Source organism: Python bivittatus, unplaced genomic scaffold (genome assembly GCF_059951505.1).
Source record: "Python bivittatus isolate LINGU-HERP-01145 unplaced genomic scaffold, Pbiv_v1 ctg000080_np1212, whole genome shotgun sequence".
NCBI lineage: Eukaryota > Metazoa > Chordata > Lepidosauria > Squamata > Pythonidae > Python > Python bivittatus.
This window is the reverse complement of record NW_028277035.1, coordinates 37,900,392-37,970,668: the sequence shown is the minus strand read 5'-3', so window position 1 is coordinate 37,970,668 and position 70,277 is coordinate 37,900,392. Positions and strand designations below refer to the sequence as shown.

At 38.3% G+C, this 70,277-nt stretch overlaps 1 protein-coding gene across 5 annotated transcripts; it reads right to left on the bottom strand.

The window, feature by feature from the left end:
- Positions 1 to 10,438: 10,438 nt before the first annotated feature.
- G3BP1 (G3BP stress granule assembly factor 1) lies at positions 10,439 to 43,218 on the bottom strand. Of its 5 annotated transcripts, none has more exons than XM_088133869.1 (12): positions 43,068 to 43,218; positions 30,310 to 30,423; positions 28,190 to 28,271; positions 26,981 to 27,154; positions 18,284 to 18,374; positions 16,446 to 16,539; positions 15,763 to 15,970; positions 14,657 to 14,758; positions 13,592 to 13,703; positions 13,040 to 13,165; positions 12,807 to 12,937; positions 10,439 to 11,948 (listed from the first exon to the last, which is right to left on the bottom strand). In XM_088133869.1, the coding sequence occupies exons 2-12, from the start codon at positions 30,402 to 30,404 to the stop codon at positions 11,742 to 11,744; spliced, it is 1,422 nt and encodes a 473-aa protein (XP_087989995.1). In that variant the 5' UTR covers positions 30,405 to 30,423; positions 43,068 to 43,218; the 3' UTR covers positions 10,439 to 11,741. The 5 variants fall into 5 exon arrangements, with proteins under 5 accessions (XP_087989995.1, XP_087989997.1, XP_087989996.1 ...); XM_088133871.1 differs by having other exon boundaries at positions 12,807 to 12,916; XM_088133870.1 differs by having other exon boundaries at positions 15,763 to 15,967.
- Positions 43,219 to 70,277: the final 27,059 nt, after the last annotated feature.

Here is a 70,277-nt window from a genome sequence, read left to right as displayed (position 1 = left end):
AGAGTAAACATTTCTACATCATGATAAACCTGTAACATATATGAAGTACAGCTTGCATGAACACAGGAAAAAATACTTTCAGATGTCAACTGCAAATTATTTTTTTGGCTTGTAAAAATAAATTTTAAGAGGGAAAAATATCTATTTCAGCAGTCTGAAGATGGGATGTAAATTTCTGTTAAGTGTATATAGAAGTATATTTATTCAACCATACATTCATGCCAATTCCAATTAAAAACAAAAATAAACATTTTCTGACATTTTGTTTTGGTAGTGTGTTACTATAGGAAGGTATCTAACGTTAGTGGTGACCATAGCTGTGACAGTTCAGCTCTTTCTTTCTTACGTTGTTGTTGTGAAGTTCATAAATATGTTTCCAAGTAGTCATTTCTGCATCAATTGCCTAAGCAGATGATTAATATCCAATGTTCCCATCAGAGACGACTGTCATAAGTATTGCGCTGTTTTCTTACAAAAGGGGGCTAATTAAAAGGAACCACAAACAACTGCAGAAAACTTCAGTTATTTATATGCTTCTTTCCAGTTCAGCTCATCAGAGTATGTTACATTAAAAAAAAAAAATTAACCATCCATTATACAGAATATTTAAAATGCAGCAATTTGTATAGTAAAGACAAAGGCAATACAAAGTCAGTGGATAGAAGATTTTAAAAGGAGTCTTCTCCAGATGGAAAGAGAAGGAGCCTGATGGGTTCCTACAGGGATGGTCAGGTGAGTTTCATATCTGCAGCGTCACCATCAAACAAGATGTGTACTTGCCACTTACCCATCCTAATTTCTTTAGAAAATAATCTCTTTCTCTCTCAGTTCAATCTTAGATGAGCTGGCTTTTTCCAATTTAAAAATCTCAAAAGTTGTCCTTTAAATAGGCAACCAATATGATAGCAGTTCAGTACTTTGATTTCTCTAGCGCCAGAGAACAACTTAGCAGCAAGCTATCAGGCTGATTTAAAGGCAGGCATCAAACAGGCGATGGGGTTAAAAATACAGTTCTACCACTATAACATTCAAAAAGGTCAGTGAAAGTCTAAAGGAAACCAAGTTATTATATGTATCTGATAGAAGACTGTGATTTGAGATTCCTACATCCATGTCACATTGCCAGTGAAAAGATCTAGGTAAGATCTGAAACAGACACAGACTTTGGTCACACAACAGGCAGAGCTCCTATGGCCCATGCATAGCACAGAGTGAATCACTATATTGCTCCATTGGAAACTGATCCTCTCTTATTGAAAGATTAGCTTCACGAAGTCTCTAAATGCAGATCTTTCCAAGTAATCTAATCCAGACCTTCACAAGGGTTGCAATGCTTTGGGATGCACTTACATGTATTGTTAATGCATCATCACATGTAAACCCTGAGGGTCTTCAGTTGCTTCCTTTCACCAATTCTAGTTACATCCCATTACTTAAATGTAACATATTTGTTTTTCTGCAGTAACATGGTTAATGTCTTGCACCACAATAATTTTCTTCCTTTAATACAAGAATCCATTTTCAGCTCTACAAAGCCCTCAATATATTTTCAGTAGCTTCTAGAATAGCATAGTTGGATTATATGCTGTATATTGGACAGTTTATTAGATATAGAAACTTCACATGCTTAAGCTAGAAGTGATTAAGCAATTCATAAAAATGTATTCAATTAAACTTGCTGAGGGTAATATGAAGTATAGAGTCTCTTGAATGACACAATGACACCAATCAAATCTGTGACCTACGATTTGATGTAGAATAGCAAGCACTCCTCAATAAATTCCTCAAGAGCAACCTATGATTTAATTAGCTCTTCCTAAATAAGATTTCAGATCCAGCCTAAATGGAATTATTTTAGACCACTCAAGATTTTTTAAAATAATAAATCACTTTAACTGGATTCTAATTACAGTCAAAATCATATTACATTGCATTAATATTACATTACAAAGTCATCTTCAAAAGTATGAATATCAAAATACTAAGAATTATTTACATTGCTACCTTTATTTAAAACAATGTTAATACCCTTCTTTGTTAAGATTCCCAAGTAATGCACAGAACTATAAATAACAATTATTTCCCTAGAATTCATCTAGATTGACCACAACAGATTCACTTTAGAAAACAAATCCTACAGCAAATGAAAACTCAGCTGGAGAGGCATTCTTCCTCTCCAGAACCTAACTAACTTTTTATGATAAGCTTTAGCATATGAATAAGCTCATATGGTAGGCCCAACACAAATACAGAATTAATCTGTGCTGAAGTTCAAGAACAAAATCAATCTGCTTCTTCCTCCCTTTCATAAGGCAACATGTTAAGACTAAACAGGGCACTCTGCTTCATACATTTAATAACTTGTTTCTAATGTTTATATAACCTTTCCCTTATAAGCTTTTAAAAATAAAACATGGTGGAATTTCAGCAAGACATGGGGACAAAGCCATCCTGATCAGATGATGATGATCCCTGAAGGAATAGGCCATAGGTGTCTGTTACAAGCTATCATTATGTTAAAATGATCACATCTGCATCACAATATCACTGGGTAGAAGTAGAACTCCATGCATGTTTTTTACACCTTTATCCCATCTTTCCTCTTCAGAGCTTGAAATGGCATACTTAGAGGTTTCTCCTCATTTTATCCCCCCAAACAACCTTTTGCACGTAGGTGGGAGAGAGGATGACTATTCCAAAATGAGCTCTATTAATAGTGACCCCGGTTGGCTCTAGTCAAAGGTCAACACCTGAACTACTACACTAGTACTTTTTTAAGATTTAAATTCTATACAAACCCCTCCAAATTCCTTGCTTCTGCAATCTAAAGAAATGTTCCTATACCTGAATTCACATTTTAGTATTAGCATGTAATGTACATAATTGGTACTGAAAACACCTAAAAGCTAGTTATATAAATTATTTTTGCTTTGTGTCAAGTAGATCAGCCTTTCTCCTCCTCCATTTTTTAAAGACTTCTATTCCTGAAATTCTCAACCAACGTGTGGATATCTAGAGCCATTAGCTAAAGCCTATCATTGCTTAAAGAGAATCTCTTGATGGTGTTCCCCATGCCACACCAAGTAACATACTGTTACTTTTCAGATAATTCAGCTAGATTGTGTTGGCAGCAGAGACATACACTAACTACAACATTCATACTGAGGACCAAATTAGAGCTTTGAAATGACTTGATTCACTCTAGACTGAACCATGTATTTTCTCATTTCCTGCAGTGCCCTGAATCCAAAATATATTGGGTTTTTTTGAGTTTCATTAATAAGCAATAATGAATGCTTGAGTCAGCAGAAAAATATACTAACATAATTTCTAGTGCCCAAACGGCCAAGCTCTATTCTGTCTTGCTGATGAGGCTACAACTGTTCCTGTTCTTATTGTTTTAATGTTAAGGGCAGCGATTGGCAGATTCTCCTGGCTGTTTCTCCTCCCAGCCAACATCACCAGCTTTGGAAAAAGCAACCACTGTCCTTAATACATGGTGGGCAGGCTGGGAAAATTATGGACATGGAATGGAGGCATTAGCCACCTTTCAGCCAAACACAGGTTTAGCAATTTTCTGAAAGGCTACTAAACCTATGTTATACCTAAGAGATCCTGAATCCAGAGCAGCAGGAAGAGAAGATGAATGTCTTAATTAGGAATACACTTTGTATACGATATAATACAAGAATGGGGAAAAGTTGCTTTGCTTCATGTACCTTTGGGGTAATTTAACTGTATTGTACACCAAATTAAGAATAATAGCTATTATTATCCTCAAGCAAAGAAAGAGGGATTATATTGAGGGAATTGCAATCAACTCGGCATTTTTTTTTTGTACTTACAGAACTTGTGACTGACAAATACTGAGAAAATCAGTCATGTCAGGTAACAGCTGATATATGTTGACATTTATAAAAGAGGCCCCCTGCCACCTCCCTGAATTGGACCTGTTGAGGGAAGGAACATTATCTAGCTGTTTATATCCCTTTGTTTAAAGAAATGGTTTGATAAAATGTAACAGCCAAGATGGAGGAATTGAGTTCTGAAAGACAGGCTTGTATGTACACATATTCCTGGAAGGGAAAGCAACATTTCCAGCTCCCAGATGACCACAACAACTTGACAAGCACTGAATGCTGAGCTTTCCTAAAGATACGAGAGGGTGGCTTCACTTCTCACTTGTGAATGCGGATCTGGCTGGCAGTCAAATGGGAAATGAAAGTATAGCCTACTGTTTTCTTGTTCGGCTTCTATGCACCATGGAACAGTTACATGTTGGAACTGGCGTTCCACTGATCTTGGCAGAGAGGCAATCAGAAGTGCAGCCAGAAATGTGGGGAGGGAGATTGGGCCTGCAGGAGTCATGGAGAAGTAGCATGCTGGGGATATGTGGATGCCCAGGCATCCAGTAGGGGAAGAATGAGGCACCTTCCATTCTTGACAAAGCACCTTTAGCCTGCAGTCCTACTTACGTTTTCTTGGAAGTGAATCCCATGGGATCTCACAGGGCCCTTCTAAGGAGACCTGCATAGATAAGAATCATTTTTAGAATGGATTGTTGTGCAATTTAGGTAAGCTTGCTTCAGCATAAATGAAATCCAAAATGTTAACTGGGGTGACATCTGGCTATGTTATCTGGGACACCTTTTGGCCTATGACACTCTCATGGAGTGGATAGTGTTCTATAGGATGACCTTTGCCTCTTGTAGACCGGACCCATAGCCTTCTTAGCTCCTGTATGGGGTCTTGAGGAGGAATGGTGATTGGATTCAGGTTATCAGTGCCTTACTTTGGGAGGGGATGATGCCAACCATCTTGAAAGATATCTTACAAGGACTTCCCCAGATCTAGCTACTTTTGACAACTAGGGAGTGCCTTCAAAAAAGTGGATTATCCAGAGCTCATTCAGTGCTAGGCAAAGGACAGAAACAGCATTACTTGTCAATGACCTTTATCAAGACCTGGATGGAGTATGCCCCGCAGCCCCTCTTGGCATCCCGTGATACCATCAGTCACAATATCCTTATGGACCATCTGTGAGGTTAGGGATTGGAAACACCATTTTACAGTTATTCCCCAGTGGACAGTTCCAGTTAATGGTTGTCAGGGAGTTGAACTTTGTGGCCAGTCCCATGTAGGGGGGCCAGGGTTTGAGCCTGTCCCCTACTTTTTAACTTTTAGATGAAGCTGCAGAGAGAGATCACCTATCAGTTCATAGTGCAGTAGCATCAATATGCTAATGACATCTTGCTTTATGCTGCTATCCCAGGTGCCCAGGTTAGAAGCCTTCTTGGACTCTTGGCTACTGTTGGATGGGCAGCTCATGGCCAGGAGAGCCTTTGCCCAGCACCATTGGGTGCACCAGTTACAGCCTATCTGGAGCAGCACTGACAACTGTAACTCATGTCCTCACCAGGACATGATTGAACTATGACAATATACTCAACACGGCTGCATTCTTTTGCGTTTTATTCATAGAACAAAATATAAAATATTTAGCCATACTGAAGACTTCGTGCTTAGCATAATTATCTATGAACCATTGTTTTGTTTTCAAATTATTCATTACTTCCCTACATGTGAATCCTTTTTAAAAATGTATTAATACAATTAAAATTATAATGTAATATATTTAAAAATGGCTGCCTTTAAAGATCACCCAAAGGAGCAGTTGGTCTAAAATCCAACAGCCCAAGTATTGGCTAACCTGATTCATTTTTCCTGGGAGGTGAAACCAGTAATTCCCCAATTCCAAAAGTGGAACAAAGTTGAGGCCTGAAGGCTCTGATTTTTGGAGGTGGCACTGGTTCTCTGGAACAGCTTCTCAAATGAGATTAGACATGCACCACTGCCAACATCTTCAGAAAATGCAGAAAGCCAAGCTTTTCCAAAGAGCGTCCGTTGAGTGAGTTGACACCATCTTGGGTTTCTGCTGCCTTTATTTCCATTTTTTTAAATCTGATTTTTAAATCCTTTTTGATTGTATTACTACTCTTACCACAGATGTCTTAATTGATACGATTTTAACTTTTGTGTTACTATCGTAAACCACCAGAAAGCCTGAAAATATTTGATGGTATATTGTATCTTCTCCCCCCATCCAAGAGACTCACTTTTCACCTATTTCCACAGTTCAAACTGTGACAGCGAAAAAAGAAAAAAAATACAAACTTTGACATACACTTGTACTAGGAAAGTTGCTAAAGGTCTACAGCAGAAGTAAGTAATCTTTTCCTGGTCAGAAGCCACAATTCAGCTTTCCAGACTAGTCAGTAAAACTCAGGATACCTTCACGGTGATGTGAAGTCAGAGAGAGGAAGGGCTGAACTTGTTTTATGACTGCATGTTTGCAGAGGTATAAGGACAACCTGCACATCCACATCCATCATTTGGAGGGTTTGTGCCATAAGCTGTACTGACCCAAATCAGACATTTTGCCATCAGTCTCAACAGCAGATGATAAATAGCCTGCAAGTATCTTGAACTAAGTTAGAAAACTAGCCCTGCCTACATGCACATACATAAGCCTTCAAAGCACTGGCACCAGCCTTCCCAAGGATGTGACTGCCTTTCTTCTTTAAGAGGGGCATCCCTTGTGCTGATAACACTTTGCAAAATCAAATGTTTCCATAGCCTTAGTGACAAGCTGAGGCCAAGACAGCTGACAGAGGCTAATACAGTAGTACCTCGGTTCACGAACACGTCTGTTCACGAACAGCACCGTTCGCAAAATTTTGCTTCCGTTCGCGAACTCCGCATCGGATGACGAACATGACCCGCGGCCATTTTCCCTGCTGACACACGTGGTCGTGGCTTCCTGTAGGGAGGGGGACTCTCCCTCCAAACAATAACTGCCTCCCCACCTGCCTTCCTGTCCTCCACGCCAGAAGTCGCCTCAAGCAAGGTTAGTGTACTCTCTCTTCATACTGTACTGTACTTTGTTTCATATTTTTGTGGTTTTTTAAAAAAATACATATGGTTCAGAACGGATTAACCGTATTTACATTGAACCTTATGGGAAAATTTGATTCGGTTGGCGACCAATTCAGTTCGCGACCAGAGTTGTGGAACGACTTAAGTTCGTGAACCGAGGTACCACTGTAGATGGTAGCTGTATTCACATACCAGGGCTGACCACCTCTGTTATTAAGTGAAACAAGGGTCTAAGAGAAACACACCATGCCTCAGAGTGCCACCAGCTAGCATGGCTGAAATTGCATGGCACAACGCTGATTTGGGGCAAGGCATATTTCCAGTTTTCTCTGAAATACCATTTTCAAAAAACTAAAAAGTAAACCACAAAACCCATTTTGCACCTTAAGCTCCTTAAAAGCAGCCCCACCAAATGGTCCAGTGCTTTCAAACATCTCCCCACCCAAGATATTATCACAGCACCATGTCCTATGCATTCTTGAAGCCAAAATAAATCATATCTACACTTCAGCAACCTAAGTTGTCCATTCCTGATTTAAAATTTCATTTGGAGAAAGTGATCATTTAGAAGGTAGATATTCCTTTGAATGATTAACAAGTAACTCTCACATCAATATGCCTTAAGAGAATTTGTGGATATGACAGGAGTGTGGAACAAGCATAAGGAAATAAATCATGTAGGTTTTGAAAATCGGGGGGGAGGGGGGGAGCCCCTCTTTGGTATGTTTCAATGTGCCAGCTAAGAAAACAAATCTGAAGTACTTCCCATGTGAGACTTTAACAAATGGATGTAGGAAGGGCTAGCATGTCAAGCATGGCAGAGAAGCCAAGTTTATGCAAATACAAGATTGAACTAAAATAGTACACTGCTGATGGCTCAGATGAAAAATCAGAAGAGTTTTTAAGATGATTTTGGGAGGAAAGCAGTTTTTGGGGAGCATGCAACTCAGGAGAAATCCTTAAAGAACAGTGAATAGATTTTGATAGCTCCAGTTAAGTCTTGTTGGAAACAGTTCACAGGCATAATGCAAGCCAGAAAAGGCTGCAGCACTCTAGAAGATGACCACTTATGAGCTAATGCTGGAAGTCTGGCCATAACAAACTATAGAAAGGAGATAACTAGTGGATATGGTAATCCTAAGTGAAACTCTTAACCTTAGAAAGCCAAAAAATGGATTGCAGAAAGGAATTTGCTCTGTACATAGTATAAAACAACCAGAAACCTCTAAAAATATGGGCAAGTCTGAAAAAATACTGCAAGGGATATCACTAATCTCAAAATAATTTAGTACTGGGGTATGGTTTCTTTCTCCTGATTCAAATGCTCAGGATGATCTAAAATGAAATCAGGGAGATAACCAAGAGAGAAAGCATTGCAAAAAAAGTAACTTCAATTAACATCACAAGCACTGGATAAACATCAATGTACAATGGAGTTTCTAAAAACCAACAGAACAAATATGACTTCAGAGCTATTACTAGATGCAAGTGTTATTGAACTGCTGGAAAGAAAACAAAAATCACATTTCATTTATTTGTCCACAAAAAATTACTACAGCAATTCCACTAACCCACTTTTTATTTCAAAAGAGGAAACCTCTGAAAAATGAGGGGTCAGTAAAAAGGAAATTTAAAGGGAAAGAAGTCAAGAGTCAAATATCTCTAGAAACTTTAGATGTTGCTCCAAATATATTAAAACTACACTTAGCATGTAAGTCACAGGCCTGGAAATGCACTACAAAGTCCAAGAGGTTATTGGCACAGGTATTAAAGGCTTTCTTCAAAAACTGGAAGGCTTGCTGAAACCAGAAAAAGAAATTAAACTGAACAAATAAATGGAAACTCAGAATGGATGCAAAAAGTGCTGAGAACTTAATCAGATCTTTAAACACATCAGAAGCAAGCAATTCTGGTAATTAGAATATTGGATAAATATTGGAGGACTTAATAAGGAGATTGCAGAGAAACTGCGTATTTTGTCTGCCTTCATTACTTACCACATAAGGCAGATGCCATTGCCAAAACTGATTAGTTTCCAGTAACAATCTCAGGAACTTCTACAAATAACAATATAAAGAACTGAAGTGTAGGGTTGGTGTTGGCTTTTTCGGACAAATGATAAAACAAAGAAATCCAAGAGGCAACGAAACAAATTTTTGGTATTTGATATTTTACAAAATGTCTCTGTCATTGGTTGCAAGACAGGAAAGTAACCAATGTAACTCAAAAAGTTTGAGCACGGACGCCTTTGTACTCTGTTCATTGTAAGTTACCTGAAATTAGGACTGAGCAACGAGTGATCGAGTTAGCAGTCAACTACAAATTTAATACATTGGAATATTTTAATTGTGAGCTGCCCAGAATCACCCCACATTTAATAAATAAAATAAATAACTGGCAGCAAAAAACCTCTGGAAGTTATCTCCAAACTTTAGGAACACACTCTAATATTGTCCAAATGTAAACAAAAAGTAATTATTCATATTCAATACAGCATTAGCTGAAAGATATTGGTAGTAAATATATCTTGTGGTGGACAGCACAATAAAAAGTAAACTGATTTGTGGCTACTGGAGAAAGACTAGATAGAACCACAGTGAACACATCTAGTTCACTCAGGTTACAGTATTATCGTAGAACCGGAAGAGATGCAAAAAAAGGGCAAGCAGAATGATCAAGAAAAACAAACACAAGGAAATGTTAGAATATGGAACTACTTGGGTGGGGGAGGCAGGGAAAGGGGGGACACCAGGCCTGTTTAAAATGATTAACAGTGTAGTCTCTACATGTAATTCTAGAATTTGACACAAGTATTCACACAGCACACAATCATAGAATAAATCAGTGAAGAATAAAAGCTATCAGCAGCTATTAATCTAAAGGCTTTCTTCCCTTTGATTATCTTAAACAGTATGCTTCTAAATACTACTTGCTAGGGAATACTCAAGCCTTGCTTATGGACTTTCCAAATGTTTACTGCTCATTGCAACTGAAGGCAGGATAGTTTTGTTTTCATTTATACTGCCATGTCTTTAAATAAAATAAATATACCAAATACAATTTATTTAACTGAAATGGGCATTCAAGGAGCAAATTTTAGCCCAGGGCAAAATGTTGTAGCATGATTCATGATAGCTAATAAATCAACCTCTTAAGCGCATTTAAATCATAAGTTCCCAAAAGCCCCAAATTACAAATCTAAGTTTAAAACTATTTTTATAAAAAGGTAATTTGTCCCCATTATCAGCTACAGAATACCAATACAACTAAGTTCAACTGCAGCATGTCACAGCTGTGTCACCATCTCAATAAAAATTGTTCAGTTTTTAAATTCTTTTAGTATGATGGCCCATCAACAATGCATTCATTCAGCTGTATTCTAACTTAATATGGTCACACCAGAGCCATACTGCTTCTAAATAGGTACTCAATTGTTTTTCTAGAGGCCCTGAACACAGTGTGATGATCTTAATATATAGTGGAGAAGACTATCAGGCACTCCCACAGCTGCAATGTTGTTTTATTTTCTTTTATATACATTCAGCAAAGACAGATGTCTCATAGCTTATCCAATGCCATGAATATAATCACAGTGAAAAATGGGTATTATCAGAAATTGGGCTTTATACTTTCCCCCTTATTAGAATGGCATTTTTAAAGCCAATGGTAAGTATTAACACATAGCAATATACTTTATAAATTGAACATGTGCATATTATAAAGATCTATGATTTCATTTCCCACAGTCATGTAATTGTGGAAGGCACTCACTTCAGAGCTAATGACAGTGTCAATACATAGCTGGGCCTCTGAAACTCCTCAAAAGCATTACACAAATATATAAGGCTATTAAAAACAAAACTGTGCAACTATAAAAACATATGACAATGAGAAGGGGTCAAAAAACAAATCTTGTGAAAGATTTCAACATACTCCAAAACTGAATAAAGCAAATCTATACTTTTTTTTATTTTTTAACAATTTGCCAAGACTGGAATGAGAGATAAATAGAAGGCACAACAATTTTGTTTCTGTTTTAATACAAATACAAACTAAACATGAAAAAAGTCCCTATTTCAATAAAAAAATTTTTACAAGTTCAGGAAGAGTGTTTTAAAGAGTCAAGTTCTAGACATTTAAAACCTATCCCACAATCCTTGTAAGTGGTAAAACAGTAGTGAGAATTCCTTTTCGTGATCATGTACCAAAAGAAAATATTCTATGAATACCCTTTATTCCACTTTTACAATGCCACAGGAAAAAAAAAAAAAAGGGTAACGTCGATTTTCAAACAGCAACATCTCCAGACTGGGACTGAACAGGTCCTATGACCCCACCTCCCAAGGGGTATACGTATTTCCCTGCCCTTGAAATGTTTGTCAGGTGCTAGATTTTCCTATAGGCTCCAGAACACATGCAGGTGAAAAGGATAATTCCACTGACTAAAGCGCACCTCATGTCAGTAAGAAAAAAAGAAGAAAAGCGCCACACTTCCATTAGGAAAAATCACTGGTACCAAAAAAATATATATATATATCCAGTCCATATGTCTGCAGCAAGCGAGCAAGGATTTGGTAATTCTTTCTAAAATCCATCTTTTCCTGAAATATTGTTCCACAAAGCTGGAATCTGGGACAAGGACTAGGAAGAAAAATCACAAAACCAAACACAAACAAAATGAGCCAAAATTGTATCAAACGTAGCAGTCTATAACAGGGTAGGGCCACATTCCAAGATACCCAAGGCTGAAATTCACGAATCTGCAGGAAGAAGGGTTTGTCTTGTCTCCTCTCATCATCCGTCAATCACTGGCGTTGCCCGATGCCCCTTCCAGTGCCAAATCCTGGTTTCTGAGACATTCCTCCACGTGGAGGGCCTCGAATCCCACCTCCCAGCCCCCCACGGGTGCCACCAGGCCCACGGGGTCTGTTGTCTCGGCGATCACCCTCCCTGGCTGCTCGTGTTTTTTTCTCTTCTACATTCAAGCGCACTTCTCCTCTGAACATGATTGGCTGCAAGAGAAAAGTCACAAGTGAAATCAAGAGGGGAAAAAAAAACATTCAGAACAGTCAACAATAGAAGTGCAATCCAGGTCTACTCAGAAGTAAGACTCACTATATTCACCACAATCTCTTTCTGGTGAGCACAGGATTGCAGCCTAATTCATTTAACCTTTCAAAAGGTTAAAATACAATGCTGTGGATCCCAGCATCTGTTTGAAATAGGTATACGTGTTTCTGTGAATTCAAACCACTCCATACTCCATGTACTTTTCAACAAGTTGGAATTACTCATTAAGCTCCTATATAGAGCCGTAAGAACATTGGATGCTCCCCTGCCCATCAGACTGTTTTCATTCCAATATATCGTAGAGGTGTTGTTTGGGGGAGAAGGGCTATTGCATTTCCTGTTCTGTCCTACAGGGCTTCCTGAAAATCCAAGAGAACAATTTTATCCATGGGGTCCAAACTGATCCAGCTATTCACAATTATTCATTCAAGTGGCAAACTATCCTCATATTTACTACTATGGTTTTGAAAAGTACCAAAGTAGTCTGGTATATAAGGTAACACAACAGCATTTTTTAAAAAAATCCTTCAGAATAAATAGAGTATGGAATTATATTTATTTAATCATTTTAAATGATTATTACAAATTAATGCAATAACAATCTAACCATGGTAACTATGTACCACTCCTATTAATTCCACTTCAGCAATCACTTGCCAAAATAAAAGCAGAAGCTTTTCAAATTGTGTTAATTTGTTTTTAACACAAATATTTTCCATTTTATTTCAAAAGGATAGATATTTAGCAAACTTCAACATGGCCTATATTGCTTAAATATTATTAATTTGAATTTAATGTACCCTATTGCCGAGGATCTTCTGAACTGGTTCTGGATCATCAAACACCACAAATCCAAAGTTAGGGAGTTTTCCTCCACTGTTGATACGTAGTTCTACAACATTTCCATAACCTGCAAGAGAGTTTCCAAGTTCTTTGATCATACATTAGACTGTTCTGTGAAAATAAGCATGTATTTTTAATCCCCCAGCAATACAAAACTCCAACCAATAGAAAAGCAATGTTCACAGCTTACTTTGAAAGAAGTCCTTTAGTTCCGACTTATCAACGTCATGAGGAAGGTTCCCAACAAAGAGCTGGTGACTATCTGGGTACCTTACAATCCGTCTAGTTTCCATGTCACCCTGTTCTCCTTCCCGTACTTAAATAAACAATAAGATAATTATGGTATAAGGGTATCATGATTTCAAAGAAAATAAAAGAGCATCTTCCTTAATCTTTGTTTACAGTAAAAAATGCTGAAGTCATTAATTAGATAAATGAAATTCCAAATAGGATGCAAGAATTGAGCAAGTTACTCCTATTCAAGAGACTGCGTTATTAACATAAAAGTGGCATCTTACCAAGACCTTCAAAGCAGAAATGAAGTGTCCAGGTAAGAATTAATTTGGTCTTATATTCCTCCCAACTCTTAAGAAACATTCTTGTATTTCTGAATCTAACCACAGCAGTTGGGATGCTTGAATTCTTCTGTTTCAATACTGAACTCCACTTTAGAAACCATATAGTACCACTACCATGCAATATCCTATATACGGAGACCTAGTACAACGCTTAATTTTCTTACTTGTTCTAGGGCCTCTTTGTGGAGGGATGTTTGTCCGTTGCTCCCTCACCCTCTGGTCCCGCTGAGGCCTCTGTGGAGGAGTTTGGGATTCAGGCTTAGATTCAGGACGGGGCTGCAAAATATACCAGCAGAAATGAGAGAGAGTACAGAAGCCAGACAAAATTAAACTTATTCTGACTGTAACCATTAGGAACCATAGGAAAAGAGGGAAAACAAGCTTAAAAGTTGGGAAGAAAATTAACCCCTCTCTCTCACTTGACACACTTGCTGCTGGAATCTGAAGAAATTAAACTGGATTGGAAGTGCTGATAAGAGAACAGCAATATACAGTTGTATTTTAATCTTTCAAGTTTAATGTGGCAGCGCCTCCTCAAAATCATGAGGGTTGAAGCAGAATAGAAAACATGCCCAAATGATATGGCTGAGAGATAATTATACTCATAAAATAGTTAGGAGCAAGACCCTCTAGAGCCTAGAATTTTTAACTCAAAAATGACCATTCCCATTCTCCTTAATCGTATTTTCTCCTCAGTAATTTTAGAAAGAGGCTGAAGTTACTGGGGGTGGGAGATCCATTAAAACAGATTTGAAACCCATTACTGCTGCTGCTTATCTTAATATTGTGTTTCAAATATTGTAGACTGCCTCATAGACCTTTTGAACAGGAAGCTGAATATTACTGGGGAAAAAAAACCACAAATGGATGGATGAATATGATTGAAATGTTCAAATACGGCTAATTTTAAGGAACTAACAACATTAATAGTAGGAAGAGCAATTAGACATTAAACAAAACTCATGTAATCACAATTATGTACAAACTGCTGTCAAAATACTATAGAATAAATTATTCCAATGAACAAACTGCATGGAAGATGCCATTTCTTTTGCAACTTGTAACTGAGGATAAGATTAATCATTACTGGATCCCACACACACACATTGAACACTCCATAAACAATAATTATTTAGTACTAAAAGTTCAAATTAACTGCAAATTCATGGCATCTATAAACTGCATTAAACTTGACAACTACTCGACTGAATTTTTTGGGTGGTTCCTACCTGTGATGTAGGCAATTTGACAACATGAGGTGGTATGCCTGATACTGGAACTGCTCCACTGGGTGGTAGATTCTTACTGGTCACAGATGCCCATGAAGATGTCTAAAAAAACAAAACCAGTTTCACTAACTATACAAGATACCTATGGCTCTTCAAAGCTGCCCTCTCAATTTCTATCACTTTTTCAATTCCTCTGGCACATAGCCACATTTATTTACATGACAAGTATATACTTAGCATTTAATATTTGTCATCATTTAAAATTTTCCTTCAAATTCTCTCAGCAGTTAGGAAGAAAACTTGTGCCCTAAAAATAATTGGTTCTTAGTACTAGCAAATGACAAGCAAAACAAAGATAATTTTGCCTACTGAATGTCTTAATGTATAAAGTTACTTTTCAATGCTTTGTTACTGCATAGCTAAATCATAAAGACTAGAAACAGGAAGATTTATAGACATTTGGTTCTTACACTACATTTTGATGCAAACACCGAAGGTTATATCTGAGTTCCTTCCCAATGTTGGATGCCTTCTATCAGTGGAGTGACTACATTCAACAAAGACATGATACATTACACAGTTCTCTGTGTTGTATAACCATAATTTCTTATCTGCAAATAGGACTTGATAAAGCTCATATCGCACTGTTGGACACCGTACTCGATTGCAGGTAGCTTTACATGGTTCACAAATTTTTTCTGACCACTGCACCACTTTGGTTGGTTACTACAAATATGGCATATTTGTCCCTGGGTTTCTATGAAGATACTGCCATTTCTTCAATAAAGAAATGTATTGTAAATGAAATATAACTATACAGGAAATATATGAGGATATAATGAGGATTTTGGTCATGCTTTAAATTCTCACTCTACCCTAAGGGCATTATTAGATTGCTAATGATGTCACTGTGTCACCCCAATCATTAACAATAGGTTTAACAATAATTAATTTAGTGGTGCAATTTTAGGGAACTAAAAGCCAGAAAAATAATTTGTAGGATCCTGTTGCAAAATAACATTTTAGAGAAGAGAAGAGAAGAGAACAGAAGAGAAGAAGAGAAGAGGAACAAAAGAAGAGAAAAGAAGAAAAAAATCTTGTATTACTCTAGAGTCTTCTTGCACAACAGGTGCTGGATCTGCAGGGACTGGAGAAGGACTCTTCTCAATAGCCTCCTCAGGAGCTGCTTCCTCTACCACTAGGTCAGGTTTTTCTTCTTGAACTTCTGCTTCGGGTTCTTGTTCAGGCTCAGCTTCTTGTTCCGGTTCTGGTTCTACAACTGGTTCTTCTAACTGTTCCTCCAAGTCATTGCTGCTGATGGAAAGATCTTTTCATTATGGGCAACAGTTCAACAAAAGAATGTTAGCTGTTTCCAAGTCCTACACTGTGTCAATACTGGTTATTTATAAAGTCTTCCAATCTATACTAACATGCAAAAAATGTTTTCTTGGATTAAGCCAGTAATACCTCCACCATTTAAAAAATGAGATTAATTCATTCTCTTCCTTGAACTATATATGCAAAATATGACTTCAAAATACATTATTTCTAAAAATGTGAAGAATTGATGGGCTTGTAAATGTGCTAAGAACAGGATTAGTTATTGCTGAATGGTGAAATTTTGACTCTAGAGGCTAACAATGGATTTCTGTTATCTATCTGCAGAGCCATGGGGGCCTGCTTTTAAACAAAAATGAGAGTAGCCTGGATGTTCCGAGAACTGGACTCCTACTTCAGCTAGAGTAAGAAAAGACAGGGTTACTGGAGTGTTGGGCATGTGCCAACTTACCTGACAGACTGTTCATAGTAAGCTGCTGAATCATCAGCAACTGCCTCTGGAGTCTGTTGCCTTTCCTCAGGCTCTTCTGCCTCTTCCTCAGATTCTGGTAGGAGGGGAAAAAACATTATATCCTACTTTGTGCAAATTAAAGGACAGCTCAGAATGTTCATTCAATGTTTCACAACGTATTTGGTATATATACATTTTAGATAGTAATGTGGTCCAATGCACAAATGGGAAATGGAAAAAAATTCAGTTTCAGACTTGAAACAAACCATCACATGCCAGAAGCTCTGTCAAACTGTTTGTGATTGTCTACAATTCAACAAAAACAAAACTGGTAACATTTTGGGTTGTTCTGGTTTCCAGCCAAAACAAAATTTGAGGGAACTTGGAGTGAGTAAGGAAAGACTAGTGCATGTTGTCCCCTCTCCCCACTCCTCCTCCACATGGCATATACACTGGCCAGCCCACCCCATCTGCCCAGGACTTTCCCTCCCCTGCTTCCTCCAGTCATAACCGCTGATGTCTCAGCAATGCATATCCTATCAATCTTCTCATTCATCTTCTTCCTAGCAACTTTCCTTCTGACTTAACTTCCAGAATGGTATATCCCACCAGTCTACCCATCCTGATCTTCCAGAGCTTTCCTTCCCTCCCCTGAGCTGCCAATGTCCTTGGCTTTTTCCTAACTTCCTCCATCCTAAATCATTTCTGCCTGAACAAGCAGTTTCATACCATAGATGGACCAAAATACCCAAAATGTTTGTTTTAACCTGAACACAGAACACCCAAAACTAACATCCCATGCATTCAATGTTTTGCATATCCCCGCCATCAGTGTTTGGCTATTTACTGAATTGCCAGTTTAAGAAACAGAAGCTGAACCCATCAGTAACTGAAGATGCCAAACCCATCAGTAGAAACTAAACTTATCAGTAACTGAAGAAGCCATCCCTCCAAGACTGTTATCCTTTTCCCAATATTATTTCAGATTATATAAAGTTTCCATCAATTTCTCCATCTGGTTTACAGAAATAATCAGACTAGGTCAGCAGTAATGTAAAGGAAAGGTCTGAAACTACACAACAATGTAAAACATTTCTAATGATAACTCAGTTTCCTACAATTAGCTTTCTTACAACTTAACTAAAGAAATAAATACCTGACAGCTAAATAGAAGTAAACCAAATTTGGCTAACTCACTAATTCCAATAATAGACAAACACAGCATGGCATCTGATTGCAATGAAACCTGCAGTTGTAAGTTAAAAGTATATTCTGTTGAAATCAATAAGTTTCTAAACAACTCCTGGTTTTCAGCTTAGCATGCAAGTATAGAACAATGGAATTTCTTTCTGATCAAAGGAAGAAGTATAAAGCTTAGATTTTCAGGGTTTCATTTTTAGGATATCTCTCCAAGATATGGGTAGCATTATCCTTTTTCTGGATGATGTCTTTTCACTGATGTTTACTGTTATTGTGAATTTAGTTCTGCTTCCTCTTTGGAACTCTCAACAGGTGCCAGCACTTGGACCTCACAGCTATGCAGAGTCACACATTGTTAATTAATACTTGCACAGAGACATTAAGGGAATATTCACAAAGGCTGCAGGTTGAAAAGTAAAATCACCACAAGAAGGCAACAACAACCACTTGTGTAATGCTACCGTGTAAACCACATGGACAATGTGGATCATCATCAGAACTCTAACTCAGTTTGAAATAGATCTTATATTTTTATTATTCAAAAGCATCTTCAAATTATGCAGGTAAGTCATGATTTGGCCATTTCTTTATTTAGAGGAGTTAGGAAAGAAGCAGAAAATTAAGGCTATGGAACTTACCCTCTGGAGGTTCAGCATTCAAGTCACCAAAAACTTCATCCTGATAGCGAAAGATGTCATTATGGACATAAAACTTGTTTGCAACTGATCCCTGTAGACAATACAACGTGAAAAACAAAATTCAGCAGTGTACTCACCACATATTATATTTGGTATTAATCTGTCAGCATAAAATCATTTACTGGAGCTTTAGTCCCAAGCAGCTTTGCCCACATGTGCCATTAAGAAAATATAAGGCAACACTTCCATTGCTGACTTAACCATTAATTCCTGAACTCTCTCAATTGCTACACCAAGCAAAATATAATTATAGATCTCAATGATCAAAAGAGAAGAGTGAACATTCTTACTTTTGGGAACTGTCTTGTTATTTAGTATGACAGTTCAATACTATTAACTTGAGAATCAAAAAGATTTCTGACCTTCGCCCATGAGGAATGGCATGGAAGTCCAGTTTTAAGGATCAGATACTCTACTTGGCATAGGGATAAGCAATGCCTGCTTTCTTACAATTTAATTCATATAAAACCTGACATTCTTTCAGTTCAATGTTATGATATATCTATATTTACCTGGCATTTTATACACTTTTCTATCAGACTGTATGCCTGCAAGAAAAACCATATCCATAATTTTTGCATTGCCCAGCTTTCCTGGGCATTCTTGATATAGAAGGTACCATTTTCTTTTATATAACTTCAACTATTCATCATGGTATTATAGATAGTAAATATTTAAAAATTAAATTTTCAAACTCAGCCAGAAAGCAGGATAATCCTCCTCCTTACAACTATAGTAATTATACATAAAGAGCCCAAAAGGAGGCTAGATTGGCAGTTCTCTTGGTTTTAATAAAAGGGACTGCTGTCTGTTTTCTACTCACATTTCCTTTGTAAGAGATTTATGGTCTACTATTGTAAGCTGTTTAGAGACTTCAATCATGGGAAAAAAAGTTTTTATTAATGCACATAAGTCAATTTCTAATGCATAAATGCTGACAAAATACATTTGAAAGAACTGTTGCGACAACCAAGTAAATTCAAAATCATTATCAGTTAAAAATACACTGCTGGAATATAAGCATTAAATTGGGAAAAGAAAGAGGAAACAAGACATGATATGCTATGCAAACAACTTATATAGATACATATATGTGCAACTACTTTTCGAAGAGAATCTCAAAATACCAACAGAACACCAATAAGCATCAACTTTTAGAAAATGTATAACCACAATCACCAATCGTTAATGCTCAGACATTCCAACACTGAAGTTTCAGCTTACATATTTATAATACATAATATACTGTATATTTCAACACTGAATATATACCAGGAACATGCAAGTTTTTCTTAGCTGAGCATTGCACTTGGCCTTTGAGCGGCATACCGGAGTGGCAATAGGAACAGCACTCCAAAGTAGTGGCAGTTACAATGGAAATACTCTGATTATGATCTGTGGACCACCAGTGATTTACAAAGTTCCACCCAGATGGTTCAGCACCACCTTTTCACATTCACCACCATTCAGCCAGCCAGACCAGAGTCTTTTCACTGCTTCTGTCCCTACTTCTCCATGTTCACTGTCAGCAGTTGATTTGCAAACACGGATTAGTATCTGGAAACTAATTCAATGATGCATACAAGTGACACTACAGTAGCAACACTGAATAGTCTAAACTGCAGTTACTGACTCCAAATCTACACATACTGTTCTAAGGAGAACTGTGATCTGTACAAGAACCAAAAAGGAAAAGTCCAACTAAAACATACAACAATGAATATCTTCTTCTTAAGATATTTTAAGATAGGGTTTCATGGGCCCAGAGATCCACTCACCCCTAGCTTTTTAGTATTTAAAAGATTTTTGCTGAAAAACACTCATGACCTGTAAGTGTTGCTAAGAGTTGTTATGGCATAGGATACATAAAATAGTTGAAAAGTAAGTACATACTAAATTTTTAATTAAAATGTTTGATACAAAATTTAGTTTTAAAAGGCCTTCAAAATATGGAAAGAATGGAAAGGCATACATAAACCCAACTATAATCATTGCCTTCTTTGCCAAAAAATGGTCAACTCCCAAATTCTTAATGACCAAAACATATGGAGGGGATGTTCAACTGGGCAGTCCCTATATTTTTCAAACAAATATTTAGTGATCCACAATTGCAAAAAGTTCAATACTGGACTTGAGCTAAGAAAAAAATTAAATTTGATTTATTTTGCATTTAAACACTAAATTATAGTTAATATTACTTTATAATCAGATGTTGTTTTTCCGTCTCCTATTGGAGCTATGAGGGCTATGTTTTATATAACTAGTTGACCTCATTAAAGGACTGCTGAGTTTCTCACTAGCTAGACAGCAAAAACTCTCCTAAACTGTATTATCTGTGGTATTTATTCAAGTAATTCAGAAACTAAAATGTTTGTTATGCATCAAAACTTCAATTCATCTGAGCAACAATAAATCAATTTTGCATGGATTCACATCCCTCCTTACTGAATCTATTTAAGATTATGTTATTAAATGTTAAGAACTGCTATACTTAACATTTGCACTCTGGAATGCATCCTAAAATCAAATGTACTCTTTAATTCAACGTTATTGACTTCATTTATTTTTTTAGAAGTGCCAGGTAAAGCATTCAAGGGGAAGGGTGATCTCCTCTTCCAACCCAGTAACCTGGTGATCAGTTTGTCAAGAGCACCTGGTACATGCCAGATTTGTCTATAATAAAGTTGTGTCCATTCAAAATTTGGTGGTGGATGAACAGGCTGTCTTTAGCACGTTATCACCAAAACCAGGGGAAGGGATATTCCCATTTCAAAAATCTGCCCAGCCAGGTTTTGGATCCTGCATCACCCCAGGGGTTGAGGGAGGTGTACTGATGTATCATAAGATCTTATCAACAACTTCTATTAGTAACTGGGCCACAGGGATAAGCTTGGGATTATCTTGGTGTATCAGCAGCTCTGTGCCCTTTGGGATCCTTTCCTGGGATTCTGGACCTGGTCCCTAGACTGAATCCCTCCTTCTTGCTTCAGGTAATCCCAGACCTGATACACATGCAGGCATCCCATATTGAATTTTGTTTTTGCTTAGAGGCAGGTTTTTTGTGTGATCTGGATATGGAGGGTATTATCACCATTTGTCATGGTCAGATCATTCTTTGTCCAGTTTTAACTGACAGCACAGCATATGCCAGTAAAGTCACTCAGATTCACTCTTTAGGCAGGGTCTAGGCTGGTGACTGGGGCAATGCTTTCCCAGATTATCTTGGATTCTTTCTCATCTGTAACCTCTAAGAAAGTAAACAACGTGCTTTCTAGGATGTCCTGTCACCTGTGGCCTGGACACTTGCCACTCCTGGTTCTTTGAGCAGCCTGAGGGAAGGTAGTTCTCAGGATCCAGGATACTGTCAATTCCTCTTTAGAGAAGTGAATGGTTGTTGGCAACTTTGAAGAAGACTATGGTATGTCCCCACCTTAAGAGGCCCTCCCTAGAGTCAGAGATGTTAGGTAACTATTGGCCAATCTCCAATGTTCCTTTTTAGCTACAGTTGTTGAGATGGCAGCGAGAAATCAAATACAGTGTAACCTGAATAAAGCAGACTATATGGGCCTTCCCAGTCAGGGCTCAGGTCTGGGCATGGGACAGAGACAGTTTTTGTTGCACAAATAGAAGATCTGTGTTAGGATTGGGATGGGGGTAGTGCACCTATCCTGGTACTGTTAGACTCTCAAAAGACTCTCAAAGTCTGGACAAACTTTGGAGGCTGGGGATTAGAGGCCCTGTTTTATAGTGGTTCTGCTCCTTCCTCAATGGACAGTTCCAGTTGGCAGCAGGAGAGGAGAGGTCAGTGGCTGGTCCCTTGTGGGGTCCCCCAGGGTCAGTCCTCTCCCCACTACTTAGCATTTACATGAAGCCATTGACAAAATAATTTATTGTTCTGGGGTTCACTACCATCAGTATGCTGCTAATGCTCAGCGTTACCTCAGGTTGTGCTGGTGATGCTCTTGAGCTCTTGTCCTGCCTGGCATCTAGCATCTGTAAGGGACTGGATTAAAGAGAATAGGCTAAAACTAAATTGAAACAAGACAGAGGTGGCTCCAGCCTCTAGAGGAGAAAGTAGTACCCATGTAGGAACAAGTCTGCAACTTGGGGCTCCTCTTGTATTTGCAGCTCCAGCTGGAACAACAGGTGGAAGCTGGATCCAGAAGGTGTCAGCCTTATCAGGTAGACCAGATAGGAAACATGACCAGATATGCTAATTCTACTTTATTGTAAGGCTACATTAACAGAATCTTGCAAGGCTGAAAGTACAGTTCTCCCGCCATCTCCTTTACAGCCCAAGAAACTAGGGAGGGTCCCTTCTGAGTCTCTTACCCCACCTACTATCCAGCTGCAGACTATACTGTCTCTTACCTGACCACTCCCTAGGCAGTGTCTCTGGGCCCAGTCTCCCAAGGTCATTCCCACATACCATTAGAGAAGAGCCTTTGCCCAGCTTCAGCTTGTGTACTAGTTGCAGCCCTCCAGCTGACATCCATAGGCAGCCTCACCCCACCCATGCCCTCAGCCTACAAAAGGGAAAGCTAACCCAGTGTGTTGGGGGAGGGGGTGCAGGACAAAAGGAGATAAGGAGAAGACAGCAAGGAGATGAGGAAGCATCTAGGCCTTTACAACTATTACAGGCAAGCAAAAGGGCTGTCAGTCAACTTCCAGGAACACAAGCTACAATAAGCATCGCATTGTGGTGTGAACCCTGCCTGGAGCTTGGCTTGGGAGCTCAGCTGGAGTGCTTAAAAGCAACACTACTTAAGAACAGAGCTTGGAGTTCAGCAACTATCAGAAACAGAGCAACCACACTGAGGCAGCATCTAATCCCAACAAATTCAAGAACTTTTGGAGGGACAAAAAGGCTGTATGCCACTTCACAAACTTTAGGACTTTTAGGACTGTTGTAATGTCTGAGCATCAAAGACTTACTTACATGGCTACATCATCTTGTATAACCTAGGAAGGTGGAGTTAACCCAGGGCAACAGCCTATTGCTGGAGAAGGTGTGTGTTACAATAATGCATTGTGTACAGTTATCTTCTATACTGTGGTGTGCCCAGTCCTTGGAAAAGAAAGAACCCCCCAGGGACCTTAGGCTTCTGGAGAAAAACCAGGATATAAATGTAATTAAATACCAATCTAACACTGAAGTCTAGACAAGCATCACAGAAAAAAATTTCAAGCTAAAACACTAGTGCGTATATCACCTGGAAAGGAAACCAAATATGTATTTTCTCTCTTTAATACTTGAATATTTTCAGCTTCATAGCAAGTTTAAAGCTTCATTAATCAGAGAGTTCTGCTAGTTATCTTTATTATGGCAAATGTTTTTGACCTCTTGTGATAATAGTGATATACAGTGGAACCTCGGGTTACGAACGCCTCTGTTAACGAACTTTTCGGATTACGACCGGCTCCGGCCGCAAAATTTTGCTTTGGTTTGCGAACTCCGCCTCGGGGTACGAACAGGATACGCGGCCATTTTTCCGCCCGACACGGTCCGTGGCCATTTTTCCGCCCGACACGTGGTCCGCGGCCATTTTCCGCCCGACACGTGGTCCGCGGCCATTTTTCCACCCCTGACACGTGGTCTGCGGCCATTTTTCCGCCCGACACGTGGTCCGCGGCCATTTTCCGCCCGACACGTGGTCGTAGGGAGGGGGACTCTCCCTCCAAGCAATAGCCGCCTCCCTGTCCACGCCAGAACGGATTAACGGTAATTACATTGACCCTTATGGGGAAATTTCCTTCGGGTTGCGACCAATTCGGGTTGCAACCAGAGCCACGGAACGAATTAAGTTCGTAAACCGAGGTTCCACTGTACCTGCCTTGATAGAGAAGACTGACTGTAGCCACATATTACATTACATTGAATTTATCTCCCCCATCTCCCCCAATGGGGAACTCTGGGCGGCTCACAAAGTATAGCTTTAACAATTACAATTACAATCTATTGTAATTACAATTATAGTGCAGCCCTATTCTATTGTGGCCAGCAGCAATTGCAAGGGAGTCAGCTCATCTGGGCTTTCTTTGGGTGACTACATATACAGTAGTCACCCAAAGTGTTCCAACCATGTCAGCTAGATAGTACCTACCCCCAGAAAAAACTGTACTAACACCTAAGGTCTGGAGCTGGAAAGGAAAAGTAACTTAGTCCTGACCTACAGGACCAGATCCCACATGGTAAAAAATTAATGACAAAATCTCAAGAACTGAAACTGCTGAATATAACAGTACTTCCTGAAAGGGAAGCATCCTGAGTAGGTCAGGACATTTTTGGCTGATGACATGTGAGCAATAATATGTTAGGTTACAATATGGTCCCTAAATAGAGATTCTAACTTGTATAGAATAGCGTGAGTTCTTGTTATACCTGACATGTGGACAAAATGTACCCAAAGTGACTGGTAGCAGAGAAAGCTGTATGTGGCATGGATACAATTAAGGTTAGTAACCTAGTCTATTCTCTCCGTCTCTTACTAAAAAGTGTTGGGAAAGGTTTGATTGACCAACAACATAATGGGAGTGGAGATCAATATTTGTGGATCCATCTGGTGACAACCAAGGCATAAGAAAGATTGCATGTTGAAAAATAAAGAACATGAACTAAAAAATAAAGATAAAAGTGTGCGAAACTAAGAGAAAGAGCAAAGAAAAAGTAGATCTAAATGAAAGTGGTGGGATCTTGTGAAGCAGAGCTGTGAATACATGCATGGACATGAACATATTGACTTAACCATGAATGAAAAGGCTCCAATATACATCAGGAAGTATGAACTGGTGTCAAAGTAATTGTTCTGGGTGCATATAAAAATAGGAATTCCTAAGCTGGTGATAGTTCTATGTTTTTCCTGAGTGAATAGTAATAAGATTTTTTGTTTCAAACAAGTAGTTTAAGCAAAAGTCTATTTGTGCATTCACATTGCAAGTAAAGGAATCCAAATCTAAAAGCATGGTTGGCTTTTATGATAAAACACTGAGATAATTAGTGATAGATAGAAGAACTATGGGAGGTTCTGAATGTGGGGCAGACCATTATTTTGTAGTGTCAGGAGTGGATGTTGGGAAAAACTGAACACAGAAGAAAAGGAAGTGAAAAAAAAAGAAACAAAGTAAAAGAAAGATGACTAGAGGAAGAGAAAGTATGCCTCTTACATGAAAAAGTATTAGATAATAGATTTTTCTCCCAAGAGAACTGAAGTAGACCAAAGGAAAAAGGATGTGTGGAAGCTGTTTGGAACAGGTTAAAAAGAATTATATTACAGAATGCTATAGAAGTATATGGAGTTTCATAACAATAGGAGGAATGAAAAAGGATGCTTTGTGGAATGAAATGAAAAAGACTGTGAATAAATTAAAATGCATTTAAAAATTCCTGCAAAAAATAAAATAGTGTATTAAAAACGGGGGATCTAGTTAGATGGTATAATAAGAAAATTTTTTTAATATGGGTGTCATATGCTCATGAAGTGACTGAGCAATTCATTTCATATATGTGCAAATACTTCACCCGCACCTTACTATGCAAAGAATACTGCCACTAAGATCACCAGGTTCCCAGCACCAGAACAGGAAGAAAGGAACTCTTTCCTGAAGAGGAGATAAAAGCTGAGCATTTCCAAGGTTGGTCCTAGAGGGAGCTATGCACTTCACTTCTCTGAGGATCTACACCTCATATTTGGGGGACTGCGCATGCGAGATGGCTGAGTCAGATGCGTGGAATTGGCATGCAGAGGACAGAAGACCACAGCAGTGAGTGAGTGAACAACTCAATCACAGTATTCAGAGCTTAGTAGTATAGCAATTCTGGCCTAAAATTTGGCAGAAGGAACTGGCTAGACAATTTGTTATTTTGTCTCCAGCTGCAAATTGCAACCAGGCAACCCCCAATTATATGGCTGAAATAAAATAAGGGTATGTGATGTCCCTTGGTTGTTTCATGTATTTCTGAATAAAAAGAGTAACAAAAGTTATATGTACATGTTAAAAGTTAAAATAGATGAATTTACATACCCTGAGAGAATGTTTATTAAAGATGGGAAAACAGATATTTTAAGACTTGCAAACACCAGCCGAAAAGTAGCAATAGTATGTAATCTCTTCCAAGGAATGAATGTTTGAAAAAAGAACTAAATGGGTATCAAGCACAAAACATATATACAAAGAGTATTTGAGAAGAAAGGGAGGATTAAGAATGTCAGAGTTCAACTAATGAATTGATAAAATGCTCAAAAAAGGTATTAGAAATATAAAGAACAAAAGGTAGTGTGTGAATTGGTATACAGACTTGATGAAAGAATGCAAGGATGATTTTCAAGGATAGAAAAGTATGAAGACATACAGTGAACAGTAGAATAAACTAGATTTAGTTAATTTCTTTTCCTTTTTTCCTAAATCATGCCTTTAAATTTCTTTCATTCTCTACTTATCTCTTCTTCTTCACCTTGCAAAAGGTGTCCTAGGATCACTGTATGTTTTTGGTTTGGTCAGCAAAAGCCAGATAGTGACATTTCTTATCAACAACATACTAGGGCCGGATTTTGTGGCAAAAAAAAAAAAAAAGTCTTACAGTAACCCAGCAATGTCTACAATACAAAAATATGGACATGTATTTCCCTGGCTACATACCTCAGGAGCAAGGACAAAAGTCTGCATGAATCTCCGCATTGGCTGAGTATTATTAGACAGCTCACCCATGACCTGGACAACAACGCCATCATTAATCGTGGCATGAGCATCCACATGGCGGATCTTTGTGCGGCAATCTTTAAAGTTCAGTGACAACACCTTCTTGTGGATATCCTAAAGAATAAAATGGAGAGGATGAAAAATACACTGGGATAGTAAAAAAAAAAAAAAAAAAGAGATTCTCAGAAATGAAATGCAAGTATTAGCTTCAAATCCAAAACAAACCATCGAGTTCTGGAAGTTCTGCTGAACCATTTAGATTGGCAGTAGCCCAGTAGAAAAAACGTAGTACATCTTTACTATTCCAGGTTTCATGTGAAACAAAATCAATAGAAATCTCAGAGAGCAGTAAAGCAAAAACTGAAAAACTAAAACATATCACCCCCACTCTCTCATCCTGTACGTTTTCCCAGCATCTTCCTCTCCTTCCCACCCCTCAGGCATCACCACTAGTCCACTGTCCTGTGCACTTGTTCTTTATTGTGACGGCCTCTGCACTAAGAAACAAGCTCCCAGCACCTTCCCTTCATTTCTTCCTTCCCTTTCTTCAGTTACTGCCAAGGTCCCCATAGTCTTCAAGGAAGACTCCTAAGCTCTGGCTTTTTCCTGCTCTTATCCCCCCACCCCCAATCACTTGTGCCACATTTTGTTCCATATATGGACAAAACAAAACATCTGAAATTAAACAGAAGGTTTTGTGCATCTTAGATTCACGTAACATGAACATAGAGTAAAGATTTTTTTTTTAAAAAAAAAGGCGTAATAGATCCAATTTATCCTTTTGTTAACCCAAGCCTCTTCTAAAAAAAATCTAGTTTCATTAAGCTTTCCTATTTAAAGTAAACATTTAAGTATCTGTGCCATCATATGCCAAATTCACTTTCTACAGCAGTGTAAAGTACAACTGACTGTCTAAAAAATACACAGTATCTAATTAGAGTAATAACAAAAAGAGATACTGAGGGACTGTACTGATGCTTAAAGCCTAAGAATGTACAAAATTTATATCATCATTATAGCCATTATTGGCTGGCACAATAATCAAGCAGGAGTTCCTGATCCCCATATCCCATTTCAAAAATCCATTTCCTAGTTTGAAGTGCTATTTTTTTTCTAGACATTTTACATAATGATTTTACAAATGCTTACAGATTGTCCATGAACGGCATCCGCTGGTTTTCCATTTGAATCCAAGCCCCCATGAACATATGAAGAATTCTTTCCATAAAATCTGTGAGACAACAATTTACGGACACTGTATATACATACAATTTCAATCTACCATGTGCATTTTCACGATGTTATATTTACAGGCATTAAACAAGAGATTTAGGCCCTTGTTTAATTTGGATCCATGGATAAACAATAATTTACCAAATCAATTTCTGCTATGGGTATTAGTAAGGATCAATCTTTCACCTTCCACATGTAAGAAATATAGAAAGAATTTTGATATTATTTCAGGCTTGTTACAATAATAGACTACAGACAGACAGACTAAAAATTGGGGAAAATCAGGTTTTATTTAAGTCACTAGTTTAAATCTCACTATATACCTATCTCCTCCACGTACGTTAACTGCTTTCATTTAAGTCATTCAGTGTCTAATTCTCCAGTTTTTTTTTTTAGAAAATCTATTTGAATCCTATTTATATAATTTAAAATGCAGTAGCTTACAAATCCCATCAGCTCTAGCAAAGCTAATAGAAAGGAGTTGTGGGAATTATAGTCTAAAATAATGGGGCTATAGCGTATGTATAAATGCAATCTGTTAGTTTGGGCTGGTTTCCTGATTTTTAGTATGTAAGCATTCTTTGCAAGCTCTTGTAACTTGCTATTATATGTTATAATGTATTCGTGTAATTAAGATACAATAGCAGCCACCATTCTTTTCTTTTTTTTAATTCAACAGCCACTTGCATGTGTAAACAAAAACATCAGCACAGAGCAACATACTTTATTTTTTCTTGCCTTGTGCCAAAGAGACAGTGCAATTCCCAGACTACCCAAAACTCTGTAGCTTAATCTTGCTGAAGTCAGTGGGGGACAGTGCTCATAAGGTGATGAATTTAAAATAAATTCATACATACATACGTACATACTTCATAGGAATGGAAGGGAAACCTTCAGACTGAGAGAGCTACTAATTGAAAGGAATGCTACATTGGGATTTGTACTGTTTGCCCTAATGTATTGGCTGTGTGCCTCAAGGTTTATTTAAAGAAGAGAAAAGAAACCCCAGGGTCCCTGGTAACAGATTCTAATCACAATTAACTGATTTTTCATCATCAGGTGAAAGCAGAATTATGGTTTTTTTAAAATAGGGAATTATTCTAATGTTTTCAAAAATGTTTTTTAAAAACATAATTGGTCAATTCAGCAACATAGTCTGCCATTCCCTTATTTTGTGATTGTAATGAAAAACAAAGAAGGGGGCAGTTTCAAGTCTCCGTTGTTTCATATGGCCAGAAATCTTGGAACATCTTGAGTTTTGTTCCACTAGAACACCTTATTTCAAGTTTTTTTCTGTCAAAACACAGCCAAATTTAAATTATCAAGCTGCAAGTTTACTTCAGCCAGATACCACTTGAATTCCAAATAAGCTATTGAAAATGCCTAAAAAAAATTGATATGGTTTGATCCTAACTTGAAGAAATGCATGTAAATGACATTGACTGTATAATATTTCCTAACATATGCACTTATTTATGAATTTCTCCTAATGTATTTTTCATCAAGTGCATAAAAAATAGTGATGCAAAAAACTGAAGGATAACTTCCTTCTGATCTGCATATTAGTTAAGAAAATGCAAATTAGGCTGGTTAGTATTCAAATATGAAAACAATTTCACCCCATCCCTACTTTGGTATGAAGCTGTGGGGAATTCAAGAATATGGAATTTCTAAAAAGCATCTTACTACTTAGAACAGTAGGTCTAAAATGCAATGTAGTATCTTTCCTGATAGAATTGACAGTAGAAGGGAGTGGGGCAGTCATGTTCCTTTTAAAATCTGCATCGAAGAATTACACAATTGTTCAGAGCATATTTTGAGGTGCCACACTTGAGGGGGAGTAGATAAATCTGCTTGCATAACACCAAATTTCAAGGGGTGGCTGTTGTTCTTTAATGTAGCAGCAAATTGCTAAAAGATAACATAAGGGTAAGGAGATGGTGTGAGGAATAAAGCACAAAGGTGTATGTGCAAATACCAAACAGCAGAACAATTTATTGTTACAAAAACTTTCAAAGGTAAGTTGAAAACTGTACCTGTGCAGGTAGTCTGGTGCTTGATTCAGCAGAGTATAATACTGTCTCACGAACTCCCGCCCAACCAGCAGGGGACTTGGCTTCTCCATCACCATTTCTTTGGTCAACTGAAAACTGAAGGCCAAAATCTTCATGAAAATCTGAACCCCCTCTAATGTCTTGCAAGTGAAGCTGAGCTAAACTAATTAGTTTACTACATACGTTATTAAATTATCATAAAACTCAGGGTTATCCAGGGATATAAAAGTATTTGATTTCCTTCCTCCCAGGCATTCCTTAGGGTCCCTAAGCATGTGAGAAGGCTGAGTTTGTACTGGCTTTGCAGATTCAGCATGAGGTATATGAGTTATGTCTAGCTTCTAGAAAGATCTCATATGAAAGGAAAAAGTTACCATTCTCCAAGTTCTTCCAATACACTCAAGGGAATATGTATGAAAGTGACAAAAGGTCTCATTTTACCTCATCCATACTGAGACAAGCAATAACACAAATCCTTATTTCAATTCTTTAGCAATCTTTCCTCTCCCTTCAAGAAGAACTAGAATTGGCTCATCAGTCCAAACTATGGAGCATACAAAATAGAGCCCTATGAAAAGACCTGGACAGATGCTTCACTTCTATCAATAATTTGATCAAAGTTATCTCGCCAAGGAAGTGAAACAGTGCCTAGTATCTATCAGAGACCTGAGATAACCAAGCCTTGTTGAAGTGATCACTTTGCTGGCCTTCACTATTTTCTACATTTGTATTTGCAGAACTCAAATACAAGACGTTTTAGCTGTTTTCATGAATTTTGGGGGGGGGGGTGTTGTACATCACCCAAGTCCATTGGAGTTGGGTGGCTATAATAAATTTTAATAACAACAACAACAACACTTCAAGCAAAATTCTGCCAAGATTTTATAATGTCGCCAATTTTCCCAAACTTGTAAGATCCTCATTTCTTTAATGCCTAGTCACTAAATCAAAGAGTTAGTAATCAGGCTTACTCTTTGAAATATGGTTTAATTAAACTGGTATCTGATAGAACTTGTCAAAAACTTATCTACTTAAAATATTAATATACTTCTATTAGATATATCACTGTTCATTGTCCATGAGGTTGAACAGACATGTAACTGCTATACGCCACCCAGAGTCACTTTTTGTGAGATGAGCAGCTATATAAATTTGCTAAATAAATAAATCAAAGGTTAGCTAATCTCAAAATCACATGGAAACAATTATCATTGGAAAAAAAATCCTTTGTAAAATATAATTTGCTCAGATGAAAAGATTTAGACATTTATATGTTCATTAATCTGGATAAAATATTAAGAGATGTAACTATGTGAAATAGCTACATCAAACACAATAAAAACTCTTGGGGCAACTCAAACACCAATACATTTCTCATTGCATAAACTTTTGTGAACCACAATTACTTCATCAGATTCAGGAAAGATCATCCTGATCATTTTGCCTATAGAACACACACACACACACACACACACACACAGAGTTGGGAAAGGACTAGCAAAAGTCAAGGGGTATTGAAATACAAGCAGGTGAGTATAAGAAAATTGTCTATTATACCAGTGAGTGAAACAGCTGTAGGGGTTCATCCATGGATAAGTTGATTAACATAAGTAGTGTAAGAAAAAAAAAATAGTATTCTTTTAAAATACCTTGGACCCAGGTTATCTGAGGAACTGCCTCTCCCTGGTTACACCTACCCATCAGGATACCATCCCATCAGGTCCAGCAGAAGGATATGCTATGGGTCCCATTTATTAGGGAGTTTCATCTGATGGGACCCAGGAGGAGAGCCTTTTCTGCTGTGGCACCTGCCTTCTGGATCATCATCCCTCCTGAAGTTACTTTGGTCCCAACCCTGCTGGCCTTCGGAGAACTCTGAAGACATGGTTATCAGGCCTGGTGATTCTGTAGAAGTATGGAGCTGATGAGATGGCTATATTGTTCATAAGTTGTTGGTTGGTATTCTCCTGCATTTTACATGTTATGGTTAATTGTTTTTAATTGTCTTAATTTTTTTTTTGCTGGTTTTTGTTACTGTTTTTTGTTATTTATATTTTTTGTTCTTTTGTTTTTAACTTTCCGAGCCACCCAGACTCACACATGTGAGATGGGTGGGCTATATAAATTGAATAAATAAATAATGGAACATTAATATTCCAAATGAATTCTAGATTAGCTGTTAAGGGCATCGATCCTGAAGTCAATGACGTCATCCTAAAGGGCTGAAGTATTATTCCTTTGTTTTTGGATACTGCTATTTCAAGCTGTTAGCCATTTACTCTTTTGTGCAGAAACCAGACAGTTCTTACAATATAAAATACAGTTAAAGGTAAATACTTCCTCAAGCCTGGCTGAGCTACATATCCATGCAGTTTTTTCAGCAGCAAAACAGAAATGTTATCACCTTAGAAAATGAGAAAATATGTCAATCCCTGATACTGTATTACTAGGCTCTATAACAATATTACAAGAATAGATTTGGATAGGACAAGTTGAAATCAGGATCTGCTGCTGGATCTGGCTTCTATATCTGAATTGCTCTGATGCAGTCTGTTATTGTGTGTAAGCAAAGAAGTCCAAATGTATTATCAAAGGCCCAAACAAGGCAATGTTGACCAGAATAAATAGTTAACGTACACAAGTCTGCCTTTGTTAAGCTATTTAACTTCACTGAATGAGTATTACAGTTTAACAAATGCCTGCTTAAAATCTCTTGGATACATGGCTGCCTGTTGAGTTTGAACAGATACCATTATATTGTAGGGATCAGCTATAAACAATATGGTATTCTGAACTGAAATTGGAAACATTATGCTTAGCAATTGGTTTCTGGCATAAAAAGATATAAAACCCATCTTGTAATTTTACAGTAATGTCAAAAATGAATTATTGTGAAGTGAGGTCTAGCATCAAGTTAATATGAGAAGAAAGTTCTTGAAATATTGAGAGAATGTTGGTATAGTAGAGTTCCATAAAAAGAAATTACAGGTAGTCCCCACTTAACAGTAATTGAGACCGGAATTTCCACCACTAAGCATGACGTCATGTGACTGCATCAATTAGCAACAGAAATTCTGGCACCCCAGGTTGCCATTGTTAAGCAAATCAACACGGGCCATTAAGTGAGGATGTCACATGCGACCTCCTACCAGCTCCCCCATTGACTTTGCTCATAGGAAGCCTGCAAAGGACACAAATGGTGATCATGTGACCACAAGACACTGTGATGTTGTAACTGCGCACCAGGCACCTGGATTGCAATCATATGACTGCAGGAATGCTGCAACCAACATAATTTCAAGGACTGGAAATAACTACCACTTGTTCAACACTGCTATAAGTTTGAACAATCATTGAACAAATGGTCCTTAAACGAAGACCACCTGTACTGTGGTTGAACACTGGCAGAACTTCAAAGCTTAATAAGTGGTGGCCCACCGGTGACACTTTTTTATATATAAATCCACTTTTGGTAATTTAAACACATGAAGAAAGGAAATCCATGATATCCAGTATATAAACTAGCACACTGATAGCATGTTCTCTGAGAATGGAATCCATATAATTTAAAGGCTTATGAACTAAATCAAACTATCACCTTAAAAATTTCTACAGCATAATGCTACGTTCAACGTAGTAAATAGGATTCTAACTTATTTCATTAAACTTAAGATATACACTTAAGTTATGCCATAGGAGTCCATCATCTCTAAAATATCTAAATTGATTTATAAACAATTTAGAAACAAAGGCACTATACTACCATTTAGTACAAAGACTTCTGATCTGGATAGTGGTTCCTTACCACAGAAGAGGATTTGCATCATATTTTACTCCAGCTTTATCAATTACAACTTATAAATTGTAACTCAACAGACCTGCAGACCACCAGGTTGCTCAGCTCCTAACGAAATCCAAGCAAGCATTTCATGGTAAATGTTAATGCTGATTTTGGGGGGAAGGGAGTCTCTTTGGAAAGTGAAGAGCATATTTGGGCACTCTCATAAAATGACTGACAACATGGACCATGTTGGGAATCTAGGAGCTGCATGTCTTTGAAGTAGCGCAGCAAACAGTGTTACTGAGAATTCATCTACTTGCTTTCCACTTGGTGAAATTAGAATGATTCTAGAATGTCTCTTGACCAAATGGCTGAAAAGCCACTATAACGCATGTTCAGTATTGGCAACTGAACTGCCTTTCTTTATGCATTTGAAGCAATATATTTCATCTCACTTTCCAAACCAATTAGGACACTTAAAATTAATCAGGTCAGAATCACTCTACTGTTTCTATTTGTGGAATAGATGGACTAGATGAAAGCTACTTTGCCCAATCTCCATTTTGTGAAAGCTACCTTGTCCAATTCTCCCTCCCAATAATTAGGAACTTTACTAAGAAGGAAAATGGGACATGGTAGCTTTCGCAAATCTTGTCTTCAGCTTCTAGCACTACTTTCCTTACCTACTCTACCAGTTTCTCAGTACTGCATGGGCATAACAACAAAATCTGATTCTGTCTTTCCCTTCAGTAAGAAAATCCTATAGTCTTACCCATGGGTAGTCTAGATGCAAGCTATTATAAAAGAATTTTTTAACACAGAACCTATGAAATTGACAAATCTATCAGAAATTCCAATATATGTAACTGGAAAGTAAGTATAAGCTTATTACCTTAACAGTATAATAAAAAATAAGACCATGCTCAGGCACCAACTATCTAGGAACTAGAAGGAATGGATCATCTCCCTTCTACATCTAGAGTGAAATGTTCCAGAAGATTCCAGGGAATTCAGCTTCATACACATAATCTGCAGGTATTCTCATCACTAGAGGCAAGATGAGGAGTGGCTAAATAGATATTATTCTACAAGCCAGCAGATTAATAGAAAGAATTTATTTCAGTCTGGCATGCAATGTTTTTCTGTTGTCACATTTTTAAAACTGTGAAATAGTTTTCAAAAGCTGCTTAGAGATTTTACTATCCAGCAAGGAGGAATGCTATCTGCCAATAGCAGATAAAGATTGAAGATTGCAATAAACCTGACCCTGTATTTCTTCAATTACATTCAAGGGTTGTTCTCTCTTTCACAATGTCAGAATCTAGTTGCACTTTTCTAGACCAATACATTTTGTAAAAAGGCACAGGTTTTCATGGACTACAGCTTATTTTTTTTCAGATGTATGGAGTGGGTTTTACTGATGTAGAGTTTAAACTGGGATGCAAGGGTAGCAGGCGGGGAGGCAGAAGCAGCAGGCTTGTTATTCAGATGCAGGGTACATGTGAGGCAGATTGTTAACAACCTACTGTGCTTGTTGAGACCTTCAGAGATGGCCCAAAACCTTTTGATGTATGTGAGTCTAGCATCCCGTTCTATTGTGCTGGTAGTTTCTTTATACCAAACAGCTATTTTGAGATCTGCAAAGGAGCGTCCTGGGAGGTTAAAAGAGTCTGATTTTACTTTGTTTTAAGTCCCCACCTCAAACTTTTGCTGATTAATTCTTTTGTGGATAGTCTGGCCTGTTTTCCTGATACAGAATCCAGAAAGGTGTTCTTAGTAAATGATGGCATGTATCACCTTGGAGGAAGAGCATGTGAAGATACCTCTAATCTTGTGTGTAAAGTTGCTGGGGCCTATGATAGCACCGTTGGTGTAAATGTGGGAGCAAGGCAGACATCTGTATTGGTTGCAAGGTCTGGCTCCCATTGTTCTATATTTCTTGTTGCTTGTGATAATTTCCTTCAAGTTGGATGGTTGTCTGTATACAAGTATGGGCCTATTGCCCAGTACCTAAAAAAAGTGCAGTTTCATTGTCTGATATGGGCTGTAGCCTATTAATAATGCATTTGAGCAGCTTAAGCTGTGTGCTGTAGGTGATAACAAACAAGTGTTCCATTTTTGTGATCTTTTAATAGGTCCTCCCTCAGTATCAATTTGGCTTTGCCTATTAATCTCATTGGGTGGATAATCAAGTCTTCTAAATAGCTGATTTAATTCCATCAGTTGAGCATTTCTGTCAAGCTGGTTGTGACAAATGTGGTTATAGTATACACTATGGTTAAAGATTTTGTGATATATTTTGGGTGGAAGCCAGAAACACATTGGTATGCATGGCAATCTGCATGTTTCCTGTACAACATGGTGTCTATATGTCCATTCTATAGTTTTACCATGACATAAAAGTAGTTAACTTTTTCTGAAGATAGGCCAAGGCTAAGGTGATGGGGTGGAATTGCTGAGTTCTGATAGAATTTGATCAGAGACTGTTTTCCAATGGATCCAGATGACAAAAATATCACCAGTAAATAAGAAAAGGTGCTACCATGCTCCTGATTTTTGGCTACCATAGACTAACATGGCCCTCTTCCTACAAGGTCTTTCACAATGTGTAACCAAAAGGGGCTTCCTTCTGCCTTCAGAGTCTATAACTATTTTAAAAAGTGCACAAACCCTAAAGTTGAATATAGAAGTTCCTAATCCTATTTGGAATCTCATTTAATGAAAGGTATTAAAGCACATATATATCTCTGAATGTCAGAATCGCAAATAAAAACACTGTTCAACTGGTATATTAATGGCCAAAGCAGAAGAGCTAAGTACTCTGATCCTCATACTTAAGTTACATTTTCACTGAAACTTACAAAAGAAAATCCAATGTAGTAGGCACGTCTGCACTTTCTAACAGATAACCAAGCTGTATGCTTGACCTGCAACTGAATCAGCAAACAACTGGTTTTATAAAGAGATCTTCAAGAACTCTCATAATTTTTAGCATATTTCCATAATGGTGGCGTTGCATCTTGACCTTACAGAAAGAACTGTGTGAAAAGGGAAGTCCAGTTTCCAATTCAAGATTGTCCTAGCTGAGCAGTATATGGAATCACTTTATGATAGGATTTGTCAGCATTGCTACATATAGTCAATACTGTTCCTGTACACTGACTTCACAGATGTTTAACAACCCACAGTTTTTCTTCTAATTTTGGAGGTATGAAGAGGATTGGGATTGCTATATAACTACATCATCTGTCCATTTCTATAATTTCACACCTAGGAGCATCAATTGTCACTCTTTAAGAGACCCTATTCTTAGTCATGACAACCAAAACTGCTGAAACTTGGATTCAAATAGTATGATAAAATATGAAATTGTGATGTGAAAGCTAGCATAAATTTGCTTGAAAATTTCATTAAACTCTGAGAAGTAGAGTGTGTGTTTCAGTTTTTACCCTGATTTTGCTTTTATTACTAGGTATTCACATAAAACCATTTATGTGAGACAAGTTACAGCTAATAAGATATTTGAAAAGTCAGCTTTCAAATACCTGTTAAGATACTAAATTCCTAGATGAGCCTGTATCAAGCCCATCAATATCAACACCCAACCTATCCAAACTTACAGGTCTTTGAGCTGTTATAAAGGAAGCATATATGCAGTGATGAATTTTTTTGATGAAGCAAACCATAAGAAACTCATGTTCCCCTCAAGGACTGATGAAGATGGATAAAGTCCTATGTCTGTTCCTTCCTCAGCATAAGAATTCTCAATAGCATGCAAGGAACTCAAAAGGAAGAGTGCAAAACACAGAAATAAAGAGTAAAACTTGCAGAGCCAGCATTAATTGCCTCATTTCATCATTATATAGCTGCCCATCTCACATATGTGACTGAACAGTGTACAATAAAAACTGTAAAATAAGTAATTTTTTTTAAAATCTACAGTTAAAAACATTGATCAGTGTTACTATTAACAGACTAGCAGAAGGTTTGGTGTTACAGACCAGGGTTTCTCAGCCAGGGTTCTGTGAAATCCTAGGGTTCCGTGAGAAGTCACTAGGGGTTCCCTGAGAGATCATGATTTAAAAATTATTTCAAATTCAGGCAATGAGCTCTCAAAGTGATGAGCAGAGACCAAACAAAAAACTAGTTACAACTCTTTGAGCTCTCTGGGATTGTGCTGCAGGACTGTGTTTATTTGGGTGAATCCATTTTTAATTTTTGATGCAAGATAGGGGAGACCGTTGATAACAGGTGAACGCTATGTTGCAAGAAGGGAGAAATATATTACAGGAAAGGAGGAATATATTGAAGGAAGGGGAGGGAGAAGTGTATTTTTCAAGAAATTAAAAGACTTGTCCAATTTAGTCTGTGATGTCAGTCTCTCCCTGCCACATATTTTCCCTGTTTTCCTACAGTTATTTTATCCCGTTATTTTAAATAAATTTTGTACATGGCCCAGAATTGAGCATTCGTGCAGCAAAAAACAAGCACAGGTTTCACATTAAAGAGTTAAGTTTCATTCTTTTAGTTTAGGAACACTGTTAATGCACACATACAAATGCGCACATGAAATGAATATAATAAATTTGTAACTTCTGGCCTATATTTCAGCCTGAATGTGCAGGGGTTCCCCAAGGCCTGAAAAATATTTCAAAGTTACCTCCAGGGTCAAAAGGCTGAGAAAGGTTGTCATAGACAATACAGCCACCTCACTAATTTGCCATTTCCTGGAGATACCCAAGCCTGTTGACACAACTATGTTTTGAGGGACTTCCAGAAGAATATTAAGGATAGAGCCAGTCTCACCTTGGGGGGAATTATGTTCCACAAGGCGGATGCTACTACAGAAAAGGCCCACCTCCTGTCCTGCCAGAGACCTGCACTCCTTCTGCTGGACCTGACGGGACCGGCAGAGATAATTAGGGAGAAACGGTCCCTCAAATAGCCCACTCCCATGCCATGAAGGGCTTTAAAGGTCAAAACCAGTACCTTGAATTGGACCCGGAAGCAAACTGGCAACCAGTGCAACTTACAGAGCAGAGGTATAACGTGTGCCATTCTAGGGGCAAGCATAACTACCCACACTGCCACATTTTGCACCAGCTGAAGCTTCAAGATACTCTTGGAGGGCAGCCCCGTGTAGAGTGCATTACAGTAATCCATCCGGGAGGTGACCACATGAGTGACCATACGTAGAGCCTTCTGATCCAGGAATGGATGCCACTGGCACATAACATGAAGCTGTGCATAGTCCCTCCTAGCCACGAATGCCACCTCTTTGAGCAGGAGTCACGATTGTAGGAGGACCCCCAGACTGCACAGAGTCTGTTTGGGGCAGTGCAGCCCCATCCTCTGATGGGCATAGCCTCTGGAGGGCCCTGAAACCCAGAGCCATTCAGTCTTGCCAGAGTTCAGTTGAAGCCTGTTTTTCCCTATCCAGGCCCTTACAGTCTTCAGGCACTGGGATAGGACACCAACAGCATTGCTTAATTCAGAAAGGTATAATTGGGTATCATCAACATACTGATGATACTTCACCCCATGGCAATGGATGATCTCACCCAGTGGCTTCATGCAGTTTTCGAATAGGAATGGAAAGAAAACCGAACCCTGTGCAACCCCACATAGAATTCATGCTGATTTCTGTGAATTAGACAGTAATATTTGTGATCAAATTCAAGAAGGTATAGCAATTCACAACTATTACTAACAAATTTTCAAGGCACAATGTGTTCATTCTTATAACTTTTTATATTTACCACTGAAAGTGCACAGAATTGTTTAAAAATATAGATATTTCAGAGTAATGTTAACATCTGATAACAAGGCTAGTCACCCTTTTCCATTTCAGCTAACACCAATTAATTTTAGTCTATTTCAAACAATCAGTACTTATACTGTACATGGATGACAATCTAATTTATACTTTCTAGTACTTTCTGGATTTTATTCCATCATTACTATATTGCATACATAGCGCTATACATAACTGCTTAATATCCAGCCTGTGTTTAACTATGGATTGAGCAACCTTGGCTTTCAGATACCAAACTCCCAGCATCCTTCTCCACTGACCACCAGATGCTAAGAGTTATAATGTCTGGAAAATCATATATTCCCCACCTCTGTGAAAGACCCTCCTTTTTGCAGATGGGGATATTCTTAAAATGCATTATTAGGGTATTTCAGCTAATTTTTACTCTGAAATCTTAAGAGTTACCAACAGCTATAGGATTAAACTACCAGTGAGGCAAATCTGCTATGGAAGTCCTTGGATGAGAAGCAGAAGTCTCCATATCTGCAGCAGCTGTTCTAATGATAAAAGTTTTGCAATATAACTCCAAAATGGGAGAAATTACACGAATACTGAAGCTGCTCCTTCTACTTGCTATCAAAGGAAGAGAAAAGTCAGGAAAGGTAAAGCTCTTTCCTTTTCACCCTCACTAAAATAAACTCAACATGGTTTAAGAAATGGCAGTTCCTCTATCATGAACTCTTTAACTCCCACTACACACTCTTGGTCTCCATAGAAATATCCTGCCCATGGCTTTCCCTTGGTTATATATACAATATTTACACAAATAAAAGAGAATGTGATTTAGCAACACACTCCAATATTTAGAAATTCACAATAAAACTCTGCTAGCATGGAGAGGGATATAAATTCCATATCATCTGGTACTATTAGCTTTCCACAATTATTCCTAAAGAAGCCACTACATATGCCCCAGTCTTAAACATTCAAGGAAAAAAGTATTACTTTAGAACAAGTCCTAAACTAGCTGGAGATGGAAACTTTAACTCAACATTTTTCTACTGCAAGTTAGTAAAGGGTAATTTAGAGCATCATTGCTCTTTTAAAACTTCTCAATGGAAAGCTAAACGAGGTACAGTTACAAAGCACTGCATCACAAGCAAAAGCATGAAAACTTTTCTTCTGTTCCATTCATACAAATTATTCCTTGGTTTTAAGTTAGAAAGGGGAAGAAAAAGATAGTTTCTGCACAATGCAGGTTACTACTAAAATCATTTTGCCAAACCAAGCAAAGAGGAAGTCAAGCTCGATTTTCTCCCTTGGCTGCCTATCTCAATTGCCTATAAAATTTAGCCTTCTTATAGTAAAAAAAAATAAATAAATCTTAAGCCTCAGAGGAAAATTGTTTTCCCGTGAAAAAAAGTTATATGACACACAGTAATATTTAGAGCATTCCTTATAACAGGAATATTACAAGGCATGAAAAGCAAAGAAGAGAAACAATTTTCCATAACCAGTCAAAATAAAATTCTACATAAATACAGTTGTTTGGAAGAGGATGTATAAGTACTGCCATGTCAAGCTCCAAGAATCACTTGTGTTACTAGTATGTAACATCAGCACAAAGATCAAAATAGCCATTAGGATGTTTCATCGTGTCTTTAACTTAAGGGAACATAACTGACATTCCCAAAAGAAATTGTGCAATAGACTTTAATAGAACTACATTCAATATAGAATTACATTTAAACCACAACTTTTGTGGCTTCCAAATAGCAAGTCATGAAGTAGTCATGCACCTAAATCTTAGTAGATCCATCTACACTTCCTAAATGTAATACTGGTGATAAGACGACAAAAATAGCACTGACTGGAAACATAGCTATCCTATAATACTCAGCAATAGATTACAAAGCTCCCACTTGACAGTTTACATATTAGTTACAATGTTCACCACATATTTCTACTGCCAGGTGGACATACATATACACAATTTCTATTAAGACTATTTGGGAAAGAATAGAACTCACTGACAGGTAAAATTATTTGAAAATTCATGTATATGACTTAAAGCTTATATGCACATATTTTGTGCACGCTTGCATGAATGCAACAACCCTAACAAACATTTCCCAAGAGAAGAGGGAGGACTGGTTATTACCACTTAAGTAAAATTGAGAATTTTTGTATTCCAGTCTAATTCTGCTGCTCGTGCAATGAAATTATCACTCCGTAGACAAAGCTCGCAGCTGTATGCCTGAGTAGCACAATAAAGCTGCAACCTCAGCTCACTTTGTAGCGCTGCTCGCTTTACCAATGCCTTTTCTCTTCGGAACTGAAGGACACCATTGTCCTCTGCATGCAGTTATTTCTACTACGGTAAAAGGAGCGGCCTCTCACGCCTCTTTCACTTTAGTACTCTCCCGCTCCTCCACCGCCGAAAACGGCAAGAGGGTCGCGGATTTTCGTCCTTTTTATCGGGAAGCGCAAGAGTAGAAGGGCTGCGGCGGCTTCAGCGTCCCGTTTCCTCCTCTGGCAGGCCCGCAGCGCTTTACAGGCACGCTCAGGTACCTTCTTACTGAGCTATTCAGAGCGCGGGGCCACCTTTTTTCTCTCAGGGCACGAGAAGGGGGGAGGGAGAAGCGAGATTTGGCACTGATAACCACCGTCTCCGGGGGCGGGCTTAGAGTCGCCCCCGTCAGTATAAAAGGATAATCCTCCTGGCCGCGCGCGTGCGTTAGGCCGACCCCCCGTCCTTCACATCCCTTGGCCGGCCGGGCCTGTTAACGCCGCCAAATCCACTACCGCAGGCATGTATTCCCGCACTACAAAGCGGCAGAGATACAGAAGGCTCGCTAGCCGCCAGCCCTCCGCCCTCACACCCCACGATGCCCTCATTCCGCCATTCGCGAAGTCCAACGCCGACAGGCAGACTCTGATAACCTTTGGCCGTAAGCCGCCGCACAATCGTATCTTTCGCGCGGATGGCCAAAGCGGTCTGAGGCATCCACCTCCGCCGCCCCGCTCGGGAACCGAAATAAGGCCGCAGACTCTGAGAGAACCCGAACCGGGAGCGAGGGAGAGGGAGGGGGAGGAGGATCGCAGGCACCGCCGCTCGGGCCCTGCGCGTCTATGGCGACGGTGACGACGAAGGCGTCTGCAGCCCCATGAAGGACGTGACCCGGCCTACCCTCCCAAACCAACCTGAGGGCGAGGCGGAGCTGGACTAGAGGAGATTTCACTCCGAACGAGGAAACGCACACGACGAGAGACGGGAAGCACCTCACGCAACAGCGTGCTCAGCCGCCGGGTAAATATACCCGTCGCTCAGCCAAACACTACTGCACACCCACATCCAATCAGCTGTCGGCCAAGTTCCGAGCTCGGAGACCGATAGGCCCGAAGAAAAAAGAGGGCGGACAGCTTTCAGAAAGGCAAGGAAATAGCCCAATTGCGTTACGGGAAGCATGAGTCCGATGAACAGGATTGATGCCTGCAACAACCAATAATTGCCAAGGAAGGGCGTATTAAGGCAGGAATAGAAGTAATAGATTCAGGCGAAGACCAACGAGACGACGCTCCCTTCATTATTAGGAGAAAGATGCCGCGGAGGCGTGGTTACATAGCCCGGCAAGGATAGGTGCGCCGCACGGTTGAAACTCTAGATAATCAAGACTCGGAAACCCCGTGCAAAAAAGGGCGTTGCTATGGATCAGTACCGGGCGCAGAGTCCAGTTACGACGAACGGTAACGTATGATTGACAGAATTGTGATGCGGACCTCTTTAGAGGGAAGCACCTTACCCTGAAACGCGGCCAGTTCTGAGGGAATAAGCGGGAGGGGAAAAAGCGGGCTTCTTCCATCACGCCCTCCCCCAAGTCAGTCTTGCGCTGCCCTCTTGTTCATGAAGGTTCAAGCCCACACCGGTCGCTCTGATTCGCCTTGACCGACTGAAGTCGCCGTGGTCGCAGAACGCACACCTAATATCTGTACTCACCCACTGTAATTCCTCAGACGCACGCGCGAGTAATTGCTCGAGACCTGTAAAAGCCCAACGAACTTTTATATTTCTCATAACAGAATGAGACGTTCGGTCAAAGTACACCCGCAAGTTTCAAATGAAGGTTTAGGACTTGTATTAAGGCAGGGTTTGCCCCAGTTTCCCAAATGGAGAAGGGGGAGGCATTATTTCCTATTTAAATGTATCTTCACAACTAGTAAGGCTGTGTTACTCCCGGGCCACCTTACTTCAGTATGATGCTTTTGCAGCGTGACTAGTCCCACTAGAATATAAACAGCAGTAACTCAATATATATGGGGGTAAGCATGAGGATCTCCAGCAGAGGCTGTAGAGTCCCCTGGGTCTTAAAAAAAACTTAACAGCCCAGCTATGAGGGGATGACAGTTTTTCACTAAATCTTAGGAAGTTAAAGTACAGCTGTTTGAAAAGTGTCATTCCCCCACTTTAAAGCCAGTTTGGTCCAGTGGTTAAGGCACCAGGCTAGAAAGCAGGAGACTGTGAGTTCCAGTCCCACCTTAGGCATGAAAGCTGGCTGGGTGACTTTAGGCCAACTCTCTCTCAGCCCAACTCACCTTACAGGGTTGTTGTTGTGAGAAAAATAGGACGAGGAAGGAGTATTAGCTATACTTCAAGACAGTATATTTGCTGTCTTGAATTATTTATAAAAATAATGAATGCAGGATTTTAAAAAATCTAAAAAAAAAAAGGCTGTCTGCACTCTATTTGTTAGGACTCATATACAGTATATGTGCCTGTTATGAGCAGTAATGTTTTATATATTTCATACCCATACAAACACTTTGGAGGGATAAATCAAAGAATTCATCACACATTACTGTTGTTGTTGTTCAGTCGTTAAGTCGTGTCCGACTCTTCGTGACCCCATGAACCATATCGCGCCAGGCCTTCTTGTCCTTCACTGCCTCCCTGAGTTGGCTCAGTTTCATGCTCATTGCTTCAGTGATGCTATCTAACCATCTCATCCTCTGCTGTCCCCTTCTCCTTTTGCCTTCAATCTTTCCCAGCATCAGGGTCTTTTCCAAAGAGTCCTCTCTTTGCATTAGGTGGCCAAAGTATCTGAGCTTGAGCTTCAGTGTCAATCCTTCCAATGAGCAGTCAGGGTTGATTTCCTTTAAGATTGACTGGTTTGACCTCCTAGCAGTCCAGGGGACTCTCAAGAGTCTTCTCCAGCACCACAGTTCAAAGGCATCAATTCTTCGGCGCTCAGCCTTCTTTATGGTCCAGCTCTCACAGCCATACATTACTACTCGGAAAACCATAGCTTTGATTATGTGGATCTCTGTCGGCACGGTGATGTCTCTGCTTTTTAATATGCTATCTAGATTTGCCATAGCTTTCCTCCCAAGGAGCAAACGTCTTTTAATTTCATGGCTGCAGTCTCCGTCTGAGGTGATCTTGGAGCCCAAATAAATGAAGTCTGTTACTGCTTCCATTTCTACCCCTTCTATTTGCCAAGAATTGATGAGTTCAGATGCCATGAACTTAGTTTTTTTAATGTTGAGTTTCAAGCCAGCTTTTGCACTCTCCTCTTTCACCCTCATCAAGAGGCTCTTTAGTTCTTCTTCACTTTCTGCCATTAGGGTGGTATCGTCTGCATACCTGAGGTTGTTGATATTTCTCCCTGCAATCTTAATTCCGGCTTGTGATTCTTCCAGCCTTGAATTTCTCATGATGTACTCTGCATATAGGTTAAATAAGCAGAGTGACAGTATACAGCCTTGTCGTACTCCTTTCCCCATTTTGAACCAATCGGTTGTTCCGTGACCAGTTCTAACTGTTGTTTCTTGGCCCGCATACAGATTTCTCAGGAGACAGGTAAGGTGGCCTGGTACCCCCATCTCATTAAGAATTTGCCAGAGTTTGTTGTGATCCACACAATCGAAGGCTTTTGCATAGTCAATGAAGCAGATGTTTTCTGGAACTCTCGTGCTTTCTCCATGATCCAGCGAATGTTGGCAATTTGATCTCTAGTTCCTCTACCTCTTCGAAACCCAGCTTGTACATCCGGTAGTTCTGGTTCACGTACTGCTGAAGCCTAGCTTGTAGGATTTTGAGCATAACCTTGCTAGCATGTGAAATCAGCGCAATTGTGCGATAGTTTGAGCATTCTTTGGCATTGCCCTTCTTTGGAATTGGAACGTAAACTGACCTTTTCCAATCCCGTGGCCACTGTTGCGTTTTCCAAACTTGCTGGCATATTGAGTGCAGCACTTTAACAGCATCATCTTTTAGTATTTTAAATAACTCAGCTGAAATACTGTCATCTCCGCTAGCTTTGTTGTTAGTAATGCTTCCTAAGGCCCACTTGACTTCTCTCTCTAGGATGTCCAGCTCAAAGTCAGTGATCACACCAGCATGGACATCAGGGACATTTAGATCTTTCTTGTAGAGTTCTGTGTATTCTTGCCACCTCTTCTTAATCTCTTTTGCTTCTGTTAGGTCCCTGCCTTTTTTGTCCTTTATCTTTGCACTAAACGTTCCTTTGATATCTCCAACTTTCTTGAAGAGATCTCTAGTCTTCCCCATTTTATTGTTTTCCTCAATTTCTTTGCATTGTTCATTTAAGAAAGCCTTCTTATCTCTCCTTGCTGCTCTCTGGAAATCTCCATTTAGTTGCTTATATCCTTCCCTTTCACCCTTGCTTTTCACATTCCTTCTTTCCACAGCTATATGTAAAGCCTCATCAGACAGCCATTTTGCTTTCTTGCATTTCTTTTTCTTTGGGATGGTTTTAGTTGCTACCTCCTGTACAATGTTATGGACCTCCGTCCATAGTTCTTCAGGCACTCTGTCTACCAAATCTAATCCCCTAAATCTATTCATCACCTTTACTGTGTACTCATAAGGAATATGGTCCAAGTCATACCTGAGTGATCTAGTGGTTTTCCCTACATTCTTCAATTTAAGCCTAAATTTTGCAGTAAGCAGCTCATGCTCTGAGCCACAGTCGGCTCCTGGTCTTGTTTTTGCTGTCTGTATAGAGCTTCTCCATCTTTGGCTGCAAAGTATATAATCAATCTGGTTTCGGTATTGACCATCTGGTGATGTCCATGTGTAGAGTCATCTCTTGTGTTGATGGAAAAGAGTGTTTGCTATGACCTGCTTCATTTTGTACTCCAAGGCCAAACCTGCCTGTTATTCCGACTATTTCTTGACTTCCTACTTCCAATCCCCTGTGATGAAAAGGACATCTTTTTTTGGTGCTAGTTCTAGAAGGTGTTGTAGGTCTTCATAGAACCGGTCAACTTCAGCTTCTTCAGCATCAGTGGTTGGGGCATAGACTAGGATTACTGTGATGTTGAATGGTTTGCCTTGGATTCGCACTGAGATCATTCTGTCCTTTTTGAGGTTGTACCACATTACTGCCTTTCCCACTCTCTTATTGACTATGAGTGCTACTCCATTTCTTCTAAGGGTTTCTTGCCCACAGTAGTAGATATAATGGTCACCTGAATTAAATTCACCCATTCCCGTCCATTTTAATTTGCTGATTCCCAAGATGTTGATGTTCAATCTTGTCATCTCATGTTTGACCACATCCAGCTTGCCTTGATTCATAGATCTTACATTCCAGGTACCTATACAATATTGTTCTTTACAGCATCGGACCTTCTTTTTGCTTCCAGATACATCCACAGCTGAACGTCCTTTCGGCTTTGGCCCAGCCGCTTCACTCTTTCTGGAGCTACTTGGAATTGCGTTCTTCCCCAGTAGCATATTGGACAACTTCCGACCTGAGGGGCTCATCTTCCGGTGTCATATCTTTTAGCCTTTTGACATTGTCCATGGGATTTTCTTGGCAAGGATACTAGAGTGGGTTGCCATTTCCTTCTCCAGTGGACCACATTTTGTCAGAACTCTCTGTCATGACCTGTCCATCTTGGGTGGCCCTGCATGGTATAGCTCATGGCTTCACTGAGTTACGCAAGCCCCTTCCCCACGGCAAGGGAGTGATCCATGAAGGGACACATTACTGTACAACACTGTAATATCAGTTGTGCATGTATGATCAATAGGAGGCTTAAAAAGGCAATACCACATGTAGAACTAGAATGGGGTGTTCAGTATCAGAATGACTAGATGCAAGAGAGATCAAACCCTCAAAACATACACAAAAGTTTCAGAAATTGCCATTTTTCAACACAGCAAAATCCTGCTAAACTGCAATTAATGTAGAAATTCTGCCCTGTCTTGCATCTGATCAACTCTTGTACATTTTAACCAGATCTGTTATGTCCCTTTGCAGTGCCTGTACTCAAAAAGTGTGTACAAACTATTTATGTACTCTTGCAACTAAATAATGTAAAGCTCCAGTAATAGGAAGCAAGTCACCACTTTCTTTCTCTGTACTGAATTTAAGACCACTGAATAGCACAGGGACAAGCATTAGGTTTTCCAGCTGACAGTGTAAAATGAAGTTACAGACAGTCCCCTACTTACAAACAGGTTACATCCTGAGAGGCTGTTCATAAGTCCATTTTGTTCGCAAATCCAACAAGTATAAAAAACATGCTCAGTACAGTTCTTACCTTACATAAGCAGCAGCACTGGTGCTTGTGGCGATGGCATATACCCGTCCTGTGGAGTTGAAACAGCACGTTTCTCCACCTTCCTGAAGAAGCATTCCAGTGAACTTTGGGTGGTGGCCTTCCTCTTTTCCTTGTAAATGACACCTTAGTACTAGATTGCATTGTGAATAGCTGCAGCCACCTTGGTGAAGCACTCGGTGTTAGCAGCCTGCACCTCGAACAATGATAGCACTTTCTCAAACAAGCTGAACCCTTCCACAATTAGCTTGGTCTGGAACCACTTTGGTGGTTCAATCTCTACTTCTTCCTCTTGTTTTTGCTGCTTTTCCAACTCCAGGAGGTCTTTATTGAAGAAGTCCTCCATTTGTGCAGCTAGCAGCTCATCAAAGTCTCCCTCCTCCAGGTTGAGCTGAAGCTCCTTGCTGAGGGTGACCAAGTTGCTGACAATGCCCTGCGACTCCCTTTCCACCACCTCAAACCCTTGAAAGTCATGAACAAACTGAGGGCACAGATGTTTCCACACCCAATTCATATTCACAGGGGTAACCTTGCACCAGGCTGCATCGATGTTCTTGATAGCCTTATAGATGTCTTAGGACTTCCAGAACTGGCACAAGGTCATCTGGGAGTCCACTTTGATTGCCTGAACTGCCTGCCTAAATGTGTGGCAAAGATAATATTTTTTTAAGGTTGCTATCCATAGGCTGCAGGAGGGAGCTGGTGTTGGAAGGCAGATACACAGCCTTCACATTTGGATGGAAATAGTCCAAGTAAGGTGAATGATCCGGGGCATTATTCAATATGAGCAGAATCTTGAAGTCCATGTTTTTCTCATGGCAGTACCTCTCCACTTCCAGGATGAAATGGTGGTCTTCAAGATGAGAAGGGTGACCCAAGCTTTCTTGTTAGCCTTCCACACAACAGGAAGTGAGCTCTTTGAGATGTTCTTGAGAGCTCGTGGGTTCTCAGAGTGGTAGACTAGTAGTGGTTTAGGCCCAGGTCACCAGAAGCGTTGCTACCTAGCAGCACAGTTAACCTATTCTTCGCAGCTTTAAAGCCTGGCTTCATCTTCTCCTCCTTGCTGATGTACATTCTCTCTGGCATTTTCTTCCAATAAAGCCCCGTTTCATCCACACGGAATATTTGCTGGGGCAAATAACCACCTTCCTCGATTATCTCCTTAACAGTTTCCGGGAACTCCTTGGCTGCAGCCTCATCTGCACTCACTGCCTTACCACTCACTCTCACATTATGAAGGTTCACACGAGCCTTAAAACGCTGGAACCAGCCATGACTTGCAACAAATGCCTTTTCAGAAGCACTTTCACCAGCCTTCTGTTGCAAGTCATGGAATAAGCTTTTAGCCTTCTCCTGGATTAGCATTAGACTAAGTAGCACACGCCACTGCTACTGATCTTCGATCCGCATGCCGAGCAGCATCTCCATCTTTTCCATCACTTTTCCTCTCCTCTTGCTTATTATTGTGGATTACATAGGCACCGAACTTTTCACATGTTCATGATCTTCTCTTTGTTCTTAATGGTTGTTCTAGTCATGGAACGATTCATGCCGTAGGAACATGCCATGTTCGCCATCTTCTCTCCCCCCCCATATTCTTCAATATCTCCATCTTCGTTAACATCATAATGGATTGGCGCTTCTTTGCACTACCCTCTCCTCATTGTCACTCTTGTGCTTAACTGCAGACATTTGCAATTGCCACACACCACACACAACTAAACATGCAAGAAGATAGGACCAAAAGGTGGGACCAGAAGTCAGGAGAAGGTGGAAAAGGGTTAGTTTGTGCCACACCGGAAACTAACCCTTTCCTGCCTTCTTCTTAGTTCCAGGACCATCTTGTTCGAATTGGAGAAAATTCGCAACTCAAAAGTTCATAAGTAGGGGACTGTCTGTACTCAGCTTCTAGTTAATCGGAAGGGATAATTTCTCATTTAATTGCTATGTATCTTAGTACTGATGTAGGCTTGGTATAACCTTCATGTTTAAAAAAAAAAACAGAAAACAAAGCAGTTCTCTTTGTAACTGCATGACTCCCAATATTCTAAACTGCAGAGAGTAACAGACATCCAATAAATAGCATACTAGCTGTATGCAAAGATTTTAAATTGCTGTTCCATCTACAAGTTCCTGAAAGAGAAATTGGCTGGCATAGCCCATCTAACAAAGCATTTAATTTAAAAAAGAAATCAATTTCTGCCAACCTAAGTTTACACCAAAACAGAGAGAAGAACATTACATGAGTGCTTTATTTTGAACACCATCTAAGTTTTAATATGTAGGAGTAAGGAAGATATTATCAAATAATAAACATCAAATCAGAATTTGCTCTTAATTCTAAAGATAGTATTTCAGATACAGCTTCCTCTTAATAAATATTCCCTTGCTTTAAAGTTCTTAAAAATGCAGAGTTCCTCCAGGCAGAAGGCTCTTAGTGCTGCCAGCCATCAAAATATATTGTTTAGCAATTTCATCTTTTCCTTCCTTAATGGATTTTCAATGGGAAGAAATGCCACTTCCAACTCTGTAATTCTATAGCTATTGTTCAAGAGTATTGAGGTATCAGGATGTTAAGAAGAGACTAGCATACCTTAGGATATAAAGGTGCTTTGGACAATCTGGAAAAACGACTGGATGGCAAAAAGGTCAAAAAGAAGCAACAGAATGAAACAACAGCAGTAGGGGATAAATGGTTTTAACAGGGTGTTCAGTATGGAATAATAAAAAATAACACCCTCCCTTAAAAGCTACTAAAATTTCTATCATAAGCCCAGATTCATTTATTGGAAGTTAGTTTAGTAATGTATTGTCGAAGGCTTTCACGGCCGGCATACGATGGCTGGTGTGGGTCTTCCGGGCTGTGTGGCCGGTCACAGGTGCTGGCGAAACGTTAGGAAACAAGACTCAAGACCACGGCCACACAGCCCGGAAGACCCACACCAGCTTAGTTTAGTAATTTTGGACAGAAAACACATTGATTTTGTGTGTATCATGATAGGAGATCCTGTTATTAAGACAGTCTCTCCAGAGCATCTGAGAACATTTATTTAAAATAGAAAATCAAGTGTGTGTGTGTGTGTGTGTGTGTGTATGTGTATGTATGTATGTATATGTATATATGTGTGTGTGTATCTATCTATCTATCTATCTATCTATCTATCTATCTATCTATCTATCTATCTATCTTTATTGCACATTTAAGGCAAGACAGATATATGAAACATTTTGGCCCTTCCCTTCTCCTGCAATAGCTTTCATAGCCACTTTGTCTTCTGCTAGATCCTTGCAGACATTGGACTGGCATTTGGTTATCTCTAAGCCCCCTCATTTGTTCTTGGCTATAAAGTAGAGCACACTGCAAGCTGCTAATTCATAAATCAGTAGCTTGGGACAGGCATTTACAGATGAAATAAATGATCACAGAACATAAATTCCTTTTAAATAACCTGAAACCACATCTAATTGTTAGCCTTCTAGTATAAAAATAACTTACATCACAGCTTGAAACCACAGCAAATTAACCTTCCCTCTTCTGATAAAGGACCCTTCCCACAAACTGGTAAGCTTCTAGAAAGGAATGGACTATAACTTTCAGAATTCCCAGCCTACATGGCCTTTTGGGAACCTGCAGCCCCAACCTTTGTGGAGAAAGCCTGTCTTAATAAGATTCCCTTCCTCCATCCATGGTGACTTAGTACTTGTTCACTTCTCCCACCCTAAACCCTGCATTTTCAAGCCTCACATTGCCCTCACATTGAGCTTAATCATACCATGCACTTGCTTTGACAAGAGTACAGAATTGTTTGCCATTGCCTTCTTCCAGATGTCTTTCAACTGCCCAGTCAAGCCAATGGTCCTGAGATTTCCTGTGTCTCTCATTTGAGTTCTAACCAAGGTCAGCTAAGTTCCTACCTGCTAAGACGGCTTTAAGAATACAGCATCATCCTGTAGCTCTGTTGTCTAAACAAAGCTCAACTATTCCATTCAGATAATTATGTGAGTTTACTGAGCTGGTAAAGGCCAGCAGAGGAAGAAGTTACAGATACCTGCTCCTATATTATCACTGCCTGCTCTCCCCTCCTCCATTGTCCCACTCCCACAAATAAGTTTCCTTCTGGGAAATAGCTGTATGCCCCAGAAAACGTGGATCTCACTTTTTCAAGCCAGAATCACAGCAATAGCATTAATTCTGTCTCTAGACCCTTTCTTTTTTATATATATATAATATTTTATTAAGATTTTAAAGAGATTCCTTCCTTTTATGAGCAGTTGCTTCACAGGCACAAACAAAAGAAAAATAACCCACCCACCATTGATATGTGCATACACACAGATACCCAGACAATGATTTCCCTATCATTTCATCTCCACATATACACACATATATACATGTGTACCAGCATACACACATTTTTCCACCTTGACACCTATTTTTATTAAATTTTAAAAAGAGTGATAAAAAATAGTACAAGCTAAAAGAAAAAAGAAAAAAGGTGCAAGAAAGCAAAAGCAAAAAAACTCTCCCCCCCAAGAAAACAACTTCCTACCCTCATCAAGGCAAGTGTAAATAATTCCATACTCTCTTCATCTCCTCTTAGTTAACAAATATAAAACTCTTCATCCCATAACCCATCTCTTAACAATAGGCAAATCAAATAAGTAACATCCTCTCCAATCCATGTATCAGGAAGACATCCAAACAGAGCTCTAAAATATTAATATTAATTAACATATATAAAACTCAACATTCCACATCTCAACTCTTAGCTATAACAAAGTCCCATTTAAAAATCATAAAATGGTCCCAATATCTTAATGTCAAAAAACAAAAAAAACCAAGGTTTAACATAACAAGAGACCATTTCTCCTCTACAAAATACAAACTCCAATGCACAACACTTTTCCCATTCCAAATACCAACACTTCCAAAAAGAAATCCACCCCAAATAACAACTTATCCCATTCAAATAAACATTCCACATCTTAACTCTAAACTATAAACAAATCCACATTTCACAAATATAAAATAATCCTAGCATCCCAATACAAACAAAAGACTAAAAATTAACATAACGAAGAGAAATGTTTTCTCCTTTATAGAGAAAAGTTCACCAAACTTCTTTACTTAAAATAAAAAGACAGTTAAATGCAAAGCCAGTTTAAGTATTATAAAGTTAAGATACATGAAGTAACTATAAGGGAAAAAACTCTAACATCTTATAAAATGTAGGCAAATCCAGTATACTACATTTTCCAGTTAAGATAGCAGTAAATCCAAAAAGAGTCACCCAAAATAACACGTCCCATTTTATCCCTGGTCAAATAATCCAACTTTATATTCCTTTTTTCTACTGTACAGAACAATCTTTCTCTGTAATCCATTCAGATAGTTGTTGATCCTTGTTACAAATTTCTTCATTAATTTGAACAGTCTCTTTTGTGAATCCAACAAAAAGAAATTATTCCAATTGCTCTCTGGGATTGTCATTTTTATCTCCTTCTTAATTCACTTTGACACCTTCTAGATGTGTTGGCCTACATTCTCTACCCTACCCAGCCAGCTCTTCTATAGGGCACAAAGTTGGGGAAGTTTTGCTCTAGAGCAAGTAATGACTTTTTTGAACAAATTCTATATATGTCCATAGACATAAGAGAAACAGCTAATAAAAAAGAAAAAATGCACAGATTAAATGTTATTTATTTCTTTATTCCATTTATATGCTGCCAGTGTTTCCATTAAAAATGTAGAGTTACCTAAATTAATAATGAGTGGATGTAATTTCATTATTTGGCTAACTTGGATGACTACATATTTCTGGTACTCTGGACTATGTATTTTTTGTAGTCATCTAGAAAATATATAGTCTGATACACAGCTAAATCAACAGCTTTTCATGCTTTTTTTAAAAAAAAATTAAACTAAGGTATATATTATTAAATTGCCTTGTCTTCAAATATTTCAAGAATTCCAAAGATGATTTTCCAGTCCAACTTTTAATGTAAGTAGATTCAAAATACATTTAATGTGTTTTAATGATTTTTAATGAAATAATTTAGTTCAAATGTTCTTAGCTATTAGTTAAACATTTAAGTTATGTATACTGTACAACATTCAACATTGTTATGGAGTATTTTTTAAAAAACTAAAAAAAAATGTTTCCTTTATTAATTATTAAAGTCAAATGAACATACTAAATACGATCCCAGGAAATGTCATGTCTTATAAAATGTTCCACATTAATAATAGTTTGTAATACAAAGCTAAACCTCACAAGCATTGGAGAAAGAATATAATTGGCAAATCAATTAAATATGTGGAAGTTTGGAATGTCATTCATTAATTACTGGAATCTACACTAAGCAACTAGCACCGGATGTATTGCTCTTTTGATACATTACGGTTAATGTTTTTGAATATTAGCATCCAGTTTTTCTTTCTTTAGATGTAATTAAATGTAATTATAGGTTTCCACTATGCTACAGTACAAATGAAAACACCAATTATAAAAACAGCTAAACCAATAGTTGAAACCACAATATAACTGAACTCAATAAATAGTTCTAGGATTAAAAAAAAGCTTATTCATTGTTTTAAAAAACCAAGTTTGCCAGCATGTAAGCTTCTATAAGTTATTTATAACTTCACTTGTATTTCAGATCCCACAAAGCTTAACATATTGTAGAATTATTTCTGATAACACTGGCAGAAGTCAGGGTTGGCTCCTGCAGATGATTTAAAGCTCCAAAGTTAGCAGTGGGCCCATTGCCTCAAAATATTACCTTTTCTGCTTTGCACATTGTAAACAGAGGGTCATGTTAGTCTATGGTAACAAAAAATAAGGAGTCTGGTAGCATCTTTTCCAACTACAAATTTCATTAAAAGATGGTTGGAAAAGATGCTACAAGATTCCTATCTTGCACAGACATTCAAGGTTATTGCATGAACTCAAAGACAATCTGACGTGTGCATGCTCTGACTTTTCCTTGAATGGAATCATGCTTAAACATCCCCAAAACCAGCAATGGCAGAGATGATGAAGATGATGATGAAGCAAACCCACATATTAAAAACAACAACTTTTTGAAATTGCTTTTTTCCTCTTATTTTCCAGCAATTTTTGTTATTTTTAAGTTGGGGTTAAGGAAAGAGACACGTACCTTTTGTTTTCCAGTTACTTCATCCCTTCTTAGTACTGCTAAGGAAGTAATTGATCTAATAATATTAAGGACTGCTTTACTTCTTCCTTCCCCATAAAAAATCTTTTGATGATGGTTAGCTGGTTGGTTTTCAGCAAAACACAGACACATGTACCTCCATTACATTTTGAAAACCAACACAGAAGATGCTGTATTTGTTTCACAAATGAAAAATTTCAAATAACAAAATGGCTATCTGGTCCTTAAAGATTCCACAACAGCTTCACATCAGATTTCTAACCAGAAAGGAAATTCTTTTATCATTCCCAGACATGGGTCCCCACCCCCCCAACTTTTCCATAAATTTCTGCTGATTTTCAGTTTAAACTGAAGCTCTATAAAAGGAGGAAAAGAGAAAAAAAATGTTTAACCACAAAGTCACTTTCATTGTTCTAATTCTATGTCAATTCCTTATAAGAAGGAGCCTCTAGCATTTCAAATATACTGTATATAAAGCTGTTTCTTTCTTTCCATCAGGGAAGAGCTATAAAATATCTAGCAATCTGGGATATCAGGAGCACATAAACAATTGTATTTTTATTTAGTTTGAAAGAAAATCCCAGAATAAGTATGTTTAATTGTATGGTGGCTATCAATCCAAAAGAATAAATATAATATCAATCAATTAATAGAGTATACATTTACATAAAAGTCATGTATGTCAATGTATGCATAAAATTAATGTAAACAGAAAAGGGTATCTCATCCAAGTGGGATATGCATAACGGCTTCTACTACCCGTGTGTAATTGATAGGAAAATTCCCAACCTCTGTATTCTTTTCTTATGTTTCTTCATGTATAAACCAAACCTGCACTGAATTTATACACCATGCCAAGATTTCTTGAATAAGCTGCTATGGCTTTAAGCCAAAACCAAACAAGCCCTATGTTCATTTGTCTGGACCCTGGAAGCATGCCTTCTCCGTAGCAGCACTTGCCCTCTGGAATGAGGTTCCCCCTGAAATTCAGCTGGCTCCCCTCACCCCCACTGGGGTTTTGAAGGGCCTTAAAGACCTGGCTCTTCACCCAGACCTCTGGGGAGGATGACCGATGCCCCTTCCTTCCTTTCTGTCCCTCTCTGGGTTTATTTTCTTGCCATTGTTGTTCTTTTGTCTTGTGCTGTTTTTGTATTTTTTGTATTATTTTTTGTTTTTAAACGTTTTAACAACTGTAAGCCACCCAGAGTCGCTGGGAGTCAGGCAGCATATAAATTTAGTAAATTACTATTATTGTTGATCGCACAGTTGGCCAGATTGGCAGCACAGTTTAAACAGATTTGGCATTTTTGTCCACCTATCTAATCCTTCCCAAGGACCTGGGATAGGTAGATGTTGTTGCTTGATGATGTTAAAGGTATCATTGCAGGATGGAAGCTGTTCCAAGTAAAGCTGCCTTTTGCAATTGACTGATGGTGATTTTGTCAATACCAATGGTGTTCTAGTGGTACTCCAGATGTTTTGGAATTGTACCCAAGGTGCCTATTACTATTGGTACTATCTTTGCTTTTTTTTGCCACGGTTGTTCTTTTGCCACAGCGCCACAGGTGGAAAGAGCTTGTTTTCAACTAGATGCTGTTTGACATCAGCTGCAATACCAGTTAGCAATTTGAAAGTTGTTGGTGAGCAAGAAATTGGCCTGTAGTTGCCTCATGCTGCCCCTTTTGTTGGATCTTTCATTATCAGGTAGGTTTTGCCAGATGTTAACCAATCTTCAATTTCACCTCCTTGTAATATGTTGTTAAACTGCTTGGGGGTGCAAACCAGTCAGGTGTTTCAACCAAAAACCATGCAGCTCATCTTCACCTGGTGCTGACCAGTTCTTGATCTTCCTTGCCTTTTTCTCCAACATTTCTGCTGTTATTACAAGTTCTTTCATTTCAGTGTCTTTTTTATTCTTATTCACCTCCTTTATCCAAGCTGCATTCTTGTTGTATTTCTTTGGATTGTTCCATAGCTGCACCCAGAACTGCACTGCTTCTTCTTTATCAGGTGTTGACTGGTTCATTGCAGTCTCTCCATTGATGAATTGGTAGAAACATTTCTGATTCGACTGAAATTGGAGATTCTGCCTATAGTGTGCGATTCAAGCTTCGTATCTGCTGATCTTCTTAGCTATGGCTGTTATTTGCTGCTTTATTATTTCCAGTGCTTCTTTGATCTTCCTTGTTTCTAGGTGATATTTCTTGAACAGGTATTCTTCCGTCTTCTTGTTTTCCAACTTTTTTTCTTTTATCTCTTCTAGCTTGCTTGTATCTGATCTTAGCATGCTCATTTTATTTTCCAACCTGATCTTCCATTTTGGTGGTGCACTGTTTGACTTTTTTTTTTTTTTTTAATATATTTTTTTTATTTTTTACAACAAACACATACAAACAATAACATAAAAAACATTAAAAAAAACCATCTTCCATTTTAAACCGTGTGTCAGCCAGTTACCAATCATTTGTGCCATCCTTTCATAGTCTTCACTCATCATTTATATAAAATCTCATGTCATCTATCTAACATATATTTATATATTTATCAATTATCAATTATTATTCATTTGTTACTAGTCTATAACATCAGCTTTCATAATAAGATTTATATCATTTTTATCCATTGATTATATATATATATATATATAGTAATTTACATCAGTTTGTCAAGTTTCTATTATATAATTTGCTGATCTATTACATTACTATATCTTTTCATCCAACCATTGATAAAACAGATCCCATATCATATAGAATTGTTTATCTTCTTGCTCTCTAATTTCAAATGTTAATTTACTCATCTCTGCACATTCCATAATTTTCTTAATAACTTCCTCCTGCATAGGTACTTTTTCATTTTTCCAGTTTTTAGCAAATACAATTCTAGCCGCTGTCAAAACATTTACAATCAAATATTTCAGTTCTTTACTATATGTTTCAGGTATAATTCCTAATAGAAATGTCTCTGGTTTAAAGTCTATATGTTGTTTTGTCATTTTTTCCAACCATGTGTGGATTTTAATCCAATATCTTTTAGCTTCTGGACATGTCCACCACATATGGTAATATGTACCGGGCTTCTGATGACACTTCCAACATTTATCAGACTTGTTCTTATACATTCTCGCAATCCTTGCTGGAGGTAAATGCCACCTATAAAACATCTTATACAAGTTTTCTTTATATGCAGTTGACATTGTCATTTTATAGTTTTGAGACCATAGTTTTTGCCACTTCTCTAAATCAATTCCATATCCAAAATTTTTCCCCCATGCAATCATTGTATCTTTAACCTGTTCTTCCTCCATCTTAAATTCTAGCAAATGTCCATAAAGTTTTTTAATCACCTTTTCATCAGTGCCCATCAAAATTTTATCTAAAACAGTCAGCTCATCATAGATACCTTCTGTTTTAAAATCTTTATCAAATCTAGATTGTATTTGCAAATATGAAAACCAGTTCATTTTTATACCTTGTTCTTCTAACGCTTGCATAGTTTTAAGTTCACCCTTTTCATTCAATATCTCAGTATATCTAACTGTTTGTTCCTTTTTATATGTTATTGGATAAGAAAAAGCTTCAATAGTGGATATCCATCGTGGAACTTTTAAATAATATTGTCTTCTTATCTTCTCCCAGTTTAAAAACAATGCCTCTCGAATATAGTGCCTTCTAAAGTAGCCCTGTGTTTTCGTTCCCTTATACCATAAGAAAGCATGCCAGCCCAACAACAGGTCATGTCCCTCTAAAGTCAATAGTCTATTATTTCTTAAAGTTATCCAGTCCTTTACCCACATCAGATTTGTCGCCTGATAGTATAATTCCCAGTTAGGCAAGGCAAACCCACCTCTTACTCTTGCATCTTGTAGTAATTTAAGCTTTATTCTTGCTTTTTTGCCCTGCCAGATATATTTCAATACAATTTTATTTAAATCATCAAAAAACTCTTTCCCTAAACGAATTGGAATTGTCTGGAATAAATATAATATCCTAGGCAATATATTCATCTTAATAGTGGATATTCTCCCAGTCATTGATAATTGTAAATTCTCCCATTTTGTCAGATCTATTACAATCTGTCGTTTAAGTTTAAGATAATTATCCTCCTTCAATGTACTACATCTTGGTGTAATGTATATCCCTAGGTATTTAACCCTGTTTGTAACCTGTATTTCCAAGACTTCTTCCAATTCTTTCTTTTGCCTTGCTAGCATATTCTTTGTTAATATCTTTGTTTTGTCTTTATTTATTTTTAGTCCTGCTACTTTTCCATATTCTTCTATCTTTTCAACTAATTTAGGTGCTGTTTCCAGTGGGTCCTCTAGTATAAATACTAGGTCATCTGCAAAAGCTTGCAATTTGTACTCTTCCTTTTTAATCTTCATTCCTTTTATTTCTTTCTCTTCTCTTATATTCCTGTTCAACACTTCTAGTGTTAAGACAAACAACAAGGGCGATAGTGGACAACCTTGTCTCGTCCCTTTTGTTATGTCTATCTGTTCTGTTAAATCTCCATTTATCATGATTTTTGCAGTCTGTTTATGATATATTGTTTCAATGGCTTGGGTAAATTTTCTACCAAAGCCCATTTGTTCCAGTTGCAGTAGCATAAATCGCCAATTCACGTTGTCAAAGGCTTTTTGTGCGTCTAAAAATATCAGGGCCATTTGCTTTTCAGGGTGTGCCTCATAGTATTCCAGCGTGTCCAGAATTACTCTCATGTTGTCTTTAATTTGTCTCTTTGGCAAAAATCCGTTTTGGTCGGCATGGATAAAATTATTTAAATATCTTTTTAGTCTTTCTGCCAATATTGAAGCAAAAATTTTATAATCTGAATTTAGTAGAGATATAGGTCTATAATTTTTAACCTGTTGTGGGTCAGTGTCCTCCTTTGGTATAAGTGTAATATATGCTTCAGTCCATGTTTGGGGTATCCTCTTCTTTGTCATAACTTCATTCATAACTTCCAATAGTTGAAGGCTCAATATGTCCTGGAAAGTTTTGTAAAATTCCACTGGCAGCCCATCTGGACCCGGGGCTTTCCCGACATTCTGCTTTTTTAGAGCTTCTGTTAGTTCCATCATAGTTATATTCCCCTCTAACATTATTTCAATGTCTTTAGGTATCTGAGGTAATTTCGCTTTCTGTAAATGTTGTCTTACTTCTTCTTCTTGTACATTCTCTTGATAGTACAATTTTCCATAGTAATCTTGTATAATTTTTTCTTGTCCTCATTACCAAAGCAGATCTGTCCTTCTTCATTTATCAATTGATTAATCCTTTTTGATTCTCTCTCTTTTCTCAGTTTATAAGCTAACCATCTACCTGGTTTATTTGCATCTTCAAAATAATTCTGTTTAGCACTTCTAATTTTTTGTGCCAGCTCCTCCTTTTCCATTAATCCCATTTTATGTTTAATTAAATCCATTTTAGCTTTAATATCTTTTTTTTGCGGGGATTTCTGTAACTCTTCTTCCAATTTTTATGGTCATCCTCCAATAGTTTAAAAATCTTTTTCTGCGTTATGTTTCTTTTCCTTGTATAATCTATTATTAAACCTCTTGTATAAGCCTTCATTGTATCCCAAAGATTCTGTAATGATGTATCCTCTTTTTTATTTACATTAAAAAAGAAGGTAAGTTCTTTCTCTATTTTTTGTTTGAAATCTTTTCTTTTAGTATCCTGTTATTTAAAGTCCATCTAGATCTCTTCCGTTGTCCTTTCCAGATAACTACCATTGGGTTGTGGTCGGCCCAAATACTTGTTTGTATTTCAATTTCTCGAATGTTAGCAAATAAATCCGCTGACATCCATATCATGTCAATTCTAGACCAAGATGCATGTCTGTCTGAATAAAAAGTATATTGTTTGTTTGCTGGGTTTCTTTCTCTCCAAGCATCTTTCAAGTCTATTTCTTCTGTCATTCGAAGGAAGGATTTTGGCAATGTCTTCCTAGTTCTCTTTGTCAATTTCTGTGTTTTATAGTCTAATTGATCATTCATTATTCCATTAAAATCTCCCATCATACAAATATTAACATAATCCAATTCAGCTATTTTCATATGTAATTTCCTATAAAATTTTTCTTGATTGTCATTAGGCGCATAAATTGCAATTAAAAGAGTTTTAACATTATTATCTATTATTTCAACCATCAAAATCCTTCCATCATCATCCGCATAGATTTGTTCTGCTGGCATTGTATCTCTAATATATAGGACCACACCTCTTTTTTTACATTGTGGCAAGGAAGTGAATAATTTACCCAGTTTTTTTTGCTGCAACAAATATTCGTGTTGTTTTTTGATATGTACTTCTTGCAGACAAATTATATCAAACTTTAACTTCTCTAATTTATGAAATACTTTCCTTCTTTTAATAGCCAAATTAAGTCCATTTATATTGATCGTAATCAATTTTCTTTCCTCCATGTTAGGCTTTATACGAGGGTTTAATTGCTCTAGTAGATCTTACTTCTCGTTGTTCTCTAGGAGCACCATCTCCCCCACTTTCTTCTTTTTCTTTTCCAGTTGCTGCTGCACCTTCTTCTTGAAACTCAATTAACGACTCTTCCTTTTGTGTGTCTTCTTCTTTTCCTTTAAAAAATTCTGAATAGAATAGCTCTGCTTTTTGGACTGTATCAACTCTTTGTCTTTGCTCCTGCCAAGTGAACTGAAGACCTTCTGGAATCAGCCATCTGTAGTTTACTCCTCTTCTAAGTAGCTCTTTAGTCAGGAATGAGTATTGCCTTCTTATATCTCTTACTTTTCTTGGCACCTGCTTCAGGACTACAATTTCTTTATCTTTATACTTTAGTGTTTTCTCTCTTGCCACCTGGAGTATCTGTGCCTTAATAGTTTTTTTAGTAAATCTTATGTGTACTTCTCTTGGTAGTTTATTTCTCATTGCATATCTCGTATATACACGAAAGATTTCATCCATCCCATCCGACATCTTCTCTGTGGTTATCTCCAATGCTTCTGCCAGTATTTCTGTCATTATTTCCGCAAGGTTTTCACCTTTTCCTTCCTCTATGTTTTGAAATCTCAAATAGTATTCTGATTTATCAATTTCCCATCCTAGCAAGTCACTCCTGGCTTTTTCGACTTCACTCAGTCGAGTATCAATATCTCCAATTTTCTTATCTCTTTGTGTGTCTTCATCTTCAATTTTCTTAAATCTCTCCTCATATTTTGTCATCATCTGTTGTATACTTTCATCTGTCTTTTCAATTCTATGCTCAATATTCTCCGTCCTCTTTCCAATCTTCTGAATTTCTTGCATAATTGCCTGTAATGTCACTTCCTTCTCTTTTTCATATTGTATCATTGTCTGAATTGAACGTTGTCTCCCAGGAGGTGAAGAGGAAGCTACTGACGTTGATGGGATTGGGGCTGTTATTTTCTTGCTCATCTTGATGCTTAAAGCTGCAGAAAAAAGAAAAAAGGGAGAGAACAAGGCAAGAACCACAGATACTATTCCACAAAGTGGAAATGAAAAACAATAAAAAGGAGATAAAAATAAACCTGGAAATAAAAGGGAATGGAAAAGGAAAAACCTTCAGGCACTTGTCCGCCTTAATCCAATAGTATACAGTTAAAAAAAATTAAAGGAAGGGGAAAAGAAAGCTAAATTTCTTTTCCTTTAAAAAAAAAAAAAAGAACCAAGGCTCTAGCAAGAAGTACGCTACTGCCACTAAATGTCCAAGGCTCTTGTGACTAAATCAGGCTTTCCACCTTAAACATTTTCAGAATCCACTCTCCGCTATCTTGTTTATAAATATTCAGGTGGCACCTATATAAACAGTTTATGATGCACTTCGCTATCTTTTTAAGAGTCCTTGAGTATGAGTAAAAACAAGTCACAGTAGAAAAAACAATATATATATATATATCCAAGCCTCTAGGTGGCAGTGCTACTTTCTTTCATTAGCTTTCACTTCGCTTTTCCTCTTTCCCAGCCAGAGAGAAAGGAGAGGAAAAAAAAAAGGGAAAAGAAGAGAAAAAGAAATATGCTTCTTAAAACACTAAAAAAAAAATCTTAGTCCTAATGCTTGAAATCAGAAATTATTGAGTATCAAACAGAAAAGCCAGTCCAGTTGAGTTTAAAAATGGAATAAACCACACTGTGCCAGATTCAAGTCCATAAAAAGGGAAAGTTAAATAACTAAAAAGAATTTTCCCAAAGGCTTAATCTCGCCGCTTAGTCCCACTTTTCTTCACTTTTAAAAATTCACTTTGGATTACTTAGGGTGTTCTCTAAGCAAAATTGAATAACAAAGGTCCATCTCACCCGGTTGGCACACTTTCTTCTTCCGTTTGGAGCTGTCCCGGCTTTTGCAGTCTCAATGGCTGCCACTCCGTCGCTGGTTTCAGGGCTTCTCCCGGATCAACCAGAGATTTTGCGATATCCCTGGGATCAACAGGACGTGCCCTATCTAGTCGCCGTCTCTACGGGACGGCTTAGGTCCTTCGGGACCGTCCAGCATCGGAGATATCAGCTGCGATCTTGGGAGCTCCAGATCGCACACCGTACCGCCGCGACGCCAGCTCCGCCTCCCACTGTTTGACTTTTTGTTGTTGTTGTTGTTGTTGTTGATTTTGCATCCAGGGTATTCAGTTATAACTGCAGCCGTGCTGTACATTATTAGTTGGTTTGTTTCTTGCAGTGACCTGGTGGTTATATCTGATATTATAGTATTGGCATCTTTTAAGAATTGTGCTAGCTGTTTCTTTGTAACAAGCTTCAATGCAGGCAAACTTATTCCGTTGTTTTTGTGCTATTCTAGATGCTTAGTTATTCTTTGTTTCAATTCCTCTTGTTTTTTAGTTAGAGGGCTTTGTTCTTTCTGAGGAGAAGGCAGAGGAGAGGGTGCCTGGCTTGGGAATGAAAACGATTCAGCAGCTATGCTGGTTTTCTCTACTGCCGACTCCCCCTGGTTTGCCTCTACAGTCTGAGCTACTTCTGGCAAGGTTTTGATTTCTTTGCCCTGGGTAGACCTTTGCAGTTCTTCTAATTCTATGAATACTTTATTTTGTATTATAAATCGACATTGATCTGCTAGCCTCTGTTCTGTTATTTCTGATTCTGGATGTTGTTCTTTCCAGAACTGGTGCATTTTTTTCAGATATCCTCTTCTTGTTGGACTTGATTTGTAATAGCAGATTATTTCTTTGTTTTTAGTCTTCATACACAGTATTTGCGACAGGTAAACAACTTTTATTCCACTAGTCCTGCAGCTGCTGGCCCTGGTTGCTCAGCCAACAGTCCTGAGTCCTGTAGCCCACATGTCATCAGATGTCCAGGAATTAGAACACCTTAGCCCTTGGCAGGTGGCAGTCTTGCTACCTTGTCTGTGATTCAAAGCTAAGAAGGTTTCAATCTAGATAATAGTTGCATTGTATTCTTCTAGAAAACTTCAGGGATTTAAGCAAGACTGGGAAATTGGAAAACATCCCAGAATAAGGCAATGACAAACTATTTCTATATCACTGACAAAATTACACGGACCTGTCCATGGACATCCACAGGAAGACAAGGGACAAGTGACATTGTTTGCATTATCATGCAAACAACATGAGTTGCAATCTTGCATCATTCCGCCTATTTCATTTGCATCATTTCATAACAGATGCAGTGTTATTTTCACATCATTGTGGCTTCCTATGGATGCCTAAAGATATGCCCATAAAGTCACCAGGAATCACTTGAAGACACTTTACCTTCCTATTTTTTTAGTACTTTTAATTGACTTTCTTAAGAACAAATAAATAATTTGCAAATACAATTTAAGCAAGATTAAAGAATGCAAATAATTAAATCATACAAACTAACAACTAGCATAAGTATGAAAAAATGAAGAAAGCAAAAGAAAACCCAATGAAATTTAGTAGAATTAATCTACTTGCTGTTGTTGAATTAATATATATTTTAGACAAGAAACATGTTTGGTGTTTCTTAAAGCCTGAAATAATTGGTTTTGTAATGCTATATAGGATACTCAAATTCTTCATTCTAAATATCTTGCATATTATATACAGTTATTTTTATTATTTTACAACTGCTGATAATACTGAGTTGTTCAATATTAAACTAACTTTTCTGATCAAATAACTGCCCTGGTTCAAATATCTTCATGAGGACACCACTACAAATAAGCAGGCTGTGTTCAGATGTGCTAACCCATGAGTGAAATGCAATGGTTATGTTCATGCTATATGCTAAGCCCAAACAAATCTCATTTTGACTCAAGCTGATGGCCTGGTTTGTACAATATTGCTATGACCATGTGGGTTGGGGTTTGGCTTAGCTAATCTTGCTGGTAAACCATAGTTTAATGTGCTGTGTCAGCACAGCCACAGAATGAGGCATCTCCTCAGAAGCAGATATTAAATAGGAGCACCAGTAGCTACCTCCTTCATTGGAAGACAGACCCACCTGCACTTACAAAAGCTGTGCTGGTATAGTCCACTAATTTATGGCTTATTTAATTATGGCTTCCTGAATTAATCCAACTGAATAATACACTAAGCCACAAACAAACCATATTTTAGTCTTATGTGTTGTGTAAACCCAATCACCTGTCCTGTACTCCCTGATCTGGCAAGGTGTTTTTAGGTAGACTGGAATGTGTTAATGTATTACAAGTACTGAAATCTGATTCAGTTAAGTCTCCAATCAGCTCTAGAAGCATTATTTTTTTCCTTTACTCAGATACCAAAGTGCATTGTTAATCAGCATTGCTGAGTAACTGTTGAGGAGCAGAAAATAGAAAACCTCTGAAGGGCAGGGGGAATAGAGCAGGTGAAAATCTGATCGGGCCCACTGTAACATTTAATGACATGATACAGTTATATTAAACGTATTTGACATGTTTGGTTGTTGCAGTTGCTAGTTTGCCTTTTTTCACAGTATGGTTTTATACAATTGTGTAAGTAATACTGGGTATAAAAATAAAGAAGACATGTCATAATATAAAAATATAAAGCAGCATTACGGCCACAAAAACAAGTACACGTATTTAAAATGAAATTGTACCACATTCACTGAGACGTACATTTGAATAAATATGCTTCGGAAATAGATGTCTTCAAAAAAATTTTAAACGCTGCTACACATAACTCTGGGGAAAGCATGTTCCAGAGCAGGGCTCTCAGCAGTGCTGCACATTGAAAAAGGGTAGAGCTTGGATCACCCGGTGATGTCCACCATTTTGAATCTAGTGACTGTCCCTGCAGATGCTCCCTACCACTACCTAAGTCCCATGGAGGAGACATCACACTCTTTCATGGTATTTGGACTGGACTGGCATGGTCAGTTTTGGCAAGGTGGTACCTGATGTACCCCTGTAAAGGGCTCTGCAAGTAACTACTATTGGGCCCGATTAGTAATCAGTACAGCAACCTCAGAATCAGTGATACATGCAATGGTTGGATTTGCCCTACCAGCAGTCTGCCTATGCATTCTGCAACATCTGAGTCTTCTTCAAAGGCTTCCTCGTATACAGTGCATTGCAGTAGTCCACCTGTGTGGTAATCAAAGCATGAGTTACCATTACCATGACAGCCTCATTCAAGTAGGATCATAATTGACATACCAGCTAAAGTTAGGCAAAAGCTGTCCTGGCCACAGCCTTCACCTGTACTTCTGGCTTGGCCCAAAGTGATGACAGGGTTTTATCAGAATATTAACAACACCTCACTCTGAACTAATAGATTACTTCTCCCAGTGGCTATGTATGTGTGTGTGTGTAATATATAACATAAGAGAGGACACAGCCTGCAGCAGCCCACGCTAGAACAAAAAAGGACTTGAGTGCTGCTCCCCCATGATTACAGATTCAGGTGAGAGCAGAACCATCACAAAATGGTTCTCCAGACTCACAACTCTTAAAGTAGTCCAACAACATGGACCGTGGTCAGTGCTACTGAATGCCACAGAGGTCAAACAGGATCACTGAAGAGCATCTACCAGAGTAACCAATGCCATTTTTGTCCCATGGCTGTACCTGAATCCCAATTGGTAGAGATAATCCAGGTAATACGTTTCATGTAGGTTCCTCTGCAGTTCCTAGCACTTTTTCAACAACCTTCTCCCTTATAAATCTTAGTGCAGCATTTAACACAGTAAATAGAGAAATATTATGGAGGAAATTGATTTTCCTCAAAATGGAACCCAGACTGCTGGCATTGATCGAAGCCCTTTATACAAGCACTAGTCTGAGAGTGTGGTTTGGGATTAATGGAGCCATGACAAGAAGGATTGATTCTTGTAAAGGGGTAAGACAAGGATGCATACTTGCACCATTGTTATTTGGCCTATATATTAACAACTTACCAGGACTAATGAAGGACGCTGAAGTACATATGCCCAAGGTGTTAAACATATATTGTAACACCTTGCTATACGCTGATATGATTTTACTATCATATTCGCAAGTTGGGTTGCATAGGTTGTTAAGAAGACTTGGCTCCTACTGTCATAATAATTCTCTAATCATTAATAAATCAAAGTCAAAAATTATGGTCTTTGGAAAACAACATCATAACCATAGATGGCTATTAGATGGTGAGACAATAGAGCAAGTTAATACCTTCCTTACCTAGGGGTAGTCTTCTCTGAGACCGGATCTTGGCTTCCTCATCAGCAAAGGAGCTCACTTAGAACAAGGGCACTTATGAACTTACTGCTCAGATTAATAAATCAGAGCTACCCAGGCTCCTTAGCCCCAATTATCACAGTATACAAGGCCAAGTTTACTCCTATGCTCTTATATGACACTGAAGTCTGGGGCTTAAAACACATATCACTATTAGAACAAACACAATCACAGCATTTGTGGAGTATCCTGGGTGTGGATAAAAGAACTTTAGCTGCAGCAGTCAGAGCCGAATTGGGAATCCATATAATTTGTTCTTTGTCTAAAATCACTGAAATGGATGAGCTGTTATAAATGTACCTTCCAAATTGCCAAGAATTAAACACAGAAATGCCCAAATATCTTAGGGTGGTATTTACTCAAGCAAGATTTGAGCAGTTGGACACAATGGTTATATATGGAAGATTTAACCAAGTCCCTTATAGTGAACATACTTGTATTTGCAGAGCTCCAGAGATAGAAGACATAACACATATATTATTTGAATGTCAACTATATAAAAAAGAGAGGGATCAGTATTTTGGACCGCACATTAGACGAATGATCTATTGGGATCCTTATATTAAAACAACATTTAATGTGCGGTCAGAATTCAAAAATTACATATAATATGGCCTTTTATTTGAACAAAACAGTATAGTTGAGATCTGCATATGTGGATCTGATCAGAGTAAATTGTAAGGGTGATACAGAAATATGATTTGCATCTTTTTTTCTTTCTTTTAATTTTAATTTGTCTCTCTTATCCTATTTTTAATACATGGTCTTAATAATGTCTTATGTTTTATATGTTTTATGCTTTGTATCTTGATATGGCCTAATGGCTAATCAGTCGTCATCGTCATCATCATCTAAACTAAACAACCTTCTCCCAAAAGGAAAATTTGGAAACTGGGCAAAATTCATCAAAAACAGTAGGATCCAAAAAGAGGAGAGGGCCTTCAAGGACAGGAGGCATTACCCCCTCCCACAAACAAGAGTTGACAATCTCCCAGATCTAGCTACTCATGTCTCCTTTTGCACTGAAGAAGTCAGGAGGGATATGGACTGATACCCTAAAGAATCTTTTCCATTCCTTGGGTTCTGAAAGCTCCAAAAAATCCTAGATAATGCTACAAGACTTCACCCTGCTCCTCTGAGTCTTCTGAGTAAAAGAGATAGTGGGGTTACACCTGGCATGTTATGCTGCTGTCTTTAGCCACCATGCAGCCCAAACCTCTACAAGTCTATACAGATATATTCAGAAGTATATTTATTCAGTGGTGCTTACTCTCATATAAAAGTGCAAAGACTGCAGCCATAGGAGGTATAGTAAGACTGCAGCCTTAAATCAGAGGATAACTCAAGAACAGTTCTCGGAAGGTTATTTTGAATCCTGCTCACTTCCTTGCTATCAAAACCTGAAATGGTGCCCACAACTGCAATCTAAAATCAGTCACACTAAATACATGTACCAGGAGAAACCCTGCAGAGCATGACAAAGCGTGGAATCCTTGCATGCTAAAATTTCATAAAAGTACTTAGGACTCTCCGCCTAATGTTGCAATCCTAAACATGAGTCCTGTTGGATTTAATTGAGCCCATTCCAGTCTGACTGAACTGGACCTGCCCAAGACAATTTTCTGCCCCAAACAGAACAAAGCAACCGATACCCACACGGAGGTCAAGGGCACGCTGGTTCCTGGCATACGAGGCAGGCATAGTAGCAATATTCCAAGAATGCCCCTCATCTCTTTGAGGGAGCGAGGCATTGGGATTATCTATAGCATGTTGTGGGCATTCCCAACAAAAGAGTTGCCAATTACAAAACACCAATAAACCAGAAGGCTAACAAAGCCTTGCGCTTCAGTTGCCCGTTTTATTTTTTTTAAATGCATCTGGAATATTGCTGGAAATCTGGGTTGCTGCTCTGCAGCGCGTTAGCTTCCTATTCTTTTTTTGCTTTGTTTTAATTAAAGCATCTTTCCAAATTAAGCTGCTAAACTTGTA

Coding starts and splice junctions, on each gene's coding strand:
- G3BP1 (XM_088133869.1), bottom strand. CDS start 30,404: ATGGTGATGGAGAAGCCAAGTCCCCTGCTGGTTGGGCGGGAGTTCGTG. Junction 13,166..13,591: donor ACAAAGAGGCCCTAGAACAA/GTAAGAAAATTA, acceptor TGTTTATTTAAG/TACGGGAAGGAGAACAGGGT. Junction 12,938..13,039: donor ACTAAAGGACTTCTTTCAAA/GTAAGCTGTGAA, acceptor GTATGATCAAAG/AACTTGGAAACTCTCTTGCA.